The sequence below is a fragment of the Macrobrachium nipponense genome, chromosome 36, assembly GCF_015104395.2.
Source record: "Macrobrachium nipponense isolate FS-2020 chromosome 36, ASM1510439v2, whole genome shotgun sequence".
Lineage (NCBI taxonomy): Eukaryota > Metazoa > Arthropoda > Malacostraca > Decapoda > Palaemonidae > Macrobrachium > Macrobrachium nipponense.
In genome coordinates, this window is record NC_087220.1 from 54,304,233 (window position 1) to 54,376,321 (window position 72,089).

The 72,089-nt window shown below is 36.6% G+C and overlaps 1 protein-coding gene and 1 long non-coding RNA gene across 2 annotated transcripts; both read right to left on the reverse strand.

Annotated features, from left to right (window-relative positions):
• Window positions 1–9,381: 9,381 nt before the first annotated feature.
• On the reverse strand, window positions 9,382–23,307 carry LOC135203664 (uncharacterized). The gene is made up of 3 exons (XR_010311987.1): window positions 23,173–23,307; window positions 12,493–12,581; window positions 9,382–11,963 (listed from the first exon to the last, which is right to left on the reverse strand). It is a non-coding gene; the product is annotated as an uncharacterized LOC135203664 (long non-coding RNA).
• Window positions 23,308–26,563: 3,256 nt separating this feature from the next.
• LOC135203665 (zwei Ig domain protein zig-8-like) lies at window positions 26,564–56,968 on the reverse strand. The gene is made up of 5 exons (XM_064233547.1): window positions 56,648–56,968; window positions 47,815–48,025; window positions 37,829–37,956; window positions 32,977–33,145; window positions 26,564–31,034 (listed from the first exon to the last, which is right to left on the reverse strand). The coding sequence occupies exons 1-5, from the start codon at window positions 56,960–56,962 to the stop codon at window positions 30,922–30,924; spliced, it is 936 nt and encodes a 311-aa protein (XP_064089617.1). The 5' UTR covers window positions 56,963–56,968; the 3' UTR covers window positions 26,564–30,921.
• Between the last annotated feature and the right edge of the window lie 15,121 nt (window positions 56,969–72,089).

The following is a 72,089-nucleotide window of genomic DNA, read 5'->3' on the forward strand; positions in this document are numbered from 1 at the left end:
CAAATTTTATTGATATGGCAAATAACGCCATAAATCCAACACAGCGAACTGTGGAACACCTTTGGGATGTATGGCGGCAGGAAAAGCACAGCAGTGTTGGTGGAGAGAGTATGTTTACCCAAATTGAAAAATATGCAGCTGACAATCCAGGTACCATAATTGAAATTCTAAGAGAAGGAGACAACTTCATTATTGTTTTAGTAACAGAGTTTATGCTCAGAGTTCACAAAAACATGAGAGAGGCTTGTGAAGTGGTGTTTGTTGACACAACAAGCCATGTCGACCAGTTGAATGCTGTTGTGACTCCACTTCTCTGTGGCGGGGCCTTGTGGGGCCCTTCCCTTTGGTGTAATCTTCACATCTTCCCAAGCTTACCAAAGGTATGCATAATTGATATTTAAGTAAAATTATTAAACAAACTATAATCATAGCTAACAGTGCACCACATAGTTTATGAATTTATATTTCTACTATCATATTAATATAATAGTGAAATTGCAATAATGATAACAAATATCTCTTGCATTTATTCCAATATTAACAAGCATTTTGGGTGTAAAGCCTTCATGGAAAGGGAATTAGCATTTTGTGTGAATTAAATCTTCATGAAAAAGGAATTAGCATTTTGAGTTTTTATAAATGAAGAATAGAGCTAGATTTATACTAAATTTCTTTCAGGTTTTCAACTGCAAAAAAGGTCTTAGACAAAAGTGCTTTTTATTATCAAAACTATCCAAACTGCTTCATAACTGACAACAGCGAGGCAGAGAGGAAAACACTTCGAACAGTCTGGCCGGACTCTCAGCTTTTCCTTTGTGTGTTCCATGTCCTCCAGCAGGTAAGTGTGTATCATTCTACCCATGTTTATCCTCGTACTGCCCATATCCTTTATATAATTCTATCTGTATTTCAATATTCCTAAGACTATGACAACTCCTTTAAGAAGAGGGTATTAAGACACCTCTAAATTGAATTAATTATCCTTTGGAACAGGTTTTGATACAAATCCTCCTCTTGATCCATTTTATATGGTGGGTGATATTTGTCCATTTTTCATGCCAGTTTAGTTTCAGCTGGTGCTATATTCTTGTGCACAGCATAAAAACACATTTCCAAATGCCATAATCTACTGTTTTATTCAACTACAGGTCTCGTCTACATTTTGTTGTTTGAGTCTGATCTACACTTCCCACTTGGTCCTCTTAGGTTGTTCATCTAACCTGTGCATATCTGTAACTCCTGTACTGCATTTAATGCCAATATCCCTCCAAGATACAACATAGGTGGGCAGGATGATTCTGTTTTGTAAAGCTTCTTCAATCCCACACGTTCACACTTCTCCCTTTTATAATGCTCTTTCAGGTCTGGAGGTAGCTTTGCAATGGGTCACACAACATCAAAAAGGAACAACGTCCACAACTTATGCAAGTAGCAAGGGCCCTTTTATATGCTGACTCAGCTGAGGTATTAGAAAAAACATGGGACACCTTTTGTCAGAGCTCTGAAGCTCAACAGTACCCCCAGTATAGCAGGTAAGATTGATTTATATTTAATCAGTATACATTACTGTTCCTACCCAATATTTTTTTATGAGTTGGTTATATTTACCAAATGCTTTGTTGATATATGTTTAATCATTTGTGTAAATATAATATAGAATGTATTATACATACACTTTTTTGCCACAAGAGAGCATCAAATGAAAGATATTCGACTTGTTACATCACCTGATCATCCGTGGATTCATGCAGAAGGGTAAAGTGTACTTTGCAGTATTGCCTGATGAACGCTTTTAATTATACTGTATAAATTATGCTTGCATAATACTTTTGTAAGTGTTTGGGTGCCCCTTCTGCTTTCCAGCTTGTGAGCTTTTGGAATGATTGGTAGTTGTAATGAATCTATAGTATTTATGCTCTATATTCTGCCTTATAATTTTTTCAGCTATAGTATTTATGCTCTATATTTTGCCTTATAATTTTTTCACAAAAATATTAAGTACAGGTATTGAAGATGCAGTGTGGCATGCCCCATATGCTGTTTGTGCATTATGTATACAACCCATTAATGTGTATGGTAGTATAGAATTGCTATGTTGAAAATCTAATGTGTTTGGTATGTTACTGTTGGTGCCGAATTACAGTAGTACCTCGAGATACGAAATTAATCCGTTCCGAGGCGCCCTTTGTATCATGAGGTTTTCATATCTTGGACCACATTTTACATGTAAAATGGCCTATCCGTTCCAAGCCCTCCAAAAACACCCCAGTAAACTATATTTCCAGGCATACAACAGATGTTCTAGGGTTACGACGCCGATCCGATGGAAGAAATAGGACTCCAAAAAGGCAAAATACTGTACATACATGAGTAATATTCAACTGCATGTAATGTTCAACCCCATTTTTACTGCATATATTAGGACTTTGGCATATGTCCCTTAGCAATAAGCCTAGCCTATGTTAGCGGTTGCTACTGTAGCCTAGTCTATGATTCTGACATCTAAACCTAAGAAGCTAAAAGCTTAAGAATATGCCAAAAAATGTATAAATAATCAGTATGTACTCATTTCAAATAATTATTAATTAATCATTAACTATAATACACAAACAAACAAACAAAAACCTTCCAATCGATTGTTTACATTCAACTCTTACGAGTACCGAATGAACGCCAAGCAATCACTTTTCCTAGGACACAATAAGCCATAAATTTTCATTAGTATCTCTCTTCAACTAATGAAACAACCAAACAGTATAATAACCATTCATTTCTATTCTTTATTCTATCTTTACCTAATGAAGATACAGAGTTACTGACAGCTATAATGAAACCTATACGTAACGTAATATTAAAACAGAAGAAGAATTCTAAAAAACACGTATGATAGCAGTCTGATTTATTTTATATTTTATGATATCTAATTCACAATTTTTTTTTATAAAATGTATTGCATGTACTCATTTCAAATAATTATTAAGTATATAACCATTAACTATAATAAACAAAAAAAAAAAAAAAAAACTTCCAAACTTCTGTTTACATCCAGCACTTACGAGTATCGAACGATCGCCAAGCAATCGCTTTTCCTAGTACACAGTAAGCCAAAAATTTTCATTGTGGCGGGATCACAAAAAAAAAAAAAGTAAACCCCCCACAGTTGCGTTAATCGTACCAGCTAACAAAATTTCCCACCCTTACACTTTCCCCTTTACGTTACCTTTAACCTGCAGGACAATAGGTTCAACAAAATACCACACACACAAAACACAAACAGGTACTCACCTCTGGCTTCTGATACTTAGGGCTAGGCTGTGCTGTCCACTGGATATAGGCTAGCCGACACACAACCACCGCCGACAACCAAACACAAACCAACCATCCGAGACCCACAACCCCACAAAAACTCAATAACCGACAAATCACTGCAGACGAACACCAACAGCACAACAACCCACCAAAACCAACACTGCCCCAACCACCACTCACAGACACCGAAAATGCACCACAAACCTCTTCAACCTCACCACAACCAGACAGACAAACACACAACTACTTCACAACCCCAAAATCTATCAAATACCACCAAAACAACTAAACACCAAAGGATAACCGCTGCCAAAACCGACACTAACTTCACCAAACGGCAAACGCCTCACTCCTTACGACTCTCGTAACAGACGTTCAATGACGTTCTTCAGAGCGCCACAACAGATATGCTTCCGACCGCCATTTAACCACTCCCATTCATTCTTCCACCAATCTCTCTCTCTCTCTCACACACACATACACACACACACACACAACCTTTGGAGATGTTGTCAAATATAAACTATCATTACTCCTCCATAACATGAAGCTCCAAGTTGTGCAAGGTTGCCACCCTTTAGAAGTGAATATATCTGAGAGAAAAAAATGAAGGAACACACTAAGTACTGAAATTAAGGTCAATGCATCATGAAGTGAAGAGAATTTTTCTGTAGCATACTATCTGAAAAAGGAAGGTTGAGCCTGTACAATTTTGACATATGCAATGAAAATAATACTACAGAAGTGTATGTAAGGGTAAAAATTGAGAAAAATCATAAAAATTCCTTTTCATATATGACTAATAATTTCACCAACATTCCTTTACCCAATTCATCAATGCCTCACACATTTATTTTCCACATTGGCACTGCCTTTAGTGCACTTGATAGGTATGATGTCTCAAAACATGGAATGATACAGAGAGGTCGTTTTTCAAAACACTGATCATAAAAAATAGGATTACTTTCTCTTACATGAACCATTATCTTTCTTTAAGCAATTCTTTGGCAAGATATAGCCTACAATACATTGGGGCTTGTTGTGGTTTTTGTCGTCATACAGTGCTGGAAAATGCCTTTCTTAACCTACATTCCATAGGATTTGAATGCCTACCCCTTTGAGTTTTGCTCCCTTTACAGTCTAACCCAGTGTCAATCATTTTCCCCCGATTCTTTTATCAAGCTTATTAGTGGGATTCTGAATATTGTAACATACGTTTGAGTCTACAAATGCAGCATTAACTATTAGGTGCCAATTGGGTTGGTACCATCTTTTCCTCTTTCTTTTGTAAGGATACGTTGAGCAAAGTTGAAACGCATCATCTAACCAACCACCCCTTATACATATATTCTACATTAACACAGGACTGGTCAATTTTCCCACCTTCTTTGACTGAATTTTCACCTTATATGTCCTCATAAAAGAAAAGACAAACAAAATTTCAAAGGTTAGGATACACCAAGAGTTAAAAGATAAAAATCAAAAGGGCAAAGTCAGCTGACTGATAAAAACAAAACAATATAAAGTATTTTTGCCTTTAGTAAATTCAACATTGTGGTTTATTACTAAATGTGATGTTTACTCTATTGAAAAACAAAATTCTTTTTTTACAAATTCCTTCTCGTATATAGTAGTAAAAGAAAACCAGAAGTTAGGCCACACGACAACTAACGAATGTAAACAAAACTTCTGGTTTAGGAAACGAAGTTCCTTTCCCATTAAATGTGCAGTCATTTGACTATTACTCATATTAATCAAGTAAATGTGTATAATAATATCTGGAAACACCATTAACTGTCACATTTTGAGCTTCAACTACGATGAAATGTGTACATATTCGTGAAATTGTCATAAGCATCGGTTCACATCGTAAACACTTTCGCTAAAGAACTTTGGCTAGCAGCATATTACAATAAATTTATGAATAATATTGATTTATATAGTAAATTATGCACATTGCTATCGTAAAATATGGATATATGTCACAATTTCATGTTTACACGACATAAAAATAATAAAAACACAACAAAATAAGCTAATGACGGAGGAGAACGAAGAGGGCAGCATGACGGAGTGAAATGCGTCGTCTGCTAGGAGAGTGAGATATCTCCTACGTCCACAATTCTCTAGGGAAGAAGCCTGGAGGAGCCTGTCCGAACCTTCAGTGCGGTCCGGGAATATGCCGGACCACGCCGATTAGGCCCGCTCGTGTGGACAGGCCTTTACCTTTGCAGAAACGAAATTACATTCATTCTTTCAGGTAGATTAAGGGATCTCAACCTTTGAAGGGGGTTTACCTCAGTTTTAATGCAAGGGTAAAATAGTTGTAATATGACCAGTCTTGGGAGGTAATTGTAATTATCTCCACTGGCAAGATTCTTTAAAATTGATAACCTTTAATAGCTTGCGCCAATTTTGTTTCGGTTAAAACTATTAAATTACGAGACTTGCAAAGAACAGAAACAATTTGGCTGCATATGGGATACAGTGGCTTACTGGAATAGATTCCTTCTCTCTCGACAAAATTTTCAGCAACTTTCAATAGTTATGCAAGATCTGGCCAACATGTTTTTTTTTCTTACCACCTATGCAACAGGTTGTAGCTTTTTCTTTTGTTCCATCCTTCACAAAATGTTTTAAAGCATTTTGAGTAGAATAATGCAAGATATGTCCAGACCTATAAACTTGATACTACTGTGAGGACCAGAGATTAAGACAGGTAGCTGGGTACTGATAATATATTTACAGACAAACTGGGTTGACATAGACAGGTGCGGACGGATATGTAGTGCAGTCTTGCACCGCAAACAGAAATGACTCTGAGACAGAAAATTTGTGTTTTCTTACAGACATACATTTAGATATTATTAGGCGTACAAATAATGGAATTGCATGTGTTATACATCGGTGAAAAGGCCGCGGAATGCTCTATTAGACGGAAGTAAGAACAACGTGACTTGATTATTGAGTTCGATGAAAATAGGGAAAAAGCGTTGTCCTTACAAATACTCCGCCCCAAGACAATGATTATGGAGTAATTATTGGATGACAATTTTGAAGGCAGGGGGCGACCCCGTGTCCTTGTGACACTTGTTGTGGGGCGTCCATGAGTGTAGTCCTTCGGTTTTGCTGATTGACAGGATGCCTCCCCTGGCGGTAGCCTGGGGGGTTCTACTGTATGCCGGGCGACCAAGACTGCGCGAGAGAGAGCTGTATTGTGTGTGGTGGAGGAGTGGGACGGGCCGTGGGGACCCCCAGGTGCGGCAGCGGCATAGGTTGGGCTGAGGAAGTCCCCAGCGCGGCAGCGGCGTCCCGCGGGCAGAGCGGAACCACAGGTGATCAGCGGCGTCAGCAAGTCGAGGAAACCCACAGGTAGCGGCATCGGCAGGCAGGGGAGGCCCATAGGCGTGGCAGCGGTGTCGGTGGGCCGAGGAGGACTACAGGCGGCGGCGTTTGAAAAGGTGAGCAGGTTCACAGGTGTAGCATCGATGTCAGGAAGGCCGAGCGAGCCCCAGGAATAACGGCAGCGTCGAGGGTTTGAAGAGGCCCACAGGCAGCGACATCAGGGGGCCGAGCAGGCCCACGTGTGCAGCAGCGACGTCGGGTGGGTAAAGCAGGTCCCTCGGTGTAGCAACGGCGTCGGCAGGCACAGGAGGCCCACAGGCAGCGACATCGGGTGGTAAAGCACGTCCCTAGGTATAGCAGCAGCGTCGGCAGGCAGGGGAGGCCCACAGGCAGCGACGTCGGGTGGGTAAAGCACATCCCTGGGTGTAGCAGCAGCGTCGGCAGGTAGGGGATTTCGTCTGCGGACTCGCAGGTGCGGCAATGGCGCCGGGGGAAGAGCCAAGTAGGCCTGCCCCGCAGGTTCGGCGGGTCGAGAAGATATCTGGCATCCCCCAGGTGAGGCAAAGGAGGCCGCGACGTCAGATTGATGTTTCTGAACCGCCGCCTGAATTTTGTGTTGGCTGACCAGCACCCAGCTACCCGTCCTCGAAATAAACGCCAAAACACGCTGGGAAGCAGTGCCGTGATTAGTTCGTTAATGGCGTTGGTGTCATCCTTGCAGTGGAGTTTTCAGAGACCTAAACTGTGGCGCAGTATTGAGTCCATTAAAGGTTCTCTGAAGGTGAGCGGCCGTAATTAGTCCATTAAAGGCTGGGCCTAAACCGCTGTGTCACCAACTCCGTTAGGTCACCAGTTGTGAGGACCAGAGATTAAGACAGGTATCTGGGTACTGATGATTTATTTAGTTGTTGTTTAAGATTAAGCTGGCCTTGTGCCAGCAGACAAACTGGGTTGACATAGACAGGTAGTGCAGTCTCGCACCGCAAACAGAAATGACTCTGAGACAGTAAATTTGTTTTCTCTTACAGACATACATTTAGATATTATTTGGCGTACAAATAATGGAATTGCATGTGTTATACATCGGTGAAAAGGCCGCGGAACATTCTATTAGACGGAAGTAAAAACAACGCGACTTGATTATTGAGTTCGATGAAAATAGGGAAAAAGTATTGTCCTTACACTACTCTGCAACCGTCTCCTTTTTTTGATTACCTCCCAAACCTGCCTACGGCAAAGTGGACAAGGACCATACTTTTTATAAGACTGCTTTAATGTTAGAATGCCAACATTTCCTCCCATTACCCTGAGTTATTTACGTTCACTCAGACATCTTAGGCTCGTGGTTGCATCGGTATATGTAGTTTAGAAAATCCTCCTGAATCTGGTTGCTCCCCCTACTTTCCAGGCAAATTGGGGAATCTAGTATTCTTAGTTATAATGGACTAAATTTTCCTTCATACCTTGCAAATACGAGGGAACATAAGGTGTACCAAATATACGGGGCTGTTCAATCAAGGTCCTACAAATTAATTAGTTTGACAGTACCCAAAATTCGTTACTTGGCACGTGGGAAAGAGATATGGCTTAAAAAGTTTTTCAAGTGTGTGACAAATACAATGGTGTGCTATGGGTTTAAAAAGATTTTTAGTGTGACACATACAAGCATGAGTGTTACGGTTTTAAAATGCCCTTTTAGTGTCTTAACAAATACTGATAAAGAATGTTAGGGGTTTAAAGGCTTTTAGTGTATCAGACAAATACAGTGGGAATGTTAAGTTTAAAAACCCTTTTAGTATACCAGTGACTGATACAATGGAGTGAGAGTTATGGGTTCAAAAAGCTTTTGGGGTATATGGCATACATGCAAGAATGTTATGGGGTTATAATGCCTTTTAGGGTATTTGTGACAAAAACAATAAGAGAGAGTTATGGATTTGATAAGCCTTTCAGAGAGAGAGCATTTTACAATGCAAGGCGTTTTCTATACCAGAGTCTCTGAGGTCCGGAAATTCTCTGAGTTTGGTGTCACCACAGTGGTCCATGTTGATTTAAGGCCTGTCCACACGACCGGGCCTGATTGGCGGACCTCCCCTCTAAAGGCCCGTCCACATCGATGTGATGTCAGGAGTGGAGAAAATGTAGCAAAGTTCTGACTTTCCCCGCTGTTTCTCCGCTTCTGACGTCACATTGGACAAAGTTCGTCGACCAAAGCTCGACCGTGTGGACGAGGCCCCACGGGCACACTTGACGGGCAAACCGTTAAATTGCCCGATGGGTCTTGTAGCAAAATCACCATGTTGGTGGCCGATGGCTTGAGCTTCGACCCTGGCAGACGTACGTTAACCATATACATTTCTTTTACTGAGCCATTCTTTGCACCATATTCTCTTCTTTTTCATCACACACAAAGCAATTATCATGCTACACAATATCATCTTTGCGGAAGGTAACATGTTTATCGTACCGCACTGAACACACTACTGGCATCGTCGGGCACGCCCACCTCTCCATCGCCTCACTCACGTGGACAACATTCACGGGTAAGCCCGCCAGAATTTGCCTGTCAACCCTGGAGCACGCCGATCAGGCCCGCTCGTGTGGACAGGCCTTTAGAATAAAATAAATAAAATAAAAGTCTGGAGCGACGATTTCTTGGCCTGCCCCCCCCCCCCCCCCCGCCCCCCCCCCCCGAACCTACATTTCATCGAGTTCGGTGGGGTAAGAAGCAAGAAAATCTCTAATGCACTTCCAACTACAACATGTCGCATTCCTACAAGGGTTAATTTTTTTTGTTTAACAAAACAATACAAGGGTTAAAGCCCTCATTTGATTTTCTAGGGGTTTCCTATAGATCTTTCTCCTATGAATACTACCTTTCCGACTGCCTGACCAACGAGCTAAAATCCTACCCACACACCACTGGCCTGAAACGTTTTATTATATTAGGTATTGTGTAATATGAGCCATTTTTTTTAACTTGTTAACTTTTGAATTTTTTTTCTATGATTTTTCTCCAGATACTTGACACACAATTGGCTGCAAGAGTAGAATGGAATAACCTCAACACCTTTTTCCTAAAGGACAAATCTACTGTATTTAGTAGATTTTCTTTATTAAAACTAGGTTTCATACTACTCATAGTATAGTCTGGCGTGTGGGGAGTGCAACAATTTCTCCACATACAAGTTAGATATTAACTCTGCCTAACATTCAATTTAGTCTACTACAACTACAATGTCCACATTCCATGCAACACCCTTTCTTCACATCAAATACCTACACTTTTCAAAATCTGCTAAGCATCCAGACCTGTTTTACAAAATCTTTGCAAATCAATACACTACTGAAACAATTAGACTCTAAAGACAATCTAATCTTAACACTGTAAAACTATATTCTAATTATTTCACAAATGACAGATTTTAAATTATAAATCAAAACCTTCAGAAGACTTATTTTTAAATCACTGAAAACACCTTTGTAAATGATAAGTTGTTACATTTGTCTTCAATCATGCTTATTATGACTCCGCAAAACTACAGCTTTCCACAAATAAGCATTAAATATTCAAGATTGCTTCTACAAAAATCCAATTAAAATATAGAAGCTTGTTAATTAGGCATTCAACAGAATTTTATTCTAGATCAACACGGACTCCACTGACATTACCACCATTAAGAAATCTGAAAATCAAGACAGTCCTTATTCTACTATAAAATTACATTCGTCAATTGCCAGAGGTTAAATAATAATGAACACATGTTTATTTTACAAAATTTCAAATGCACCTGTCCTTCCTAAAATTCTAAAGCAAGGCGATTAAATAGAAATATAATGGATGAAATACATTACATATAAGATAGGAAATATAATAAATTTGAGGATAAGCACACAAAATAAAAAGCCAAATTGAAAACTCAAACTCAAATTGAGTGTTACTTGGTTTAATTTCGACTACTATTAAGAGAGTGGTTCAGTTTTCAACTGCTAATTAAGACTATGTGTACACACGATTCTTTCCTTGATGCCTTATTATTAAGTTATCGTTATTTATCTAAATTATTTTAATGCCCACTAAGTCAGCATACATAAAGCCTTGCTATAATTTTTGAGCTTACAGTTGAAGATATTTACATAAAACTACTCTGTATATTCCCATAGCGCAATGGTGATGCAAAGGTTTCTCCCACGTTTCTATAATGTTAGCATGGATTTCTGCTAAAAAAGATTAAGGACTGGCTCAGGATGAACAAAATTTGATGACATACATCATAACATTTACAAGTCTTTTTGTCCTAGTATAGTCCCATAGCTTTATATCCACAGCAACTAGCCAAAGTTGTTCATGGTATAACCTAATATTATTTCATGAGCGCATTAAAAAACTTTGAACAACCCACCTGGTTTTTACATATTCATGGACAAGAACCTGGTTGAACAATAATCTAAAAATAAAATACCCACTCATGTTCTAACAGATCTCTAAAGGAAGACATACCTACAGTGTGCCTCAGCATCATTAACAGTACTAATTACTACCTTAACAAGACTACTGAATTAAACCCTCAAGAGAGCTGGCCCAAAGGACTTAGTAATTATTACTACTGTTATCTCCATCATAATGGATAATTGTTAGACTAAACGAAGGATGAAAATTTTGAGCATAAAAAGTGAAAACATTAAGTAGGGATTGGAGAAAAATAAAAAGCAAGAAACAGCATTTCAGGTCACTGGAGAGAAGTTGCTCATATCCTTAGAAAATCAACTCCTCTTATTTTTACAACAATTCCCCTCAAAGAACAACAAATACCAAGCAGAACAGCTGTCTGAAGGTTTAATAGTCTACTCTCACAAGAAGACACCTGAAACCAAAATTTGCTTAATTTTAGTTTTTACATTTGGTTTACCTTATCCAAGAAAAGCACCCTGGAACATGGCAGAATTTTCAAATTTGTATCTCCACTAATTCGTATTTACCTTATATAACCTTTAAAACCCAGTCATCCTCAGATTTAACAACATTGTCTTCAATAACAGAAGTGATTTGATCTCGTAACATGCAATTCTGCTACAACATAGCACAATTCTTTCAAATTGTAGTTATCATTATTATTGACCCAGGGCAAAACTTTAATTTACTGTTCTGTTCTGTCGCACTTCAGTATAACAAGAGGAATTAAAGAAAAGTTAGTTCAATTATTTGTCTTCCAGAATTCTTAAAAGCACGCAGGTATTTCTGTTGACAGATGCTGCTTCTCGTTTGCTCAGTGAAGTCTCCCTCAATGTACAGTTTCTGATGAGCTTCCCTGTAAAATCAAAAAGACAATCAAAACCTTTTTTATTCGTATAAAAAAAGGTACAATGTAATGTTTTTTAATTCCATTGGTGTGGTGTCCTAGACAATAATTCATGAGTCCACTGACACATATTCAACATCTATGTTGTGCCTTGCATGGCAACTTCTAGCCAGTGCTAAAAAATTATTTTAAGCATGCCTTTGTATACAATATTAAAAAAAATTCTGCATTTTTTTCTTTAATTCTTTCTCTCTGGTCACTCCCTACTTAGTTATTGAACTTCTTTCAGCACACAAGGACAGAGCGCACACACGCTCACAAATACACTCTTCATACTGATGCTATAATCTTTATACTAAAGACACTGTGCAACACTAATATAAATTAGGTAATATATAAATCAGAGAAAGTATGTGCACTTTAATACACACACAACAAATATTCAATATTCTTGGAGGTTGTGCTAGAGGAAAAAGTTGAACGTGACCAAAAAAAAAAAAAAAAAAAAAAAAAAAAAAAAAAAGATATCTTGACTTACCAAATTTTATTTTCCTTAGGACATGAAGATGGTTAAAGAGCTTCCTTGACTGAATACAGCTGCTTTTCCATCCACAGATCTACAACTGCCTGAAAAACGCAGAAAACAATGTATATTATATATAATATACATACCTATACATATATAAGTAAATAAATTCCTCTGTTAAAACAGGATACGTCTGAAGTATAAAAGGCCCATTAAAACACTCTGGAAAACCGAGTGGGGCAATTTTGATGTCTTTCTAAAAAAATTAAGTTCCTTGGTGCCAAGCTTGTACTACAAATTCACTTTCTTCAGGAAAGCGACATTCTCATTTTCATACATACAATTTTACAGCTATCATGACATTTTAGTTAAACTCGACATAGCAAGTAACTTTGAGACTTTGCTCCTCAGATTTTCTTAGCAAAGAACTTGAAACAATCAGAAATCAACTTATCTTGTTAAAATACCTCATGCACATAATGGAAAAAAACATACATAAAGAAAAATGCATTTTTTGCAAACCCACAGAAAACAAAGAAAAGGAAATATTCACGAACAAAACCATAACCTCTCACGGGGATAATTCACGAGAGATCACACAAACTTTAGCCCATCCTAACCCTATCGTCTTCACTTATCCGAATACATTGGGGCATACCTTAATAAACCTTCAGCAGAAACCAGTTTCTAAAGACTAGGAGCCTATGAAGTCCCCGGTATGGATTGTGATAAGTCATTTACTTCTTACATTCCAATCCTCCTGTGGGCCTAGGCTGATATGACAGTAGTTGTACATATCAGCTGTACAATAGTATTAGCAGACTGGTGGCTTCACCAGTATCTTGAACTCCCTAATGCCCACATAAGCAGAGAGCCACTGTTTTTCACAATCATCATATAGTAGTTTATGGAATTTGTTGTGCGAGCAAATTCCCTAGATGCCCAAATGGCAGTAGGCCCTGAAGTGTAAAATGTGGTAAAATTGCACACACTGTACAAAATGACAATTAGGCACAAAAATTCTGAGGAAATCTTTAAAGCATAACATCTAACACTAAATCTGTCTTTATTTTACCTGGAAACTTACACTTTTAACAAGCAATTAAAAAAAGCAGAAGCATTTCCTGCATTGGTCTAATATGATACTAGAGCAACTGTTCACATTAAAAATTTCATTCTTTATGAGTGGCATAATTACAGGAATAAACACATACTGCCTATGTCATGAATAGAAACAACTTCAAGATGAACCTGATAATGGCTATAATTATGCCAACCCTGAGTACAGTGGCTTTCCTGTGATCTCTGTGCTTAGTTCTTGATAGGTAGTACAAGACGAACCCCAAATTTAGGGGGTGAATTTAGGATTTAAAGGTCGTCTTATACGCGGAAATACACAGTATTTATAATAAAATGCATATTGACCATAAGCTGAAGTATCAGTCCGTTATCAAAAACTTATGAAAAATTGTTTACAATACGTCAACAGTTTGCCTGTTAGCGATTTGCATTGAGGGGAAGTTAAAAAATCAATGCGGCGTCCTGGTGGCCTGTTGTGGTAACAGAAATGTTTATGGCAAATTTTATTTAGGTTCCTAAAGGTGATGTAAATTTACATACGATTTCATACTTTACTACTTGAAAACAATTTACTGTGATAATTAGGCTTGTTTTTCAATATTTTATTATTAGTAAAAAATTTTGTCCTCGCCCAATAAGTTCGCCATGGGTTAGACCTACAACACTCGGTCTGCTCTAACATCTGTAATATGGCTGCATTGGACATGGTAAGTTTTTTTTATATTCAAAAATAAAAACGTAGGTCTAGTATGGCAGCAATTATGGCATTTATCAATCAATACTGCTTATATTAGGGAAAAACTCTCTATCACGAGAGTATATATCATGTTCTAAAGGGTCCACAATAATACAAAGTGTAAAAAGTCCGTGTATAATTTTGAAGACTTTACAGAAAGCTTTCGAACCCTTCCCTGGGTTCATCTTCAGTCCAAATGAACAATAAGTTGCGACAAGTACAGAGGTAAATTTAAAAAACAAGAGTCGTTGAAGATCGTTGACAACGGTCGTTAACTCGTTAATGGGCCAGGTGAAGAAAGAGGGTAGTTAACAGCAACTAGGTGATACCCTCTCCCCTATCAATCCTTCTGGCTGCAATCCTGTTGGATCTTCGTACAGGTTGTTGCAACATTACATGAAGTCCTTGGATGAAGGACTTCATGTAATGTTGCAACAACATGTACGAAGATCCAACAGGATTGCAGCCAGAAGAATTGATAGGGAAGAGGGTATCACCTAGTTGCTGTTAACTACCCTCTTTCTTCACCTGGCCCATTAACGAGTTAACGACCGTTGTCAACGATCTTCAACGACTCTTGTTTTTTTTAAATTTACCTCTGTACTTGTCGTAACTTATTGTTCATTTGGACTGAAGATGAACCCAGGGAAAGGTTCGAACGCTTTCTGTAAAATTTTCAAAATTATACACAGACTTTTTACACTTTGTATTATTGTGGACCCTTTAGAACTGCTTATATTGTCAGCAAAAGCTCAATTACTGCGCCTAAAAATTATTTTTATGGGGTTATTTAGGGGCCGGAAAACCAATTAATACATATTTCATTCATGAGATGAAGCATTTGCACCCACAAGCTCTTCCCTCCAACCAATCGTGCTCATGGGTACAGGTATCACAGTATATTTATCAAACCACAACCAATAAAAGTTTCCTTGCCAACATTTTTACATACAAAGGTACAGGTGCAGAGAAATTGACCATGATTTCATCAGCTGGTCCTTGGATGCATTCTAACCTAACATCCTAGGATGGTGTTCCCAAAACTAGTGCCTGATCTTGCGTTACTAAACATTTTGGTAAATAGTTCTTCACCATCTGCATTAGCAATGGCACCTCTGAAACAGTCCAGGTTTGAATGCAGAATGTGTGTGTAAAAATTTCTGCTTTACATATTAAAATACAAAAAATTTATAGCAGTAGAACCAAAGCTCTTATATCCACAATGAAATTCCATGTTAAGTTTTTCCCATGCTAAAGTGAAAATATAACTTTTTCTTAGCATAATTAGTCATTTACAGACTTAGAAACTTTTAATGAAGGTTAAAAACCAAATTATAATTCTGATATCTGCATTTAACATTACCGTATGATTATTGGAATTGGAATCTAAAATTTAGGTCAAAGGCAGCAAGATCATATTGTAACTAGCATCCAGTACCAAAATTGAACTTAAGTCTGTTAGTTAACCACAATAAAGTGAGTGGCTTTAATACAGGTTAAGCTGCGTTAGCAGTGTTGCTGTGAAGGGCATCCTACTTAGTAGTCTGCATATGAGTGTGGGCAATTTCCTTCAGATTTTCAAATATATATAAAATACGTGTATACTAACATATGGTAGGCAACTGATGTCTGAACATTACCAAACCTAAGAAAAGTGGAACCTACTAATTGATAAGGCTTTCTTGGCCTGGCCTGACTATCAGAATTTCAGTCATATGCTACTTAGCCAAATATCAGAGTATACAAGCATCACCACATAACCTTACACAAGTTAGGCCCTACTACCTTTCCATCTTTATGTTTTTAATATACTTATCTAAGAACTGGCCTATAATCAGCATTCATATTTATAATACTCTTATCTTAATGTTATTTCAATTCACAGGGATTTCCTTGCGCTGGCATTTCATAACTTGGCTCCTGCAACTGTGCATTACCAATTTGCAATTACATCGAAGTTACATTTACATTTTCTGGTGGTGAAAACTACATGCACTCTTTAATACGAACAATATCATAGCACCCACTAAAAACTTTTTATAATTTAAATTATTTGCATTGTACTTTACATACCCACCATTACTGTGAACCCTTATCGTTTACACTAGAATTATAAATTTTTCATTAAAGAATAGTTTCCAGAAGCAATATAAATTTATCCTTAAACAGGGGCAATGTGAAAATGTAAAATGCCCCACCCAAAAAATAATAATAATAATTGGAGGCAATATATCAACATAAATGGCCAACTCCTGTGGACCTCCCTGAATCATTAAATGGATCAAAACTCCCAAGTAATGATTTCCAGACGAAACGCCTTACGAACAGTAATTATAATGACCATAAACAACAGGCTCACTTCTCTTTACCCGAGGCCTACATAGTACATGGCCTAGTTTTGAACATTTTTCAATTTGCAACATAGTTTTACCTGGTCAACCATGCCTGATGCTTGACCATTGCTTTAAGCATACCTATTGGGGCAGGGCACACCACCCTAGGTTAAGGCCAAGTTATGAGAAGGTTATGTCAAACTGTATCGATATCAAAATATGTTTGATCTACCTTAAGGCAGAAATTGCCTTTCCAAATGGCTAAATGAAAACTTGTGAAAAAACCTGGATCTGAAATCCACCTGGGCACGATAAAAAGAACTTAAAGCACCCCATCCGGGTATTTACTTACAAACTGGTTCAACATGGTGGACACAGTAATGCCTAATACTGTATAAAATGATTGTTGGGTTGACTTTTAATTTTATATCTCACCGCTCACCCATAAAATGATTGTTGGGTTGACTTTTAATTTTTTATTTCACCGTTCATCCAAATTCTTAAGCAAGGGCATGATTAATTAGTTTTAAAATGGCGCACCCTTGCATAGGGTTTATCCAACCACAGCCGAACAGATGTGCCACAAACGTAATGCTTGAAAATATTACATCCAATGCCTAAAATACATTCAGGTGTTTTTTTGGTAGATCTAGGGTACCTATCCGCTGCGGCCCAGACTATGCCAGTTACGGTTTTTCTATGCAGTTTTACCTACTGATCAAGAATTTTAAGTAATATTTATTCGGATGACTGTAATTAACCCCCAGGGGCCAGTACTAAACACGGCGAAATACATTGGACGCCCCAATCCCTAGTGGATGTAGTATCCGCGGTTACGTTTCTTGCAGGGTAATTCTAAAGAATAGTTCCCTACGAACTGCAAGGAACTTAACCGCAGATACGACATCCTCTAGGGCCCCCATTCACGCTCAGTTCCAGCCTCCAGGTGAGAACGTTGTGGGCGTGGTTTAACTGAATCGTTGCGTGTATGGCGGGATTTTATTCCTAAGGTTTGAACTCACAGGCGACCGGACAGCTCGAGACCTGTTCGAGCAGGCCTGAATGTATGTGAGATGTCTTCGACGCGGCCTGCACTGAGCCAGTGTTCCCAAATCTAGCATAATTTTATGCTTCTAGCATAATTTTGCCTCAAACTAAGTGTCTAGCATCTTTTCTAGCATAATTTATTTTCTAGCATCTTTTCTAGCATAATTTATTTTCTAGCATAATTCTAGCTTAATTCTGCAGTGTTTAGCACAATTCTAGCATAATCCTCTTGACAAGCTCATATTTCATAATTTCCAACTTTCCAGCTTAATCAGAATATGAAAAAAATATTCAAATGCATTCATTCAATAAAAGCAGGCTATAGAGTATCCTAATTGAGACTCAGTGATACATTTCCTTCTGAAATTTGTTCTGTCCTTGAATCTGAGGAACTTGTATGTGGGAGTAATATCAATATGTCTCTAGGAAATATCACTGCCAAGATTCCTAACTTTGTCAGTGAGGAAGATGAACAAAAATTAGAAGATGAATGACGATTACCTCTGCTAAGTGATGATGCACAAAATATTCTCTCGCAGAATGCTGCCATTGACACAGAGACTTTTTGGTCTAAAATATGTCAGACAGGCAAATACCCACTAGCATCCAAACTTGCTAAAGCACTGTTAACCATTCCTGAATCCTGTGTCAAATGCCGACTGTGAGAGAATATTTTCAATGGTAAACTTAAAAATGACATAAAAAAGAAACAGGCTGCAAAACAGCACCCTGGTCAATGAGATAGTAAGTGGGGAGGGAATAAAGAAAACTGGGTGTGTTAAATTTGAACCAACAAATGAGATGCTTAAAGCAGTGGGTACAAAGAATATATATCCACAGTGGCAGATTCAGTAAGTGGGCATAAGAGATATCTAATTTAATTTTGTTTTGAGAAACATTTCAGTCCTTCCAAAAAAGAACAGTAATTTTATTTCAATTTTGAGAAATGATGAACCTGAATTTAAGGAGAATTATATTTTTTTAATTATTATTTTGAGGAATGTTTGTGTAACATTGTTTTACTCTACTATACATATTTTTTATTATTATTTTGAGGAATGTTTATGTAACATTGTTTTACTCTACTATATATACTGATCAATATTAAAATGCCAAATAACATTTATTGTCGTTTTAATTAATTACTAGCCTCTTAATGTTTAGTTGACCACTAGTCTAAAATCTGGCATAATTCTAGCATAAATCAATGATAAATCTAGCATCCTTTTGGTCTATTTAGCATAATTTCACAACAATTCTAGCATATCTTCTTTCTGAAGATTTGGGAACACTAGCCTGCAGGCTTATCCTCAGTCTATGGTTAAAAGTCGCAGTAGAAGAACCCATTTAGTAGGCGACCACTATGTCAGACATCTGGGTGGATAAAAGATTTTGGAACGAATTCATTGATGTATACAAGCAACATCCATATATATGGAATATTAAGAGTAAAGACTATTCAAACAGGAATATGAAAAATGAAGCGTATGAGACATTGGTGAAGAAACTTCGAGAGAAGAATGGGAGTGCTACCCGTGACATGGTAACCAAGAAGATAAAAAACATGCGCAGTTCCTTCAGGAAAGAAATGAAAAAGGTTGAAAATTCAAAGAAGTCTGGGGCAGCTACAGATGAGGTCTATCGTCCAAGTCTGTGGTACTACGACCAGCTTTTATTCCTTGGTGACCAAGAAACACCAAGAACATCATCGTCAAATATTGAAGAGGTATGTAAACACCTTTAAATATCATATTAAAACGTTTCACGCTCTAGAAGCATTTTTGAAGCATTTTCTTGGAATCCTCAAACTATTTTATAGAGCTCTAGAAGAATAAAAAAAAACTTAAAAGTGTAAAGACTTGTGCAATTTTCCCTTCGTCATCCATATACACTTCCTAATCTGTATAAAATAGTCCAATAATAACCTGAAAAACGAATTGTGCCACCTGAGCGTGAAAGGAATAATACTCAGTAAATATAGGTAATAATTCATTATACTGAATATAAATGCACACCTTTATTTCATAATTGCCTGTAATACATATAAATGTATTTTCTTACATAACCCTTACACGTTCCAATGGTACAAAAAATCTCCTACTGTTGGGATATAGATTGACATAAGCAGTAATAAACAGTAAGTGATAAGAGTTGACCACGTATGTGTATATTTAACCTGCACAATGACTGCCATGAGAACCATGCTGTGAAATCCTTTGTAATTGTAAAAGAAAGATCCTGAATTAGGGGGAGGAACAATTGCTAAATGTTTCCCGTCTACAGCGCCCAGGCAATTAGGGAACTGCCACATTTCTTCGAAGTCTTGACCAATCTGGCACCATTCCTCCTTCGAATGTTGGAACTGTGGAGATAAATGCATAATAATATTTATTGATACTGCTTTATTCAATAATACTAATCCCAATTTAAGGATGTAATCGAGATGGACTGCCAGTCTACATCCCAGCCTGGAGCTTCAAGACCCCTTCCATTACCACCTGCAAAACGGAGCCGCCAACCGGGACCGTCAGTGAGCAACAAGCCTGACGAGGTTCTGGGCATCATCGGGGACAAATTACTGGGAGCACGTGAAGATGAATATGATTTGTTTGGTAAAATAATAGCAAGTAATTTGCGTAAAGTTGACGATGAACAATGAAAATTTGCTCAAAAATTTAATAAAAATGAAAATAGGAAGCATATAATACTAAGCTTCTGCACACCCTATTTTCTCATGGGGTGCTTTGGGTAACCTACAAACGTAATGTATGTGAGGATACAAAGCTAATAATGATAAAAATTAATATAGTATAATTATAGGGTGTATAATTATGCGCAGTATTTTGTAATACTGTGTTCAGCTCCATATGTGACCTTTATGTATATAAACAATAAACATCATGCACTTGCCTTCATATATTCTTTCCTTAATACCTTCCATATAACTTCGCAAGTTTCTGGAATTATGCATCCCAAAGCTTGTGGTGATACTGCTACGCTGAATTTCAGGTCTTCGTAAGACCTTCCTGTTGCTAATTACCGGAGAGTTGCAGCAAGTCTGTCCCTTGGTGATATAGCAGATCTCATGCAAGTGTCTTTCCTCTGTATAAGTGGTGCCACAAGGTCTAGAAGCTTGCGAAATGTAGAGTCATCCATTCGTAGATGGTTAAAGAAATCATGAGGCTCCCATACTAAATGTGACAACAGGTTTGTGTGTGATAGTATTTCTCTTTTTGCTAGCCATTCCTTCATCCAAACCCTTTTCTTCCTTCTCGGCTGCTTACGTTTCTCGTAAGCTACGATACAAAGAGCTAGAATCTGCAGCTCCCTCTCTGATAACACCTTCACAATTGCTGGCCGAGAGTAGACTAACCTGATTTCACTCAGGCCGCCTGCGTAATGTATGGGTACAATTTCGGTCGTCTGGCCACTGAAGCTCCGCCCCAAACCAGAGACCTGCAGGTAGTACCGGTGCGTGAATGGGGCCCCTAAGGATTGGGGCGTCCAAAGTATTTCTCCATGTTTAGTATTGGCCCCTGGGGGTTAATTACAGCCGTCCGAATAAATGTTACTTTAAATTCTTGTTCAGTAAGTAAAATAACATAGGAAAACGTCAATTGCCATAGTCTAGGCCACCGCGGATTGCTTTTGTAGAAATACTTTTTTTTTTTTTTTTTACTTTTATATTAGAATATTCTTATTACTTTACACAAAAACGTAGATTCAGGTGTTCGGCTTTGCCCACGAACCCGATCGACCATCTTGCAAATGGCTAACTTAAACATAAGGGTATGGCAACTTCAACACACCTATACTGTTTTTTTTTTCCATCTGCCCATCCGCCTGTGGTGTTTTCGCATGGTAACACTGCATCCCGGCCTTTAAATAGTTACGCTATGTGTAAGTTTTGGGTAAATAAAAGGATATCTGGGTGTACATTTGCAACTGAAAAGTGTTTTAATAATTTACTGCATGCGATATACACCGTTAATATTCAAAATAGGATATTATTTACAGCACGGGACGCAGTGTTACCATGCGCAAACAGCACAGGCGGATGGAGAGATGAAAAAAAACAGAGTATAGTGAGGCATAAGCAACTTGACTATACGTCACAGTCCTATTCTGATATTAGAGTAATACTTAAACCGTTTTACGAGCATTAAATAAGCCTAAAAATACAATTACCACTCTGGACTAAGGGCCGATATTACAGACGAGCAGAACAAGCGTTCCAATAATGTACTCGCCATCAGTGATGCCACCCCCTCTAACCCTTCTTCCCCCCTACAGGAGACGGGAAATTACCCTACATAACTGAAAATGACCCAACATTCTGCGACTATGGTAATAAATAAATCTTTAGATTATGTTTATATACAATATCGTAAATACTAACAAGCATATCGATCTGAACCTACCTTATTACAATTACCCTACACTTGAAAATATTGCCCTGATGTCTAAGATTTGCCCATATTACCTTACAGTTGGCAACACTGCTTGCCATAGCCAATAGCCATACGTCATACTCATAGTTTCATTAACAGAAGGTATGACGCCTAAACAAATTGTTTAATATGGACTTTCTTATTGACACTGCCCTTTATCTTAATAATTTTCATTATCTCATTATTATTCTAAGATTTGAATAACACAATGCCTACTTTATCGCTAAAATAAAGGATCAATAACCTTTTATAAGGATTATGATTTCCGCAGAATTGCGTGACAGTCATGAAATGTTGATATTTCATAATTAATTTATATAGTAATTTATTTTCTGGCTAAACATCATTATTTATCTAATGGCTTAATAACGGAAAACTTTATAGAGTGATTGAATAAGTACGTTAATCATTTTTCATAAGTATGTGGTTTACCATAAGTCCATAACTCATGAAGCGGCATTTTTAAAAGTCACTGATTTATTGGTTTTACTCGTCATGATTGTAGTTTTAAAAAATCAATAAAATCACGGGAGCATAACATCCAAACACGTCAGATCTTAATCTAATAAGTTAATTAACGAAATACCAAGATAAATTTTAATTATATTGCAAGTAACGATTTTAATGTTTGGCTTTGATGAATGTAAACGTGTGATATATAATTCTTATGAAGGAACTGGTAAAACGCAAGAACACGTTCGCGAAGAGAATGTTTATATATATATCTATAGTATATATATATATATATATATATATATATATATATATATCTATATATAATATATATATATATATATATATATATATAGATATTATTTATATATATAATATAATATTATATATATTATATATATATATATATATATATATATATTATATCATATATAGTAACGCTGTAGCTAGTACTACTATCACTTACAATAAAACTAGCTTCAGTAATGAGAGTAACAGGAGCAATGACGAAACGGCCAACTATACACTACAATAAGCGTCAGATTTTGAAAATTTGTGGAGTTGAGGAACATTAAATATTGTTATATCTTACCTTTGCAGTCGTCCTTGTTGGTCGATCGAGTCCAAAGTTCCACACCAGCGGCTCTTGACCAAGACCACCGAGATAGAAGGCCTGTTCGATGTGACATCATGACGTGATGACGTCGACCGTGGTGGTCCGACTCTCCGAGCCGAGTGACTGGCGACTCACTCCCCTTCCCCAGTCCCTACTCTCGATCTTCCTTCCTTTACATCACTTGGATACGAAGTGTTTCCGTGGTTCCTGTTTTATTTATGAACTGGAACATAAAACTTATATGGCATCATGAGATAGCGAGCCATGGATACATCTAGTGTCCTTTTTTGGACGAACTTACTGTGGTAAGCAGATAAACTCGGCAATAAATTCACTGCAACAGGCACTACCTATTTGACTTTTCTCTCTGGATGACTTTCGACTGCAATATAAATAGTCTGCATTCTAGGTAGAAGTTGTGAGCAACAAGGTCAGGTGCAATATAAAAAAGACTGGGTTAGCCTACATTGAATTTTAGTAGGAATTCATATCAACCAATGCTTAACAGAGTCGAATAGGTATAGGCTAGCCTAAGTCAAAGAACTCCCAGTGTAGTCTATACCAAAAAACACCCCGTGTAGCCTATGCCAACCAATACCCAGTGTAGCCTGTGTCCAACTTACATAATGCAAGTGCATCGAAAGCTCAGAAGAAATTTAAAGCATGCTGTAACCCATAGATATGTTGTAAAGAGCATTTTTGCAATGATTGGGACAAGGGCCCTGTGTTAGCCAAGAAGGTTGCAAACATGATACCTAACTGTGATAGAACCTTCAGACAAGGTACTCAAGAGTCACATTAGCACAGACAAAGAAGTTATTGGTTCATCACAACTTAAGTATAGTATAGTGGTGGGGGAATAGGCGAGTTTCCATTGACAATAGTCAAAGGCATGGGACAAACCTTTTGGGCCTAGATGGGTTAAGGTGAAGAAAAGTAAACTGGCATAGTATTCTAAGGGTTATAGGTTCAAAACGAGCCTACAGCAGAAATTTCACTAACCTAAACTAACCTATTCTCATTGCATCACTAGGTTTCAGTGCTCATATATACACTAAAAATATTAAAAGGCTATCTTTCATCTTCCACAGGTACAGAATAATGAAATACCATATTTATGTCACAATGCCCTACCTACAGTTAAGCCTAACTGTACAGCACATGCATTTTTCATGTCACTGAAGTACGTCACTTAGGAGATCTCAAGATTCCTACAGAGGTTCATGATATAAATATCATTAAGCAGATATTCAGTAACTCCAAAGAGCTGATACTGCTGAATGTATTTCTAACACTGCAATATCTATATTGCATAGCTGTTATAAAACTATTTATTTCATTTTTGGCAATAATTTTGGCTCTAGTTAATGACTGAATAAATTTGATTATTCATCAGAGCTGGTAATATTGTGTTTTTGTTAAACCTATAGTTGTTCCCCTCAAAGTTACTGTACCATCAGGAGAGTGTTTTTTCAAACAGGTCTGCCCAGCATCATGACAAAAGGACACAAATTTTCTTATGTACATCAAGAGTAAATGTAAATCATTACTACCCAATGACAAAATAGTGATACTGATGGTGGATGAAACACGTAATTAATACCATATTTTCATTATAAAGGCAAAAATATTGTTGGTTCAGCCTTTGGCTATAGTGAAGCTGCAACAGGTGCATTTTACTTTGTTGAACAGGTAAAATCTAAATTCACGTAAGCTGCACACATTCCCAATTAAAGCATAAAACCTGATGTTCTGCACGGCACACTGAAGAAAGTAATTATAGGCTTAGAAAAAATCATTTGTACAGTGTTTTGCATTGTAACAATGCTATCATTTGGAAAGCAATGTCCTATTTTCCCAGGATTCCACAGCTATCTATAGTGTATCCTCACCCATTACAGAGTAACAAATGCCCTTTTTCGTGTATATTTCAGTGAAATTGTTAAAATATATCAGGAATAATTGGCTTGACCAGAAAGTTATAAATAAAACAATGAAGTTACCTCAGTTCTCCTTTCGTGTCAATAATTTGGAAAACAAAATTCATTATGCACCATTCAGCCCTTTGAAAAACTTCATAGATGTTTACTCAGTGAACATTAATATAAACTATCATTAAAAGCATCTTCATATAGATGTTTACTCAGTGAACATTAATATAAACTATCATTAAAAACATTATCTCCCTACATTTTTGAGAAACAAAATGTTCACTTAGTTTTACAAATATCCAATGAATATATCGTTCAAGCTTTACTAACTATTGGAAAACATCACTCCCCTTTTATTCCGGATGCAAATATCAAAATTTTACATTTGGTCGACAATCATGAATTTAAACGTTTAAATGTCAAAGGGTAAATAATAGATAAGCTGCTCAATAAGTAAAGAAGGTTATAGTACAAAAAACATAGAAAAATTAACAATATGGGTTTCTACTAACGTTTCATTGAATAATTGTTGTTCAAGAAAATAACTATTGTAGCCAAAGAGAAAGTTAGAAAATTTAAATACCAAATAATGACTGTATGTAAGAGAGAATTATTTCATTCACATATAACAGAAAGAACTATGTTTTTTTAGTGATGTAAACCTGTCCACTGCTGTTTATTCTTTGATAGACACTGTATTGCAACTAAAGAAATTGTTTTGGTTCAGCCTTTTATATTAATCTTATAACTTGTGTTTCGAGTAAGTATTATTTGGTGTACACTATTTAGTGTAGACGAAAAAATAAGTAAAAGTAAATTAATAACTGGCAGACCAAAAATGATAGAATTTGGCGAGGGTTTGTATATATTTCTTTCGTCTGGCAGCGTAGTCAGTGCTAGCAGGTCGGACCACCCTTGCTTACGTCACAAAACATCGAACAGGCCTTCTATCTCAAGATCTCGGTGGTCTTGTCTTGACACGATGGTTTTGGGAAAATGTGGCCCATAGCAACATCATCCCAGTTCTGTACACCTGCTGATTTCCTCGTGACAATCATCCTGCATCCTCAGTTTAACGGAGACCGTTTTTTTTTTTTTTTTTTTTTTTTACCAATTTGCGCCTATAGACACTCGTTTTGATATATTTCTCCACATTTTAAGTATCAGATAATCTCTCTAATTGTGGAAAATTTCTTGAGCACTAGGCCTATCCTAGTGCGTGAGTTTTAGTCTGTACTAAGATAATGCCAAGATAACGTGGCTTCAAGTATTCATAAAACAGCAGGGGTTAAGGTCAATGAAATCCTTATTTTAATTATATTTTATGTATTTCAAGTACATCCACACGTATACACACACGCACACACACACTCAACGTCAATTCGAAAACATCACAGATTAGTACAGTCAAATGTAAGACGAAAACTGGTGGGGAGTGGGGAGTTTATGAGCTGGAAATTGGTATGCATGCTGTTTAGAAATTTAAGCCAGTGGAAAACTGTGACAATTCTTTACCTAATTTGACTTAAATGTGCAGTGTTTATTATGCTGCGTACACACTTCTTTCACTTGCGTGTGTACAAGTTTCCTTTGCGTCTTATACGTATTCAATTTACCCATTTGCTTATCTATTTTCTGCATAATTCTTCGTAAGAGCGGAGATAAATTGTTTTCAAGTGAAATGGACCGTGTTAAAACGGTTATGCAAATACTTGAGTGGGCTAGAGAGAGAGAGAATATGATTAATGGTAGCTCGAAAGAATGCTTTTTGTACAGAAATTTAGGTCGAACCATATGGTATCAAACTTCCAACTTCCAAAGGAAACTGAGCGTTTTATTTTTGGAGTCAGGGAACTAAAAACATTTGAGCAACTCTCTCTCTCTCCAGAAGAAAATCCAGTTAAGTCCAAGAGTGAATAGGGTGATTAAAGCAAAGAGGAAGCTAATGATAACTGAAGAGAAAACAGACGGTAAAAATCCACAACTGACATCACGGAACTCACTGTGATTGGTGGAAGTCGATGCTAAGTACCGACCATTGGTTAAAAGTGATATTGGCTGAAGGTTTTTACTGTCAGCGCCGAAAAAAACAGACTGAAGACATCATGAATGGCAATGCCCGTAGTTTTAATTTACACAAAATCTTGAAGTTCAGTCCATAAACAAAAATATTGTCTGTCAGACAGTTTTTGATTGAGGTTGTTTGGACACGAAGACATGGAGGGAGTAAGGTAGATTACTGGTAAGTAAAAATGTCTGATCAGGCGAGGGCACAGATTTGCTATGCATGTCAAATACGCCTGTTTATTGATGAATAAATAAATAAATAATATTCCAAGCAATGTTTTGTATACTCAGTGGTAGACAATTGTATATATGAGCACAACAGCAATTCTACACATCAACCACTATAATTCAGGTGGCATGAGGTCGATATGGCATTACATATGTGCAATACTTTTCTAAGACCGTAAAGAATAAAATTACCAATTAACCCTCAATTAATATTACAAAAATTAGCTGCAAGGGAGCAAAAAATAACTCTCAGAAAGCAGAGGGAAATTACAAATAGCCACAGCTCATGTTAATATACCATTAAAGATTACCATAGCTTGCGCCTTCGTCATATTACTTGCCACTAATTATATCAGTGATGACTGAAATAAACCTATCAGTCAGCCCCAGCAGTAGTGAGGTCTGAAACGCTTCACAAGTTCAGAGCTACAACAAACTCTGCAACACTGCAGTGAAGCTTAGTTGGCTGAAGTTTTCCACATAACATTGATAGAAAGCAGAAAACTTTATCTGATACTGTTTACTTTTGATCATACCTATAGGTAATGCACACACCATGGGTGAATATCATAGATACTATACATTTCACAGTGTGGGCGGCACTGAGTGTAATACTTATCTGGAGACTGGAGCAATGGTTACAGTAAAGGTTCAAATTTCCTCAATAAGCAAGATAGGCAAGGGACAACTTATTGCCTCTTCAGAGTCTCGACCCACATAAGACCTACAGAAGCCAGGCAGTGGCTGGTGATGAATAAACAGGTAGACTATATGCATCTTTAAATAAATCTCAGAGACCCTAGGTCAATATGCACAGTGGAAATCCTTCAAGCCACAAGTGGGGTTTTAGCTTGGGTACACTCAGGGCCGTTTCTAGCTTTGTGGGAGCCCTAGGCAAGATGCTGTTTGGGGGCCCCTAGATAGATAAGTAGGTAGGCACTTCATTTATCCCCGAGGGGTTTGTCAAACTATGATGAAGCGATTCCTAGCCCTTTAGATGGTCTACTAAGTTGCAAGAAACTATTACACCTCACATTTATTCATTTCACATCTATTTCAAAGTGCAAAGACAATAAAAAACCAACACTTAAAATAATGCTTGATTAACACCACAGTCACACTTAGCAGAAAAACAACTAATAATTCGAATTATTCACTGTAACAATGTATTGTCCTCAAAATATCTGCTTCCTGGCTTTTTTACTTGCAAACTCATGAGCGATGTCCTCACATGACGTCAACCTGCTTGCCAACCTCATGGTTGATGATCATTATTGCAAGACCAGTGAGTCGATCCAGTCCCATGGAAGACCTTAGATAGGTCTTGATGAGCTTCAGCTTTGAGAAGCTCCTCTCTGCTGAGGCCGCCATAGTCACAGGCAGAGTGCAGGTGATTCTCAGGGCAGCCCACAGATTGGGATACAGTTCCTCCAAATGTTTTTTTTCTTTTGGGGGGGGAGGGATAAAGGTGAGGAGCTCAAGAGCAGTCATATCATCTGAGGGTAAGCTTGGCAAGTTTTTGACTTCCACAGCCAGTTCCTTTCTATCAATGTCACTTTCATTTCCAGCGCTTAATGTCATGCAGAGGTTGTCACACTGGTTGTTCAATGCCTAATCATCCAGTTTTTGGAAACTGAGCAGCACTCCAAATCTGCCTCTCACTTCACCCAGTGTTTCAAATCTATCAGTTAAGGATTGAATGGCTTTGTCAACAACATTAAAGAATGTTGCTTTTAACCTCTTCATGGCATCTGCAATGGGCTCATCTGGGCCTTCATAAGCAAAGTGCTTTTTTGTGCTTCTTAATCTCTTCTCTGTGAGTACAACCTCTACATTCATTTCCTCACACATGTCTGAGCTGAAGCAAAGCCATTTCTTCTGTAGTTAGTCAGAGATGTTTTTGCTTTAGTGAGGAGGTCAACTGCCACATCTATGCATTTTGGGAGACTGCAGGAGCTTGCTGACATGGTTCACATGGTGTAGAATGTCATACCATACCAGCTACAACTGTACAAATGATAAATCGGTATGACCCCACCTCTTCTGCCAAACTTTGAGCTTCTACCTTGGTCAGAGGATCCGTAACTTCCCTGATCTTCAGCAAAGCTTCCCTTATATTAGAGGCTTGGTACCGCACAGCCTCTATGCTGTTAAAACGGCTCCCCCACCTTGTGTTACTCCAAGTCTTGAGTGCAACAGTAACATGTTCCCTTAGGATTGCCCATCTTTGTGGTGATGCTGAAAAAAAGCTGTACAGTTTCTGTACATTGCCGAAATAGCTGATGGCATCTGTTGAATCTGTTGCTACATCAGATACTACCAAGTGTAGGGAATGTGCACCACATGGAACATAAAGTGCAAGAGGGTTCTTCTCAAGAAGTCTGGTTGGAACTCCTTTGTTCCTCCCTTTCATGTTGGCACCATTATCATATGATTGTCCTTTGCAATCATCAAAAGGAATATTCAGCTCCATTAGCTTCTTCAAAATCAATGCTGACAAACCAAGACCTGTTGTTTCAGAAGCTACAAGAAATCCCATAAAATGTTCCTAGATTTCTGGTGCTTTGTCCATTTTAACAGTCCTTATGATGACTGACATCTGTTCTTAGCAGCTTATATCGGGAGCACAGTCCAAAATGACTAAATATTTGAATTGTTTAATCTCAGCCACCACTGTCCCCATTATTTTCCCACTGATTGAGGCAATAAGTTCATTTTGGATGATATTTCCAAGATAGCTGGAATGACTAAACTGGCCACTCTCAACACGCTCAATGTGGTGCTTCATGACAGGATCAAATTTAGCAAGCAAAGGGAAATTTCAACTTTTCATCGGGGGCCCCTAGGTGGCTTGGGAAATTTGAATTTTCCAAGCTACCCAGGGGGCCCATGGTGGCTTGGGGGCCCTAGGCAATCGCCTAGTCCGCCTATAGCTAGAAACGGCCCTGGGTACACTATATGGTAAGAATTTGCTGACATTCGCTTTAAATTACCATGGCCCTTACTTTTAGAGGAACATTTCAAGAAAGAGTGAAAACTGGCAGTTAATTTCCAAGATAACTTGCAAAGCTGGAGGCATACCAATGGCAGACTTGTACAATGTTATTTCTAAAGGGATAACGAACATGCAGACCAACTTTTAGCTCATTAAAGGGACTTACAGTATTACAACTAAAATGTACAAAATTCGAAACAATAATGATTTCATGGGTACAGACCTCTTATTTCATTTATGTATGTAATTCACTATATGATGGTTAGCCATAAGCTGGGGTTGCTCTTGAAAGGTTAAAAGATGGCCAGTTCTGCAAGTAGAATATTCTGGAACTTTGCTATACCGCGAGTGCAACGCCATCTTTTGGCTAATCTTTGCGCAGTGACTTACACGAAACACAATAAGAGACTTGTCCATGTATGAACACACGCCTAATTTGACTGGACTAAAGAATTCGTCAAATATCGCGAGAAAGCACAGGTAGTGATACAGTTTTTAAACCATTCACGTCATGACGCACTTGGCAATGAACACGACCACCATTATTGCCGAGATCCGCCCCGGCGGTTGGCAGTTGACACTGCTGGAGTTCGCTGCGATGGCTGCTGGCTTCTCGCCTGCCGACGAACGAAGAAGAGGATGTGAGAACTTGACAGCGTACATTTAATTTAGAAATATATGTAATTTTTCGGGGTTAATTTGGTTGCAAAAAAGAGATAATAGACATGAATTAAAATAAACATTTTGAAGTAACATAAAGTATAGTTGAACTAAATAATGAGTAAAGTAAACAAGAAGGGAATAAAGCTTTGCACCTCATAAGGTGTAGTGTTTGTGGAGTGAGCGCTTAAGAACCAGGAACCAGGAACTTCCCACTTTGCGAAACAACATTTCCCAGTTTTATTACTTAAGCAGACGTATGTCAGTACATTAGCATTCTAATACATGGTAAATACATAGTTATATGTAGCATTAGCATACCCATATTTGATAAATGCATCTATAAAGAGTAAAAATATGCATTGATAAAAGTACTTTCTTTTGCAAGCTACGAACAATCCAGTCGTGGAGTCTACGTTTCCTAGATATTGCAAGTTTAGTTTAAAAAAGAAGCTGCTATTAAGGGTTAAATTAATAATTCTTCTGCTGATGAAATAAGCCTGACTTAAATTGAACTTGAATTATTTCAATCAATTAACTGTTTTACTGTAATAGTAAGTAATCAGTGAGGACGTCGATATTAAATTAATGTTTACATTTTGGCGTGTTGGCACAGACTAAAATCACAATTCCAAACGTAATAAGGCTAGAATATTAGCTGCAGTTATCAAAAACACTTTCATTTCAATTAAGTTCAGCTGAATTGACTCAAGTACCTAAAAATGCCTCAATTTGTGGCTTCTGGGTTAGCGTAGGTCACATTTTAAATTATCGTACATTTGGTGGCGACTATGTACTTAAAATGCGTAGATTCGCTTCTTTTTGTTTGTCTCCATCCATATGAATTTATTCATATTATGAATAGCAATGACGATTTACAATTTCGAAGTGGAATCCTTTGGCCAATTCCATTTCGGTCATTAACATATAAAATACTTTTTCCTGGCTTTTGCGGACGCCAAAAAGAAATAAAAAAATTACCACGAAAACAAAAGGGCGGGCGGATGCGTTCAACTTTCACATATTTATACATTTCCAATTAAGTTTACCTTCACGCGAATTTATTGGCGAATTTGCGTCCACTTGGGAGCGAATTAATTTTATCATTTTGACGGCAGGTCTTTTAATTTCTATAGTGAATTATTGTGAAAAACAGCGAACGACGATAAGCGTTTGGATAAACTATATAAAACAAAAGACGATCCAGCTCTAGGCGCAGTTAAGCAGCGAATCAAGACGCGGAATATTTCCCACTCTCTTTCAGTGTCGACGACAGCACAGACTGAAAGAACTTTACATTAATGTAAAGTATCCTCTTGACCCTAAAAGACAATAAATCTAATTTCATAGCCATTAGCATGTAATTAGGAAGTTCAGTTCCTTTTATTATCTCCTCTGAACGAAAGAGTTACGTAATGGCCCAAATGACTTTTCTACAAACTTTTACGCTGGATAAAATTATAACTCATTTCCAGCGGACCACCGAGCATATGGAGAGGTTAATGCTTTATGCAGGTTAATTTAATTACGTGTTCGGTACACGAATTCTGGAATTACCCAGGAAATAATATACATTTAGCAATCCAGATATTTAATCGTTATCTTTATTTGAAAATGAAATGAGCTATTCTCAAGTTTGAGTCTATGTAGCTAATCTAGCGTGGCCTTTCTTTTAGTTTCATGTCAGTTCTGACTCCATTTTTTTTTTTTTTTACGAAACTTGAAATTTCGTGGAGTGGGTAAGCGGGCATGGCATGGTTGTAGGGCCAGCAACCTCACCTACAAAAAGTGAACCCTTACAAGCTTGCACCAGACCTTGGAACCCTGGTATAAGAGGCAGTGGATCAGAATAAAGAAATTAGACCTACAAAATCACTCTGCCATTAGACCTATACTCACCGTTGAGGACGTGGAGCGTGACCTTGGCCGGCTCCATATTTTCCGGATGGCAGGCGAAAGTTCCGGAGTCGGATGGGTGGGCGTTCTGTAACAGGAGGAAGCTGGTGGTGGTCTCCCCACGCTCCTCGACCACGCTCACTCCTCCCCGTGGGGAGATGTAACTCATCACCTGCGGAGGAGGGGCAAGATGGCGACGTGTTCGTCAGGATATCGATAATCTGTAAACTAGTCTTTTTTTTCACAGAATGGAATAGCTTTCAGCGAATTGGGAATAACATAATATTTAATAGATGATATGAAAAGGTGTATTATTCATTTCTAATTAAATTAAGTCCTGGAACACAAAATACGCCGAAGAATGATAGCCTATTAGAGTATGATTCATCACAATGGCGCCATAGTTGCAAAACTAAATAGAATTTGCAATATTCTTAAGAACATTCACATAATCACCCGTTAAAAGAATGAAAATGGCTGAACTTGTACTTAGAAATATTGAAAACTTTCTCAATGGGATTTTTGCAAAAACTTTAATACAATTTAGTGATGACATGAAATTACTTTTGAATATTCACTAAACCAGTGTTCTCTTCAATTACCCTAAAGCATTCTTGGGGGTGTAATTTTAGGTCATAGTTTTGACCCAGCTGTGACCCAGCTGTGGAATGACCTTCCTGATTAAGCAAACGAATCGCTGGAACAACTAAGATCAAATTAAGTGTAATTTTTTTTTCATTTATTGTTTTGTTATGTTTGGTTTTCTTTGTAATATCTTTTTTTGTCTACATTTCTTTATAATAATAATAATAATAATAATAATAATAATAATAATAATAATAATAATAATAATAATAATAAAGAAATAATAATAATAATAAATTTATTGTTTATTATTGAGACAAACACCATCCCCCCACCAACAGAAAGGCTGCAGAAGGAAGTGTAGGAGCACAAAAGACCAGCTCCTGATAGACAAAATGGTAATGAAGAACAGTAGGAGAAGGAAAACCAACCTAAGCATGGCATGGATAGACTATAAGAAAGCCTTCGACATGATACCACACACATGGCTAATAGAATGCCTGAAAATATATGGGGCAGAGGAAAATACCATCAGCTTCCTCAAAAATACAATGCGCAACTGGAATACAATACTTACAAGCTCTGGAATAAGACTAGCAGAGGTTAATATCAGGAGAGGGATCTTCCAGGGCGACTCACTGTCCCCACTACTCTTCGTAGTAGCCATGATTCCCATGACAAAAGTACTACAGAAGATGGATGCCGGGTACCAACTCAAGAAAAGAGGCAACAAAATCAACCATCTGATGTTCATGGACGACATCAAGCTGTATGGTAAGAGCATCAAGGAAATAGATAGCCTTAATCCCAGACTGTAAGGATTGTATCTGGGGACATCAGGATGGAGTTTGGAATAGAAAAATGCGCCTTAGTCAACATACAAAAAGGCAAAGTAACGAGAACTGAAGGGATAAAGCTAGCAGATGGGAGCTAAACATCAAACACATAGAATGGAGACTGGATACAAATACCTGGGAATAATGGAAGGAGGGGATATAAAACACCAAGAGATGAAGGACACGATCAGGAAAGAATATATGCAGAGCTCAAGGCGATACTCAAGTCAAAACTCAACGCCGGAAATATGATAAAAGCCATAAACACTGGGCAGTGCCAGTAATCAGATACAGCGCAGGAATAGTGGAATGGACGAAGGCAGAACTCCGCAGCATTGATCAGAAAACCAGGAAACAAATGACAATACACAAAGCACTACACCCAAGAGCAAATACGGACAGGACTATACATAACACGAAAGGAAGGAGGGAGAGGACTACTAAGTATAGAGGACTGCGTCAACATCGAAAACAGAGCACTGGGGCAATATCTGAAAACCAGTGAAGACGAGTGGCTAAAGAGTGCATGGGAAGAAGGACTAATAAAAGTAGACGAAGACCCAGAAATATACAGAGACAGGAGAAAGACAGAAAGAACAGAGGACTGGCACAACAAACCAATGCACGGACAATACATGAGACAGACTAAAGAACTAGCCAGCGATGACAATTGGCAATGGCTACAGAGGGGAGAGCTCAAGAAGGAAACTGAAGGAATGATAACAGCGGCACAAGATCAGGCCCTAAGAACCAGATATGTTCAAAGTACGATAGACGGAAATAACATCTCTCCCATATGTAGGAAGTGCAATACGAAAAATGAAACCATAAACCACATAGCAAGTGAATGCCCGGCACTTGCACAGAACCAGTACAAAAAGAGGCATGATTCAGTGGCAAAAGCCCTCCACTGGAGCCTGTGCAAGAAACATCAGCTACCTTGCAGTAATAAGTGGTACGAGCACCAACCTGAAGGAGTGATAGAAAACGATCAGGCAAAGATCCTCTGGGACTATGGTATCAGAACGGATAGGGTGATACGTGCAAACAGACCAGACGTGACGTTGATTGACAAAGTCAAGAAGAAAGTATCACTCATTGATGTCGCAATACCATGGGACACCAGAGTTGAAGAGAAAGAGAGGGAAAAAATGGATAAGTATCAAGATCTGAAAATAGAAATAAGAAGGATATGGGATATGCCAGTGGAAATCGTACCCATAATCATAGGAACACTAAGCACGATCCCAAGATCCCTGAAAAGGAATCTAGAAAAACTAGAGGCTGAAGTAGCTCCAGGACTCATGCAGAAGAGTGTGATCCTAGAAACGGCACACATTGTAAGAAAAGTGATGGACTCCTAAGGAGGCAGGATGCAACCCGGAACCCCACACTATAAATACCACCCAGTCGAATTGGAGGACTGTGAAAGAGCAAAAAAAAAAAAAAAAAAAAAAAAAAAAAAAAAAAAATAATAATAATAATAATAATAATGAGAACTCACTCGCGAGTCATAAATACAAGAATAAACCCAAAATGCTACAATTACATTTCAGATAGTCGACCTTTCATTATGAAATGACTAAACCCGGCAAGAGTTCATTTCGCTAATTGGTCCATTAACCGCCCCCCACAACCCATCCCCACCCCACCACAAAAAATAGAGAGAGAAAAAAAGGAACTCCTAAATGCAAGAGCAATGCATTTTGTTCACTTGTAGCGATGGCTGGCATTTTGCTCACTTGGAGCAAAGAGCGCTAATCCTGAACTGCCTCATGATTATATCGTTTTATAACATAATAACCGTGTAGAAAATTGTGTGTATAAAGCGGAACAGGCGAGATAATATGAGAAAATTGCGGAGATATTGAGGAATTAGCCGTCTTTTGTCTGCGTTTTTTTTTTAAACCTTCATTCCAGTGTGGCTGGTCCAACAAACACTGCTATGTTTAGCATCAGTATACAAGCAACAAATATGCCGAGGTTTCTTAGGCGCAATCGACTTTTCTATGTTTGATGCTTAGAGGGTGGATGATCAATATACCAGTTTTCAGCCTCCTAGCCTCAGTAGCTTTTGAGATCTGGGGGCATACATTCAAAGCCATCTCAATTGTCCTTTTACAGAAAACTAAAGCATAAACAAATGACGGCGAATCTCTCATTATCTCGGTAATTATAAACACATGGCATTATATACACACTTTTACCTGTACTATTGAGCCACGAAAATAATTACATCAATAATGAATATCTTGGTGCGGCCTTCTCCTTCATATATGTCATATTTTTCTATCTATATAAATGACGGTTACAGTTACAGCAAATATGGTGAGTGGTTTGTAAGGTCAGGTCTGTGAAAAACTGAATTTTTCACCTGTATGATGAAGAGTTGCCTGGGAGAATATATATATAATGATTCCGTGACGTGAAATTCGTGACTTGATGAATATTAATTACGTAATGGGGTGGCAAACCTCTCTCTCTCTCTCTCTCTCTCTCTCTCTCTCTCTCTCTCTCTCTCTCTCTCTCTCTCTCACTGAATCTTACGCTCCCAGTCAATATATTCTATTCTATCAAACCAAAATCGTCCATAAACATAATATAGAATGCATAGGGAAAACATTGTCTATGACAAAACTAAACTTTCATTTATGGAACCTCGACTTTCACAGTAGTCCAGATCACTCTCACTTATGGAACTAACTTTCATAAGTCAGGATCTCTCTCATTTTATGGAACATCGACTTTCACAGTGGTCCGGATCACTTTCATTAATGGGACCTTGACTTTCATTGTAGTCCGGATCACTTTCTTTATGATACCTCGACTTTCATATCAGTCTAGATTACTTCCATTAATGAAATCTCGACTTTCATATCAGTCTAGATTACTTCCATTAATGAAATCTCGACTTTCATAGCAGTCTAGATCACTCTCATTTCAGGAACCTCGACTTTCACACCTACCATCCCAACCCCAGACATGGCTTTCCAAGATAAAAATCCATTTACTTTTCACGACATTTTGAAAAACTCAGCAACGTGCCTTGATGCTCTCTCTCTCTCTCTCTCTCTCTCTCTGTGTACAATTCGCTAGATACATCTGGCAGCGTTCTTTCAATAGCAGATATTTGACCAAAGTTAGATGCCAAGTCTTACTAAGAAAAATGTCACGTTTTACAGATCAGGGACAGAGAAAAAAGGGATGCTCCTACCTGCTGCACATGTTTAATGCATGTACTCGCGGTGCAGTTTGCAAGAGAGAGAGAGAGAGAGAGAGAGAGAGAGAGAGAGAGAGAGAGAGAGAGAGAGAGAGGCTATCAGGACGAATAAATTGGGAACCACACAATGAACAAGAGCAGTCTTCGAAAAGGTGACAAAATGAACAAGTGTCCTCAATTTTACCGGAAAGGAGAGGTCACGACTTCGACCTACCTTGTTGCCGTGGTACCAGGTTATCGTTTTGGGCGGGAAGGGGGCGTGGCGCACGATGCACGTGAGGTTGATCATAGAGGCTCTGTTGACGAAGATGTCAGGTGCTCCCAGAATCTCCACCGTGGGCTCTGCAAGACGGAACAAAATACATTCTAAACACACTAGAGTTCTGAAGTTGTTACAAAAAATTCCAGAGATTCTGGACATTAACTCTGCTCAAAAGGACACAAGTTCTATACGCTGTGGGTTCTACAAGACGATACCTGAAATTTATACACAAACAAGCAAAAGTTCTGAAGATATTAGGCAAAGGTCCACAGATTCTGAACATTAACTCTGCTCAAACGGGCAAAAGTTCTATCTGATGTGGGTTCAACAAGACGATACCTAAAACTTGTCCACAAACAAGCGAAAGTTCTGAAGATATTAAAGCCAAGTTCCACAAATCCTGGACATTTAAAAGACTTAAAAGGGCAAAAGTTCTATCTGATGTGGGTTCAACAAGACGATACCTAAAACCAACCCACAAACAAGCGAAAGTTCTGAAGATATTAAAACCAAGTTCCACAAATCCTGGACATGAAAACGACTTAAAAAGGCAAAAGTTCATCTATTGTGGGTTCTGCAACGCGATACCTAAAACCAACCCACAAACAAGCGAAAGTTTTGAAGATATTAAAACCAAGTTCCACAAATCCTGGACATGAAAACTACTTAAAAAGGCAAAAGTTCTATCTACTGTGGGTTCTGCAACACGACACTTAAAATTCATCCACACAAAAGAGAAAATTCTTAAAGATTTTAAACAAAGTTCCACCACAGATCGTGAGCATTAACTCGACTGAACCACACAAAATTGCCAGCACAGGACTTTGCGATTACAAGAGAAAGAATGATCTCGTGTAATTTAATATTCATGAGGTTATGTCCATGGTTGAAATGAGTTTGAGCACGCGTGTGCATGTGTGTCTATGTCTGTGTCTATGTCTGTGTTTTCGTGCAGTTTAGCGGTTAATGAGCAATTTGAATATGACATACCGCTTTGAATACGACACCCTAATAGGCCGGGGGTTGTCAACACCGGAATTTTCCATGATTATCATACTCTTTTTGAAATATAAATTCTGTATTATGAATTCGATAACTTAACAGTTTTTCACCGAAGCAGTGTACTTGCACGAAACATTAGCTAAACCTTTGTCAAAGGTTCTACAAAGCAAAAGCAAAGTATAAACGCATGTGAAATCTGTACTGAAGTTTTCTTTATTTATTCATTTATTTGTATTTTGTAGTCTCTGCAATATCCAGTTTCTGTGATTCGAAATTTATCGTCATGATTTTCCGAAATTCACAGTAATTTATAAGGAATAAAAAGAAAAAAAAAAAGAAAAATAATAATAATAATAATAAGAGTAATAATAATAATAAATTATCTTTGACTAAGGCAGAAAAAAAGACAAAATAAATGTTTTCATCAGTTTTGACTAAAATCTGTCCATCCATTCTTGAGTTATCTTGATAAGACACAAATACTCGTGGACTTCATCAATGCTTCGCCAAGTTTCACTCAAATCTGTCCATTCGTTCTGGAAATATTTTGCTAAAGCACAAACACACATACAGAAAGACAGAATAAAGCATTAACAAAACATTTATGATAGAATTTCAGTAATTTGCATGTTTGTGGCATTGTCAGAAACAAGGAGTGACACATTGTAATCTTTAATTATATGTGACATTCTCATAATAACACAGGAACCATCTCTTTTCGTTCACAGTAATCTGAGCAAACTTGAGCAAATATTTGACTGCATCTCCAAGAGTATCAACTAGGAATCTTTGACGGTGGGTTCGTCTCTTCATGAACTGCTCCCATAAATTCGTTATTGAAAAATTCAGATAAATAATCTAAGTCCTTTCAGTTTTCATTCCTATCACATTTTGACACAATATCGCTACCACTGCCGTCAAATATGAAATCTCTGGGCTGGAAATGACTGTCACCCAACTCCCACAAGCTCTTCTCTCCATCTGCCGGTGGTCAACGCAATATCGTACGATCAGGTTCCAGGCTGTTTGAACAAATGTACTATAAATGATCCAGCTGCAACCAAAGGGTTAAAGGGCACTGAGAGTGTGTCTATCCATCCCAGCGACCTCGAAAACAGTGAATTATACACTAACATCTGTCATTTTAAAAATTTTATTTTTCACCCCTTCTCACCCGCAACCTGCCTATCGGGGCTGAACTTGGACTTACAGGCCATCAGAAGTGTCACTATTCATCTCAGCGACCTAGTAAACTATGAATTAGACATTAATATACGTCATCTTTGGTTATTTTCACATTGTTGTGCCTTCGTAGAGTGTTCGAGTGTATGTTCTCTTACCTACTTCTTTCTTCTTGGATTAGTAATATTAATAGTCTTAGCCTCTCAGGAGAAGTTTGAATGAGACGAACGGCAGGGTTTCTTTCTTTACTGTTGCAAAGAATACAAGTTACAACTACAAAGTCTATAAATCTATTTTTGGACCCTGGCAATGTTTTTGCTTCTTCTTTCCTTATCTTTCCCCATTCCCTTTTAGGTGGGGTTAACATGTTAATTCCTCCTCTTCCAGGCGGATTAGATAATTTAATACGTTCATACCTCCTCCTGGAGGTGGAGCTTCATTATCGATAGAAGCTGAGTAAGTCAGGTGCGAGATCACAGGTCAAAGATTTTATGGCGGTCTTAAGATTTTATTCGTGACGGTGTTATGGTCCAACGTCCTGTGACGAAGGTTTTGTTACGTCTAGGCTTGTTGATCAAATTCTGACTCACACATCAAGGCTCAATTCTCTCTCTCTTTCTCTTTCTCGTTATTTTCACTGTACATACTCTGGTTATTCTCTCTCCTTCTCTTTCTCTTTCTCGTTATTTCACTGTACTTTGATTATTATTTCTTATAGCTATAATTACATCACTCGGCCACCTATCAAACATTGTCTTCAATGTTTAATATACACATATGAACAATGCATATACTAAAAAAGGATTAAAGAGTACAGCAAGATACACATAAAAACTGTTCTTCCCACTCTGGAAGAAAGAATAAGTGTAATAAAAATGTAAAAAGAAATCATAGTAAATGTCAAACACGTCAATTTATAAGTATATCAAATTAAAAGTGCATTAAATCATAAGCATAATAATCAAATTAAAAGTGCATTAAATCAGAAGCATAATAAATGAATACTCAGAATACAATATCTGAAAAAAAATATGTTAGAAATGATGTGGATATTAAATGTCAATTATGGATCATTTCTATTCATTTCTGTCGGTATCTTTTGTATCTTTCTGATAATCAAATACCTCACTACGATGACAAACAAAACAAAAGTGACTATTATTACCAGCAGATTTACAAATGAAAGAAATGGTGCTATCTGTTTCGTCTACAAGTAATAGTCATCAACATAATTCAAATTCTCAAGTTCCATTAATTCTAGATGAGACAATTTAAACTCATCCATTGAAAATGTGTAATTCTTAAATGGCACATGTTTGTTGAAATGGTATTCAGTGAAAAGGTGTGGTTTATACTATAACTGATTTGGTATAACTAACTTACATGATGTTGCAAAAGACTTAATATTCTTAAATTTCAGTTGGGTGGTGACATTAGGACAAGTGACTGTGGCTATAACAGTATCTAATGAAAATACAAAAATGTCTTCATTCACTATAGCTGCTTCCAATGACTTATTAAATAACTCTGTACACACATCCTTTTCTTGATTTTGTTTTAACACCATCTCTTGAATACATGGAAAAGCATTAATATTTTTATACAAGTTATCAATATCACATATACGTATACTTTTTTTCTTTCAAAATCACATATTCATTGAATTGTTCATCAGTTAAAAAGACTAACATTAATCCATGTTCTTCTAATGCAAAATGAGCACTAAGTCTCTTTCTAATTAAGATTTTATTTTTAATATACATAGAAAAGGGATATACAGAAACTAGCTCATTTGAAATTTTCGTATTGAAAGGTAGAACTAAAATAATTCTGTCATGGATTACTTTGGCACTTATCAAATTATAGTACATAAAAATATCTTCTACTAAAGGTGTGCAATGCTTCTCAATTATATAAACCTTAATAATGTCTTCTAATTCTTTTGGAGGGATTAGTGTTGGGCTGAAAATACCTTCGTAAGCAAGTAGGACAGCATTGAGCATCCCTTTCTGTTCTTCTAACATCACTTCACTTTCTAGTGCAAAGGTATTTAAAATCTGTATATTTTCTATCCTGTTGAGTTCTTTGTTACATTCTGATCGACTTGATCTATGAAAACTTTCAATTTTTCTATTTGTTCTGCATTTGGATTGTGAGAGGCAATCACTTTATCTATCACTATACCCTTTGCAGCTGCCCACTTTTCCAGTCAGTCTATTCTTTCCTTTTCTTGTTCTACATATGCTTCGGTATCAACCCCAAACAATTGATTTAGAGCAGTTCCAATGAAGGGTAAGAGGGATCTTTTGGACCATGTTCTCAGCGTGTTATCTATGTTCATACTCAACTTTTCCAATAATGACATGGCACTGGTATTATCACCCTTCTACATGAATAAATACAACCACAATCTCCTCTTCGTTCTTTCCAATCTACGAAAGGAAATCTAGTCTCCGGATAGGAGTATAGTCCAGTCTTTGTGATTTCTACATATATCTTCCAATTTTTATATTATTGTGTCGAACTCTTTAATATTAGGGGGTCTATATATTCTACCGCTATTAATTCACATTCTGAGTTACTCTATTTCTCCTTTATTTTTCCTTGATTTATGTCTCTCCCATATATCATAGCAAGAAGGGAGGTCCCAACCCTCCCTTCATGTCCTTAGCTTCTTTTCCTCTCTCTCTCACTCTCTCATTCCTTCTTCCTTCCTTTCTCTGTCTCTTTCTCTGGAGTCCCGCGTTTGACGTTCGACCATAACTGGCACCGGGAAAGCACGACCGTAACTCCCGACCAAAGTGGAGCTATAAAAATATTTTATAAAAACTATATGCACCACAAATATTTGGAAGACGATAAGGCTAATAGGAAAATAATCAGTGAAAATGTCTACCCCGCTGCAGAAGGTGATAAAATTAGCCTCATAATATACTATAAAAATATGAAAACCAGCCAGCTGATTCTTAAAAACAACCCGGCGCCCCCAGAAACGTCTTTGAAGAGAAGGAGTGTCATCTACGAATTCACATGCCCGTTGGAAGGATGCCACAACTCCCATGTCGGGATGGCTACTACCAGACTCTCCAAGCGTCTCTCCTGCCACCTTCAAGAAGGGGCCATTTTCATTCACTACAGGGAAAAACACAACAGAAGACCAGAAAGAGCTGAGCTTATAACGAACACAAAAATTATTGACCATGCACCGAACCGGAGACCACCTACGTTATCTTGAGGCACTGCACATATCAGAGAAAAAGCCGACTATCAACACGGTAAAAGAAACAGAATTTCTTCCTACCATCATAAAAAATACAAGAAACCAACTGACTCCATATACCATCACGAGAGAGAGAGAGAGAGAGAGAGAGAGAGAGAGAGAGAGAGAGAGAGAGAGAGAGGAACAAGCAGAGAGAAAGAGAAGATCTCAACGCCTCAGGGACAGATTTCGTCACCATCTAACGACCAATTAAAATCCCTGCTTACCGACCTACCCACCGATTGTACACGCCCTGCCTGCTATAAATACATGTGAAACAGTATCTTGATTCACTTTGTTGTATACTCTCATAGATGACTGCCTGTGCGCCGTCGACACGTCAGAGGAAATAAACCTAAGACAGTTGAGAAAAAGATAAGAAGAATTGAGAAGATTATATATAAATTAAATGCCGTTGAAACAGCTATAATATTCAATGCTACTGCCCTCAGAGCAGCCCTCCTTCCTTATTAATATTTGGCTGGAAAGAGCAGACATATATACGTGACAGTGGTTAAAGGGAACGGCTGTATGTATGTTAATACACTAATATGAGTTAAAATGCATGGAATAAGATACGGAAACTGAAAATAAGCTAATGTAGCCCCCTGCACTCAAAAGAGAGCGCGCCCGGGAGGGCAGTTGCCATGTTGTGTTTTTTACTTTTTGCCGACAATTTGGGTAGCGGAAATCTTTGCTGCCCGGTGCCCGCACTTTTGGCTGACAGCTGGGGGCACCAAAGCTGCTTCCCATAACAAATAGTTATTGGGTTAAGGAGTAAAACGGTCCATCTTAAAGTCGCCTTAATATCCCCGCGGTTTTAAGCCTCACTTTCTCTGATATTAATACAATTTCCTTTACAAACTTTCTGCAAACAGCCTGCTTAGCTGCCTTCCCTGAATCACCTTATACTAAGTGAGCCGCCTTTTGCCTTCGCTAACACCCAAACACCTTCACGAACAACAAAAAATACCTATTTAAAGAAACAGAAGCATTCCAGCTCATTTCCTGGCTTCCACGAACGCCTCAAAACCTGATACCATTACCCTTATAACGCCTGAAGCTTTTTCAGCGCATGAAAAAGACAAAAACAAAAATAACCGAAAGGAATATTGACACGGTAAATCTACCAGCTGTAATGACCTCCAAGTAAGCGGGAGGGGGCTTTTGCTAACGATTTCTCTAAAACAGCGGTTCTAAACCTTTTTATTACAACGCCCACCCAATCTGAGAGTCGGTCCTTCCGTCCAGCGCCCCCCCCCCCTGCCCCCCTCGCATCTATGAGTAAAATACTCGCCCAGATTTAAAGGAAAATTAAAAAGAGAGAGAGAGAGAGAGAGAGAAGGGGGTCTCGAGGGATAGGGAGAGTGGGAGGGAGAGAAGGAGGTAAATGATTACAAAACATGGAATGACCAACAAGTCTGACTAGACTTCTGGATACTAATTCCTGGCTCTTGTTGAGAGAATCCTATAATTAGAGAATTTGTCATTTTCCCCCTATGGCTCGAAATTGCTGGAAATTGCTGACGTCCCCCCTAGGGGGAGCACGCCCCCCAGGTTGAGAACCACTGCTCTAGAAGGAGTCTTTATTTTTTTTTTCAAGTTTTAGTGACCATTTAAGAAGGGTTAAATTTGTTAAATGTGGTTCGATAGACAATTTTACCGTACTTATGTGGTTCTTAATGATGGAGACAGAGTTTTGGAAATATAATACATCATACATATACATATACATGTACAAATATATATATATATATATATATATATATATATATATATATATATATATATATATATATATATATATATATCTATCTATATATATATATATATATATATATATATATATATATATATATATATATATATATAGAGAGAGAGAGAGAGAGAGTTAAACTGGGACATGGTTTTAGTATTATTGTAGGAGGACGCGTTACACAGATGTTTCTATTCTGTTCAATTTATAGAAGCAAGGTTGTATATACGTATGTACACACACATAGTACACACACACACATATATATATATGCGTGTGTGTGTGTGTACGATATATATTACAGATATATATATGATATATATATATATATATATATATATATATATATATATATATATATATATATATATATATATATATATATATATATATATATATATATATATATATATATATATATATATATATATATATATGTACGTATATATGTAATTACATGAAATATAAATATACTTATATATATATATAATATATAATAATATTATATTATTATATATATATATACCATTACATTATATATAAAATTTTAATTTTTTAATATAGATATATAATTGAGAGAGAGACGAGAGAGAGAGAGACGAGAGAGAGTAGACGAGAAAATCAGTAGAGTAAAGTTGGGGAATGTCAAAACTGACATTTGATAGCCCGAAGGTGTCACCTGTCTTCTGTTCTTCAAGATTTGTTTCTTCTTCTTTTTTTGGGAAGGAGAATTTACCTGCGGCTGTGAAGGACGGAATCTACAAACCAAGACCCATTTATTAATTAAACCGAAACGGCGGGAAAGAGCTCATTAGGAAATGAAAGTACACGACGGGGTGACAGTAGATGACAGTAGATGACAAGGTACAAAGCTTGCTTTGAGGACAGAGTGACAGATGAAAGGGCCCTGGACGGACTTCAAAAGGAGGAACCGCCTAATATGGGTTGTTTTTATATCTGGAAAGAAATAAAAGACAGAGGCACTTCTGAACAGGGTGACAAAGTGACACAGAATGAACATGAAAGGGGGAAGAAAGGCCAGAGAGAGAGAGAGAGAGAGAGAGAGAGAGAGAGAGAGAGAGAGAGAGCCCTTCCTCCCCAACAAAGGAAGAAGAAGAATGCAAAAGACAACGAGAGAGACAATGCTGGGTCTCGATTAAAAATTCCTCGATTTCCCAACAAAGTTGCGCGAGATTTCTTTCTGGCGCCAAAACAAACAAAACGAAAGGGGGTAAAGTTAAAAAGCGCGCGCCTTCTCAAAAAAGAGTTGTTTAAAGATGATTTCTGTACCTAGTCTCTCCTTTTTTTTCTTAACTACTTACAAAAGTAACTTGAACTTTTTACAGTTACGTGGGTTCTGAGAGATATCAAAGGAGCTCCATTTTCTTATTAGGGGTACTCACGAAATCATCTCTGTAGGTAAGTGTTCTTTTATTTACTCAAACGTTCACTTATCTATAATATATAAATGGCAAATTCTGTCTGTCTGTTCGTTATGCACGCCCAGACTATGAGAGCTAGAGCTACCAAATTTTTACCATAAACCCCTCCCCCCCAGGAAGGTTTTAGTCAAATCCTAAATTCGTTGGCCGTTTGTAAGGGGGCCTTAAACCCTCTTTTTCATATCCCCCACATGTTTTACTACTTTCAGAGTTGACAGCAAACTCTTCGGATTTTCACAACTTCTCTGGCTTGACAGGATCCCAAGTGATTACTTATTCTGAAAGTGATTGCAAAATCCGCCTTGTAGGGGTTTGTCATCAAGGACGGCATGCCCCTTTTTATCCCGAGCGATGCCAGGTACATCAGCAAGTATATCTATACATTAGAACTGCCAACATTTTCTCTCTTGTAACGTAGATATGACTCTTATTCTGGTGGCTAATACATACATACATATATACATATATGCAGACATACATATACATATAATAAAAAGAAATCCACCCCACATACGCAATAGAGTTAAGGTGCATGTATACTGCTATAAAAAAATAAAAAATGTCACAAACACCTTGTTGGAAACCTATTGCATACATGTCACAAATAAGTTGAAGATACATCAACAACCATTAAGTGCAGGACAAATTATTGGCAAATGCTGGATAAGCATACGAAGCACTGGTTAGGTCTACCAGTAAGTCGCTGATTTGTATATAATCTGTTTATTACACTTATGCAACATGTTGCCAAACATGTTTATGACATGTTTTCACTGCAGTGTGAACACACCCGTAAGATGACAGTAATGAGTTGTGACCACATTAATGCAACAAGTTGACAACGTGTGGTTGTAACAAGTTTTTACCGCAATATGGACACACCCTTAACACAGCAGTAGTGAGGTGTTGATATGAAAAAGAAACATAAAAGCAAGTCACTTATTGAATGTTTCCTTCTTGGAAATAAGTTGCAGACTTGTATTCAACTTGTTTGTTATGTGTGTACAAAGTTGCTGACATGTTTTCACTGCAGCATGGGCACATTCTCAAGACATTAGTAGTTAGTTGTAGATACGAAAAACATAAAAACAAGTAACTCTTAGTGAATGTTTCCTTCTTGCCAATAAGTTGCATACCTGTATTCAACTTGTTTGTGATGTGTTTGCAAAAAGTTTCCAACATGTTCATGACATGTTTTCAATGCAGCGGAGTAACCAAACTGTTACAGATACGAGAAAAAGAATCACGAAAAGCAATTAACCCTTTAGTCGCGGTCGCCTACATGTCGCCAACTCACCGACCACCTTGAGGAAGACGCTGTAGGTCCGGATGGGCTTCGTGGTGATCTGGCACTCGTAGCTGCCCTGGTCCTTCCTCTGCACGGACTTGATCCGCAGCGTCCACTCGGCGCTCGCCTCCTGGTGGATGGCCTCGAAGCGGAAGTCCGTCGTGTAGGTGTAGCGGCCGACTGTCAGGATCCTCAGGTCGCGACCCCGGATCCAGGACACCTGTGGGTAGGGGAGGGTTGCGTCCGTTGAATTTGATGGCCTCTGGGTATTTTTGTCTGTCTGACTGTCTGTCTTGTCTATCTACATGTCTGTCTATCGATCTTTTTATATGTCTGTCTATCTATCTATCTATATGTCTGTCTGCCTATCTGTCGATCTTTCTCTCTGTCTATCTTTCTATATGTCTGTCTGTCTGTCTATCTATCTATCTATCTAAATGTCTGTCTGCCTGTCTGTTTTTCTATGTTTCTCTGTCTATCTTTCTACATGTCTGTCTGTCAGATCTATCTCTCCATATGTCTCTGTCTGTCTGTCTGTCTGTCTGTCTGTCTATCTATCTATCTATCTATATGTCTGTCAGTCTATCTTTCTATGTCTGTCTCTGTCTATCTATCTATCTTTCTATAGGTGTGTTTTTCGGCTGTCTATCTATCTATATATCTATCATCTATCTATATGTCTGTCTTTCTGTCTGTCTATCTATTTATAATTCTATATGTCTGTCTGTCTGTCTGTCTGTTTGTCTGTCTGTCTGTCTATCCATCTGTCTCGTATAAACCACTGTCCGGGTAAAATAACTTAAAAGAAAATAAATATATATCTAAAAATGCACAGTTTATCTTCCTGACCAAGAATAAAGTTGAAAACGTCACGCGGCAAGGAGGCAGCAAACAGAGTTCTGGAGCAGTCGCATTTACGACAGAAAGAAAAGCGAGTAAAATAAAAGTAAAAGTAAATAATAATTCAAATCAAAACGAATCAAGGGCAAATACTTAAGAGGTTACCAGCAGCGAATCATGCCATTTAACAAATGGGAAATCTGTATTGATTCGTATCTTGTGTCCTTTTCATTGGCAAAATGATCTAATGCCAATCTTGAGATATTCTTTAATTAACTAATGAATGAGTCTTTCAGTTTACCATCTCAATACACCATCAGGGAAGAGCAAGGAAGGGCAATAATCAATGAAAGTATGATTGCATTAAATGCTACTTATATATTTCTTGGTAGTCATTGCTTCACTCTGCTAAGTTTTGCTTTATTCATGTGTGGGTGTTCTGCTCTGGGAGAGCTTTGTGCCTTGTATTATAATAACGATAATGTTTGATTTTGGTATTTAATATATATACAGCAGAAAGTCTTCGATGACCTGCACGGTCCGTCTTGTCAATCTCAAATAGGTCGAAAGCTTTCTACTGTATATATTTTAATAACAAAATTAAACAAGCACAATACTGTGGATTTACTTTCTCATTTTATTGACTCATACGATTATGAGTTTTCTTTCAGTAATAATAATAATAATAATAATAATAATAATAATAATAATAATAATAATAATAATAATAATAATAAGGTGATTTTGAGAAGAAATTATGACACTAAAGTCCAAAACATATGCCACACGATTTTCAAAATGATTGACCTCTTGGTATACAAAGACACAGACACACTCACACATACGTACAAATACACACGTACACATAGCACGCACCCCATCACCTATAAACACGTCTCCTTGGATCAACTCAACTGGAATCAATCTTCAAACCTGCTCTAATGAATCAACATCATCTCTGTCCTCATCGTACCTACGTTCCGTTTCCTAGGCAACCGGAAATGCATCATCCGGTCCTGAGATTTCAATTTCGGATAGTTAGTTGAATTCGACCGTGCTATGAACATCTTTTGGAAGGGTTACCGTAACTCTCAGAATGTTTCTGGTCAACTCATTTGATGGTGAGTGGAAAGGCAACGGGTGTTGATTGGATTACGAGTAAGATAGTGCAATTCAGCGATACACTAATGACTGAGCAGCTGACTAGGATGTGTATGGTATTTCTGGAGGAGGGAAAAGTTCTCTAGGAATGGCTCAGCGAGGGGCTGTAAGATAATATCTAGGGTAGTAAAACTGGAAAATCATTTAGTTTATTGAAAGAAACAGGACTGAAAAAGTGGGAAATGCGGTGTAATGTAGCGGAAAAGGTTAAGCATACTTGGAAAAAGAAACTGAAGTGTTAGAAAGAGATAAGAGAGGGAAGACCAACAAAGTTATAGATGGGCGTAAGAAGCATTGAAAAGAAAGGGTCTCAACATTCCTAGTAAGCAAAGATTGCGTCCAAAATATTGAGGTGAGTGGCGCACTGCATTTGAGGGGGGGTTGATGCGTTGCTGAAGAGCTCCTGTTGAATATGGTGGTAGCTGTTGTTGTCTTCTTGGTTTAATCAAACCATCCTCTATCCAAGGAAGCGGCTTTTGTTTATATATATATATATATATATATATATATATATATATATATATATATATATATATACGCATATCTGTATATGCCACTATACGTAAGAAGTTTAAAATGAAAAGGAATTTCCGTACTTAGGTATATATATATATATTATATATATATATATATATATATATATTATATATATATATATATATATATATATATATATATATATATATATATATATATATTTATGTGTTCCGGTAGTATTTCGCAAATTGATATATTCGTTTAAATATATATAAAATATATATATATTATATATATATATATATATATATATATATATATATGTATCATATATATATATATATATATATATATATATATATATATATATATATATTTATAGATATATTATAATATATATATATATACTTATATATATATTATATATATTATATAATATTTAAACGAATATATCAATTTGCGAAATACTACCGGAACACATTTCATCTGCTCGCGAGCATATGTGTTTGTGCCTGTGTGAGTGTATGTGAATGTGTTTGTGCGTGCATTTAGCTTAACAAAAAATAAAAACAAAAAAGAAATTTCCAGTGAATTTCCGCTTCCAGCACTCTGCTTGTACCAAGCAAAGCGCAAAAAAAGAAAAAAAAAAAAAAGCCCGCAAAGGTTTGTGGCGGTTTTTTTTTTTATTAGGTTTATGTTTTTTTTTTTATTTTAGCCCTTTTTTTTGTATTTGTATTCCCTTTCATGTAAGGTCGAAGCGGGAAACGAAAGCCAGAAAAAGCAGAGGTAGTCAAATACGACTCTGTTTCGCAAAATTGGTAAATCGAACTTTCTTTTGTTTCCTAATAAAGTCATTCCGTCTCTTATTATTATTATTATTATTATTATTATTATTATTATTATTATTATTATTATTATTATTATTATTATTAATTTGTTCTAAGAGGTCCACAATAATAAAAAATGTTTCGAGTTCGTGTATAATTTAGAATTATTAATTAATTGCGAGTATTATAATAATAATAATAATTATTGGTTATTATTATTACAAATACAAGAATTATTATTATTATTATCATTATCATTAATAATGCAAGTATTATAATTGTCCTTATTATTATTACAAATACAAGATTATTATTATTATTATTATTATTATTATTACAGAAACAGTATTATCATCATTACAATAATGATCTTATTGCTAACACAAGCATTATCATGATTATTATTACCAACATAATAAAAATATAATTATAATTCTTTATTATTATTATTATTATTATTATTATTATTATTATTATTATTATTATCACTGCTGTTTAGAATGAGGTTGCAAGCCCCATGCCCCCCCTCCAGCCGGGTACCCACCCAACCAAAGTCCACTAGATGCCACGTACACACAATTCTGGCTTTAAATCAATTAACTGATTATTGGAATTCTTCTGGCGTCACAATTTCGGGCCATTAAGATGAGATCGTCCAAAGATTGATGGTAGTCTGGTAATGCAATTCCGATGTCCAAATATAGACTGGACGGTTAATTCCTTCACAGTTAAATTATTGCCATCAGGATCAGTGCTGTGAGAGAGAGAGAGAGAGAGAGAGAGAGAGAGAATTAAGGGGTCAATTATCGCAAATGACTTCTGGGCAACTGGGCAACTGTCTAATTGAATTATCCTCTCACTGGGCGTCTGAATTAGGAAACAAAAAAAAAAATGAATAAATAAATAAAACCTACTATATTTATTTTTCAATTTAATTGTGAACTCGTTCATATATGCTCCCCGTAAGGAGGGTTAGTGCCGCCAGTGCACCTCACACGGCGCACTGTAGGCATTACCCAAGGCTCTTTCCAGCGTTACTTCGGCCCCCCTAGCTGCAAACCTTTTCATTCCTTTTACTGCATCTCCGTTCATATTATTATTCTACCATCTTAATTTCCACCCTGTCCTGACAATGATTCAACAGTATTCTAAGCTCTGAATGACCTCGTCGATCCCAGCATTTTGATCCTTGGTCTACATTATTATTATTATTATTATTATTATTATTATTATTATTATTATTATTATTATTTCGGAAGGAGACCCTCTCGTAGACATGTTTTGTTGTTGCAAGACTCGTAAACGCTCGCCGTATGAGTCACCTTCCCAGGAACCAATGAAAACTCAACCTGCCGGAGAGGTTCTCTATACCGTACTTGAGAGTCAGCAACATAGCTGAGTTACGGGCTGCTCTGTGAGCAAGAGCCCGTGCTGACACATGGTCAGCTAAATCAAAAACAACAACAACAACAACCACTCGAATTCAGTCCCTCAGCAGTCATCGCTTGATAATGTCCTGCGGATAAGCAATAATAAACCAAATGGCTCAACCGAATTTTACCATGCCATTTAGTGCGTTGCTCGCCAGTCTAAGCCGTCATCAGAAAAATAGAGAAGGCTGTCTACAAGATTAATAGTACTGAAGCAGCAATTATTATTATTATTATTATTATTATTATTATTATTATTATTATTATATTATTATATACCACAACACCAGCTTCGTCGCTGTAACCTTCAGTGTAGGGAATCGGTTTTGGAAAAATGTAAAGTAATTTAAAAATGGCAAGTTTTGACGGGGCTGAAATGGAATTCAGATGACTGTCCAGGAATCATTCACGAGGACGGAAATCGTACAAAATTCACGCGTCCTGTCAGAAGAGGAAGTTTACTACCCTCTGCGCTTCCCCCAAAACTGAGAGAGGAATGCAATATAGAATTTATGCCAAAAGGCCAAGCACTGGGACGTGCGAGGTCATTCAGAGATGAAAGGGAAAATAGTAAAGAAAACTTGAAAGGTGTAACAGGATGAAAACCTTGATACACTATGAAGGAAGAAAGAGAACATGAACGGAGGTACAGTAAAAGGAATGAAAGGGGTCGCAGCTAGGGGCCGAAGGGATGCTTTAAAGACCCATAAGCAATGCCTACAGTGCACCACTGACGGCACTAGACTCCTCCACCCCACCCCCCCTCTACGTTTTCCCAAACTAAGAGTGATATTTTTTTGTACGATTTAGTTAGCTTGTGTGTATAGTATTTCTTATTGGAGTTTCACAGGTCTGCATCTTTGTCTTCTACAATTTGACAGATTTTGAAAGATATACTATATCTATCTATCTATCTATCTATCTATATATATATATATATATATATATATATATATATATATATTATATATATATGTGTGTGTGTGTGTGTGTGTGTGTGTGTGCGTGTGTGTGTATAACTGAATCACGAAAGTTTGGAACGTACGTGATAAATCCATAAATAAAGGTATAAGCCACGAAGGAAAAATAAACAACGGAGTGGCTTAAACCTTTAACCTTTATGTATATATATATATATATATATATATGTATATATATATATATATATATATATATATATTATATATATAGTATATATATATATATATAAATAATTCTCATCTTTCCTCGTAGCTTGGTGTGTTGTGGGAATTACTTTTATTTTTGTTTTTTTGTATAATGATTCGGTTCGTATCCCGCCAGTGTTAAACTGAAAGGTTTCTTCATTTTTCCTCCCTCCAATTCCTAGCCTTGCAGTAGCTTGATGGGTCGAGGAAAGATCACCTTTTCGTACCAATGCATTGGTTCGAATCCCACCAGTCTTCAAAGGGAGAATTTCTTCATTGGTTCATCCTGTGGATTCTAGGATTGCAGTATCCAAAATCACACGCATGGAAGGGCTCAGTGGTATTCCACCTATCTTGAAAAGAGGAGTTTCTTCATTTATTTCCCTTTGGGATTCAAGACTCGCAGTTTCCAAAAACTCCCAGGCGAGAATGGCTTGAGAAATATTCCTACAGATGAACCGGTTTCACTTCCTTTATATTTGAGAGGGTGCAGGGTCAAGCCGTGCTTTTCCGAATGTAGATTTATAGGATGAGGTTGCTGGCCCCATAACCATGTGCCCAAATAGGGGTACAACAGCCAAAGAATTTAACTTCAGCGATGAGGTTGCTGGTCCCATACCCATGTGCCAAGAGAGGAGTACAATAAAAAATATATTAAATTTCAGCTATTTAAAAACCAACAGATCTCCATAATATTAGACCTGACTATAAAAAAATTACACTGGAAAACAAATAGGTCACAGCCTGGCATTTGTGAATAGAAAAACAAGCAAAGAACTTGTTGCTCTTGCATTACTGCCGTTGCAAAGAGAACAAGAATCGCCAAAGAGTTTTTTTCTATTTTTTTTTTTTTTGTTGGTTTTGCTTGAAAGCCAATTTAAATCCACTCTGCTTTTAGGCGCGGAAGACAAAGCAAACACATTGCCATTACCTTCCAAACTCAGAGAGCTTTTCTGAAACCTGATATGAGCAGATTAAGGAAAAATGCGTTTTCTAGAGGAGACTTTAACTATGGACAACATTAATTGGGAAAATAATACATTCGTGTATATAATATATATATATATATATATATATATACTATATATATACATATATATATATATAATATATATATATATATATATATATATATATACATATATATATATAATATATCTATATATATATATATTATATATATATATATATATTATATATATATATATCGTAGACAAAATTAAGTTAGATATACAAATATTTCTCTAAATTACAATTTATATTTGAATGAAGGGTCAGGTTAGTGAACCACACGACTTGCTAGACGTTCTCTCTCTCTCTCTCTCTCTCTCTCTCTCTCTCTCTAAGGGACGCAGTGCAATAAAAACACATTATAATTCTAGCTTCCAAAGCACGTTGGTTTAAATCTCCTGCGCTAAAGACCCCCCAACACTGCAGCAGTAACTGATCACAATGGAGAGCCTGTGATTTTTCCTCGCCCTGGGGAGGCGCGAAACCTCGTCATCTGAGTGGCGTGTCACAACACACCACTATACCGCTGTAGTTTTCTATATTGGTATAAAAAAAAACTATAGTTCTTTTTTCTCAATTTCTCCAAAACGCCATTCGCAAATGTGAGGTGTATGAACAACGAGAATCTTGCTTTCTAAGGGAAAGCTACTATTGTTATTCGTGATATCTGAAGTAAATGAACCAAGAAAATCTAGCTTTCTAAGAGAAAGCTACTATTTCTATTCTTTGGTACTTGACATAAAATGAACCAAGAGAATCTTGCTTTCTATGAGAGAGCTACTATTTTTATTCTTGATAGCTGCAGTAAACGAAACAAGAAAATCTTGCTTTCTAAGAGAAAGCTATTAATTTTATTCTTTGGTACTTGACATAAAATGAACCAAGAGAATCTTGATTTCTATGAGAGAGCTACTATTTTTATTCTTGATAGCTGCAGTAAAGAAAACGAAACAAGAAAATCTTGCTTTCTAAGAGAAAGCTATTAATTTTATTCTTTGGTACTTGACATAAAATGAACCAAGAGAATCTTGCTTTCTATGAGAGAGCTACTATTTTTATTCTTGATATCTGTAGTAAATGAACCTAGATAATTTTGCTTTCTAAGAGAAAGCTACTATTTTTTTTAGGTACTTGAAGTAAATAAGCGAAGGGAATCTTGCTTTCTAAGAGAAAACTACTATTTTTATTCTTGGTACTTGAAGTAAAATGAACCTCGTGAATCTTGCTATATAAGGGAAAGCTACTATTGTTATTCTTAATATCTGAATTAAATGAAGGACGAGAATCTTGCTTTCTAAGTGAAAGCTACCACTGTTTTCCCTTGGTACTTGAAGCAAAACGAACCAAGAGAATCTTGCTTTCTAAGGGAAAGCTACTACTTTTTCTAGGTACTTGAAGGGAATCTTGCTTTCTAAGAGAAACCTACTATTGTTATTCTCAATATCTGAAGTAAATGAACCAAGGGAATCTTGCTTTCTAAGAGAAAGCTACCACTGTTTTCACTTGGTACTTGAAGCAAAATGAACCTCGTAAATCTTGCTTTCTAAGAGAGAGCTACTATTTTTATTCTTGATATCTGTAGTAAATGAACCAAGATAATTAATTTTCCTTTTTAAGAGAAAGCTACTACTTTTTCTAAGTACTTGAAGTAAATAAGCGAAGGGAATCTTGCTTTCCAAGAGAAAGCTACTATTTCTATCCTTGGTACTAGAAGTAAAATGAACCTCGTGAATCTTGCTTTCGAAGAGAAAGCTTCTACTTTTTCTCTAGGTTCTTGAAGTATATAAGCGAAGGGAATCTTGCTTTCTAAGATAAACCTACTGTTGCTATTCCTGATATCTGAAGCAACTGAAGAACGAGAATCTTGCTTTCGAAGATTAAGCTACCACCCTCTCTCTCTCTCTCTCTCTCTCTCTCTCTCGGTACTCACCGACTTGTCACTCTTCGTGGCGTGGACGATGCAGGTGAGCGTGGCCGTCTTCCCCAGGTAAGCGGTGTAGGTAGGCAACATGGACGCGTCGAAATAAGGCTCCTCTTCTTCTTTTTCTTCTCCTTCTTCTAAATCTCCCTCCGCCGCCGCCGCCGCCGCCGCTGTGCTGGTCTCATCCTCTCCCCTCCAGTTCTCCAGCTCGTCTTCGTCCTCTTCCTCGCCCAGGGTCGGGAAGTCTAAGGGCGTCAGCTTCGTCTTCTCGCCGTCTAGAGGGTAGGCCCTGTCCACCTCGCTAGGGCCGCCCGTGGCTGACATGGAAACGGCTCCTGGAAAAAAGAGGCGAAATGTTTGTTAGTTGACCCTTCCAGCAGCAATCTGTGACGATACAGGACAATGTTCTTTTAGCTTTAGGTAGGCCTATGAAAAACGACCGTATCTTTCATCACAGATAATGGCACCCAAGGGTTTTAACCTGGTATGTGCCCACCTTTGCGGCGTATTCAGTTCAAGCCCGTTGGGTATCACCGTAAAAACATAAACAGAGACAGTAAATATCATGAAGATAATGACCTGACCTCCAAGAAATATTAGTCCTAGGTCCAAAAGGTAGCACACCTTCTCTTCTTATCAGGATTATCAGTTATTTCTTAAATATCAATCATTATATTCCTTTTGCTTTGTTTCTCGTATACTATGCTAAAAATACAAAAGCTAAAAAATCATGGATATGCTATGAAAAATGGTTAGATGTCGTTGAAGAAAGTTAGTCATAATCAGATTTCACACTCCTTTCTATTAGGTGAGAGAGAGAGAGAGAGAGAGAGAGAGAGAGAGAGAGAGAGAGAGAGAGAGAGAGTGTCATGCGTCTACGCTGCAGCAAGCTATCACTAACCTGGTATATACATATCCTATACGAGAAAGAGTTTGGAGATCGAATTACGTCGGGTCCTTTCAGTTCATAATAAAATAAACCCAGTGCAAACTTTTGTTACATGTAATCACTGACAAAGTCAAACAAACTGATGAAATAGTTTGTCAGAGTTTGTAATTGAATCAATTCGACCGTTGCTCCTGAGAGCCAGGTATTCTGTCGGTGTCGAACACTCAGAGTACGTTGAGAAAAATAAATACCGAGCAATCATATTATTGTTCATGAGACATCTTAAAATGATATCGACACTATATATATATATATATATATATATATATATATATATATATATATATATATATATATATATATTATATATATATTTCTTGAGACATAAACTGTGACTTTGATGACCAAAGTAGCCTTGATGGAGAAGGGTAGGCCTATAGGCCTATGGCGCCTGAAATCTCATCTCGAAAGGTTTTTAGTTTAACAATGAAGAAACTCCATTTCTGGGTTCATATATGTACAGTAGTGTGTCTGTGGGTGTATGTTTAGTCTTACTTAATAGTACGTCCTCATTAAAACACAAAAACTCGCCAAGTTTGGTGACTTTTGAGAGAATTCACACACACGCTAACACTACACATACACTCGTATATTTGAAGGGTGCCACAGGAACCCTCTTGCATTTTCAAATTCATTTTCATTACCCCTCAAAACAGGGTCAAATAAAGAGGAAGACCAATAACTGAGACGGGTTAATCAAGTCTCCCCTCTGAATTGCAGACCTACCAAAAAGAAAACGGACATACATGTGTTACGTTACTTTACTATATTTTATCAACAATTATATAAATATAATAATCACGGCTTCCTAGAGAGATTACAAACTTCTATACATTGAGGATAGTGACTTTAGATTTTGTATTGAGAAAAGAACAAATAAATAACATTATGAACTGGCACAGGCATGTGTTCGTTCCTTGGTCATGTCATACACGGCCAATGGCTGAACATTTTCAGCTACAATACTTCCTCCAATGGAAGTTGTAGCTACATTACTTCATTCATTGAAGGTTGTAGCTACATTACTTCATTCATAGACGCATATATTGATGAATAATAACTGCAATCCACACTTACTGCACTGAAATGTTAATAAATTTGAGTAAAATGAAGATTTCTCAATTAGGATACATGCACACACAAACTAAACCCTATGATGGGGTTTTATGTAGGCCTATGGACGCATGTTCATGAATTACAGTCCATTCTTATTTCGCTGTAATGTTGATGGTTTTCTATATGATATAGCTCTTCAATTAATAGAAATACACACACACCACACACACACACACACACACACACGAGACAGTTCTGCCAGACGTTTGAAAGTGGAGAGGGGGAAAAAGGAAAAAAGGTTTGCAGACCAAACTGACAGCGGCGTGATTGCTACTCTTAACACGTCCTAGAGAGGTGAGCCTACAGAATCACTAAAGCAAGGGAGGAACTTGGGATATATAGAAGGATTATTCAGTAGGTTCTCCTTTATGAAAGTCACGGGAGAAAGAAATGGTTGAAGCTTCGAGGTGAATTTATGGAGCGCATGACGCGGAGTGAGCAGGGTTGAAAACATGTGAGAAATTTAAAGATGTCTCACTGGTGAGACGAAGGGAAAAGGTTATTGTAAAGTGAGATGGATCAGTATATCCAGAGGTGGTCTGGTTACGCGGAGAAAATGAGCAATGAGGTTTGCATAGCCATTAAAGAAGCGATTAATCTGCCTTTCAAAGAACTAGAAACCTTGCAAGTTAGGAAAGTTTGCTGGCTTATAGCTTTCAGCCAGGCTTAGTACTATCGAGTCTAGTACTAGCTAGCTACCATAGGCTCCTGTGACCATTTGAACGAGCCGGTTGCTACATAGGCCTACGACCTCATCCTTAATTTACACTTCGTGGAGGAATGAAAACTAATCGGAAATCCGTAATGTAACTGACTTGAGTCTTTTTTTTATTAGTTTATTTATTTATTTATTTATCTTTAGAGAGGGGAGATATAAAAAAATGGCACCGAACTAAAATGGCATCCAAATTGAATGAAGCCTCATTTCCAAAGATAATGAACTTGTGGTTTTTTTCCCCAAGGGCTGACGATGCAAGTTGTGGATAACTTCCGTGGAGATGTGTGGGTTTTTAAGGCTTTTATTTTTGGTTTACTATTATTAAAAACACAATGTTTTCAAGAGATTTAAAACCATTTATGATGTAGAAAAAGCAGCTTTGATGAACAATACTTTTGAAGAGGAGGAAATTACGTTAAGCAATTCCTATGATGAGAGAGAGAGAGAGAGAGAGAGAGAGTAATTGTATGTAATTATATTTAATTGTTCCGAAAGTCAATAATATGATGATATAACTTTTTGTACTTGAACATTACACGCTCATTATACCTTCGACTGCCTGAACAGCAATGTTAAGCAATGGTTGGTCCTTCTCTCTCTCTCTCTCTCTCTCTCTCTCTCTCTCTCTCTCTCTCTCTCTCTCTCTATATTATATATATATATATATATATATATATCTCATATATTTATATATATATATATATGATATATATTATATATAGATATATATTATTATGAATATAAATAAATATATGTAATGGTTATATATATATAATATATATATATATATATATATATATATATATACATATATATATATATATCTATAGATATATATATATAAATATATATCTAATGCACTGGCATATGAATTAGTTCACCATTATTATTATTGTTAATATTTTTATTATTACCAAAATAGAAAAAGAGCACAATAATTCTTGACAAAAAAAGTATTAACAAGAGACGAAAACGTAAACATTAAACATCAGTAATAAATATAAATGATTTACAACATCAAATAAATAAAAACTCGTCCCGTATAATTCACAGCCATTAACAGAAAAAAAAGAAGAAAAAACTGATCGAATGCAAATACAGGCAAAGACAAAAACAAATAAAGATCTAGGGAACGTGTGCGAGAAAGCTAACGTAGAAATGGCGAGCGATAACGTCCCTTACGGCATGACGATGTAAGGGTCACTTTCCGCTGCCGCTCAGAACAAACCTCACGTGGTGACGTTTTATGACGTAAATTAAAACATTAGTTTCCTCCCCTTCTGTACAACGGTGGATGGTTTCAAATGGGTGGGATATATATCTATATCTATACTATATCTATATCTATATCTATCTATATATATATATATATATATATATATATATATATATATATATATCATGAAAATTAGGAATAAAGATTCCCTAATTTTCATGCTAATAATTCTGTATTCTCTCTCTCTCTCTCTCTCTCTCTCTCTCTCTCTCTCTCTCTCTCTATATATAATACTATATATATATATAATATATATATATATATATATATATATATATATAATAAAGATAAATGCCACGAAGGGAAAATAAACGAAGGAGTCTGCAAGATCTTTCGACTTTAAAAGTCTTTTACTGAGCAGATACTGACATAAATACGAGAAAAGACAATACAAGAAGGTTCGTATAACTGACAGATAGGGATTATAAAGGGATTAGTACCTAGAATCCGACACACCTGGAAGATAAGAAACCTTCACAAACAAGCATAAACAATGGGTGCAATTAAAGGTTTAAGACAATCATCTCAGATACAATTTCCAGACAATTAAAGGATTATAGGTGACAGCTATTCGGAACTTGGTAAACAAAACTATATTCACAAACCATGACAGACATACATTACAACAAAATTTAATAACTCTAAGGCAACTGATTTTTATTTAAGTTAGTAATTATATCTTTGAGGTCATTCTTAAACATGTTACAGATACAAGGGTCTAAATGAAAAAGGCCACGACTAACATTGAAATTACAATGAAAAGTAAGTTGTATTAAAGCAGATTCTAAAAGATTTCGTGATAAGACATCTCTTGACCATGCAATTACTGAACTATCAATCCAATTAATTCAGTGGTTCTTTTCACTTAAATGAATGAATAATGCATTAGATTTTTGCCCAGTTTTTACAGAGTATTTATGCTGGCTTAGCCTTACTTCTAAGCCTTTGCTGGACTGTCCGAGATAGAATGAGGGACAATCCATACATGGAATTTTATATGTTATGTTGTTGCTTTCTTTGGGGCCATTTTTTATTAACATTCTGTTTAGTGTGTTATTATAGGAAAAATCAAGGTTGACATTAAAAGCTTTTAACAATGGTTTAATGGTTTCAAATCCGTTAAAATAAGGCAAACTGAGAATGTTATTAGAATTTTCTTCCTGTGTGTTATTTACAGTATAAAACTTTTTGTGGGCTTTATTATAACAAATGTCTAATATATGTGAAGGATAGCATAAATCTGTCCCTATTTTTCTTATATATTCAATTTCTTGATCCAAATATTGTGGACTGACAATTCGCAATGCTCGTAAAAACATAGAGGAAAAAATTGATATTTTTATATTAAGATGGTGGCCTGAGAAGAAATGAACATAAAGTTAAGTTGTTAGTCGGTTTCCTATAAATACTGAATTTACATTGAAATGGTTCTCTATGTATCAGAAAGTCTAAGAAACGGAGGCAATTGTCTTTTTCTAATTCTAGAGTAAACTTAATCGATGGTACCTGGTTATTTAATTTAGAGAGTAAATCATTTACATCAATACCGACAGGAAGAACAGCTAAACAATCATCAACGTAACCTATATTTCACTCACGAGTTTGTGCATTTGTGATTGTAAGTTTATATTCAATGGTGAATTTTATCAACAAATTTTTGGCATGGCAATGGGAAATCCTTTATCACCATTACTCTCAAACCTGTATATGGAATTCTTTGAAAAACGCTACTTACCTAATATCATTCATATTCCTGTAAAGTGGTATCGTTACGTTGATGATTGTTTAGCTGTTCTTCCTGTCGGTATTGATGTAAATGATTTACTCTCTAAATTAAATAACCAGGTACCATCGATTAAGTTTACTCTAGAATTGGAAAAAAGACAATTGCCTCCCTTTCTTAGACGTTTTGATACATAGAGAACCATTTCAATGTAAATTCAGTATTTATAGGAAACCGACTAACAACTTAACTTATGTTCATTTCTTCTCAGGCCACCATCTTAATATAAAAATATCAATTTTTTCCTCTATGTTTTTACGAGCATTGCGAATTGTCAGTCCACAATATTTGGATCAAGAAATTGAATATATAAGAGAAATAGGGAAAGATTTATGCTATCCTTCACATATATTAGACATTTGTTATAATACTGCCCACAAAAAGTTTTATACTGTAATTAACACACAGAAAGAAAATTCTAAGAACATTCTCAGTTTGCCTTATTTTAACGGATTTGAAACCATTAAACCATTGTTAAAAGCTTTTAATGTCAAACCTTGTTTTTTCCTATAATAACACACTAAAAAGAATGTTAATAAAAAATGGCCCCAGAGAAAGCAACAACATAATATATAAAATTCCATGTATGGATTGTCCCTCATTCTATCTCGGACAGTCCAGCAAAGGCTTAGAAGTAAGGCTAAGCCAGCATAAATACTCTGTAAAAACTGGGCAAAACTCTAATGCATTATTCAACCACCGAATTAATTGGATTGATAGTTCAGTAATTGCATGGTCAAGAGATGTCTTATCACGAAATCTTTTAGAATCTACTTTAATACAACTTACTTTTCATTGTAATTTCAATGTTAGTCGTGGCCAGTTCATTTTAGACCCTTGTATCTGTAACATGTTTAAGAATGACCTCAAAGATATAATTACTGACTTAAATAAAAATCAGTTGCCTTAGAGTTATTAAATTTTGTTGTAATGTATGTCTGTCATGGTTTGTGAATATGGTTTTGTTTACCAAGTTCCGAATAGCTGTCACCTATAATCCTTTAATTGTCTGGAAATTGTATCTGAGATGATTGTCTTAAACCTTTAATTGCATCCCATTGTTTTATGCCTTGTTTGTGAAGGTTTCTTATCTTCCAAAGTGGTTTGTCGGATTCCTAGGTACTAATCCCTTTATAATCCCTATCTGTCAGTTATACGAACCTTCTTGTATTGTCTTTTCTCGTATTTATGTCAGTATCTGCTCAGTAAAGGACTTTTAAAGTCGAAAGATCTTGCAGACTCCTTCGTTTATTTTTCCTTCGTGGCTTTTTATTTTATTTATGGGATTTATCACGTTCCTAACTTTCGTGATTCAGTTATACATATATATATATATATATATATATATATATATATATATATATATATATATATGTATATATATATATATATATATATATATATATATATATATATATATGCATATATATATATAATACATAAATGCATACACACACACACACACACACACACACACATATATATATATATATATATATATATATATATATATATATATATATATATATATATATATGTATATATAAATTTACGAAACATACAGAAATACCCTCAACGATTGTTTTACGACCTTTCCCCCCTGACTACAGAAATGTCTGAATATTACCGACGTTAGTAGTTAGTAGCTTTAGTGTTAACTTTGACATTTGACAAGTGTTACCTCTCAGAGAGAGAGAGAGAGAGAGAGAGAGAGAGAGAGAGAGAGAGAGAGAGAGAGGAGGGATTCGACTTTTTAATGCGAGCAATTATTTTAGGAATAACAAATCATTACCACGAATTAAAAGTCTTTTTTTTTTTTTAAATCACATTTCACGCTGAAAATGAAGCAATTCCTTGCCTGTTTACCCTAAAGCATAATCGGATTAAAAGGCGCGAATTTATTCACTTAGTTCGGTAGTAAACAGACCACTAAAAGGCATCCCCGGGAGACAAAGTTGTTTATCTCGCATTGTCTGTCTGCAGAGAGAGAGAGAGAGAGAGAGAGAGAGAGAGAGAGAGAGAGAGAGAAACAAGTATTCCTCCTCTCATCTGGAAGGTTTATTTTTCGGCAGTGCTTCTCAGGGTCTCATATTGGCCCATCAGGAGGGCTGGGTGGGGAGGAGGAGAGGGGGGGGGGGGTGGGAAGGTGAGCACCTCATAGTTCTGCCTTGAACCATCCGTTCGCTCGTGTTGTGTGGTCTAGTCCTGCAGGTTTCATTTTCGCTTGTCATTTGTTTTTAGAGGACCACTATTATATATATATATATATATATATATATATATATATATATATATATATATATATATATATATGTATGTATTTGCATTCATTTGTTACAATTTCACAGTCGTCAAAATTGTGTGACTTCATTCTGAATAATGAAACGGAATCAACTCCAAGTGTTTTGTTTCGCTGATTTCACCAAAAACAAACAAAACAATTAACTCTTGTTTTCGTATACATCTATTTCATAATATTCTGATTTATGTTGATGTCTGAATTATTTATGAAGATTACGAATGCACGTGTTTATATGTCTGCAGAGTCCATTTGAATTTTCAGTAGCAATTTCATATGCAAGCAAATGTATGCTTTATATATATAATAATAATAATAATAATAATAATAATAATAATTAATAATAATAATAATAATAATAATAATAATAATAATAATAATAATGGTTGCAGGTCCACAATAATATTGCATGTGAAGTATAAAGTCTTTAATAGATAATAAAAGCTTTCGAAGCTTATACTAGGTTCATCTTCATTATATGTATATGAATATGAACCTAGTCTAAGGGTCGAAAGCTTTTATTATCTATTAAAGACTTTATACTTCATATGCAATATTATTGTGGACCTTGCAACCATTGTCATCATTTTCGACACTGAAAATTGTGCCTAATAATAATAATAAATAATAATAAATAATAATAATAAAATAATACTAATAATAATAATACTAATAATAATAATAGTAATAATTGCACGACAGTTAAAACTGTCTAAATACACCACAATTAAAACTCACTGTTCTATTGCACGACATTTAAAAACTGACTGTTCTATTGCACGACATTTAAAAACTGACTGTTCTATTGCACGACATTTAAAAACTGACTAGAATTGCCCGACATACTTGACTATTCAATTTGGCACATTTAAAAAACGGACTGTTCAATGCGCGACATTTAAAAACTGACTGTCAAATTTGCGCGCCAAATTAAAAACTGCTATTCAATTTGGCGACATTTAAAAAACTTGACTGTTCAATTGTGCACATTTAAAAACTGACTGAAGGGGAGCAAACAATTTGTGCGCGACATTTAAACACTGACTATCCAATTGAGCGACATTTAAAAACGGACGTTCAATTGCGGCGACATTTAAAAAACTGAATGTTCAATTGCGAGACATTAAAAAAAAAACAGAGACTTATTCAACTTGCGCGACATTTAAACAACGACTGTTCAATTGTTGCGCCATTTAAAAAACTGAGTGTTCAATGCGCGGACATTTTAAAAACTGAACTTGTCCAATTGAGACGACATTTAAAAATGACTGTTCAATTGCACGACATTAAAAAAATGACTGTTCTTAGCGACATTTAAAAACTGACTTGTCATTGAATTGCGCGACATTTAAAAAACTGACTGTTCAATTGAGCGACATTTAAAAAATGCACTGTTCAATGTTCAAGCGACATTTAAAAACTGACTGTTCAATTGAGCGACATTTAAAAACTGACTGTTCAATTGAGCGACATTTAAAAACTGACTGTTCAATTGAGCGACATTTAAAAACTGACTGTTCAATTGCGCGACATTTAAAAACTGACTGTTCAATTGCGCGACATTTAAAAACTGACTGTCCAATTGCGCGACATTTAAAAACTGACTGTTCAATTGTGCGACATTTAAAAACTGACTGTTCAATTGAGCGACATTTAAAACTGACTGTTCAATTGAGCGACATTTAAAAACTGACTGTCCAATTGAGCGACATTTAAAAACTGACTGTTCAATTGCGCGACATTTAAAAACTGACTGTTCAATTGAGCGACATTTAAAAACTGACTGTTCAATTGCGCGACATTTAAAAACTGACTGTTCAATTGTTGCGACAAATTTAAAAAACTGACTGTTCAATTGTGTGACATTTAAAAACTGACTGTTCAATTGAGCGACATTTAAAAACTGACTGTTCAATTGCGCGACATTTAAAAACTGACTGTTCAATTGCGCGACATTTAAAAACTGACTGTCCAATTGAGCGACATTTAAAAACTGACTGTTCAATTGTGCGACATTTAAAAACTGACTGTTCAATTGAGCGACATTTAAAAACTGACTGTCCAATTGAGCGACAGTTGAAACTGATATCTAATTACACGACAATTCAAACTATTTAATTACACGACAGTTAAAATTGCCTGTCTAATTACACGACGGTTAAAAATTGACTGTCCCATTGCACGGCAGTTAAAATTGACTGTCTAACTACACGACAGTTAAAACTTACTGTCCAATTGCACGACAGTCCAAACTATTTACTTACGCGACAGTTAAAATTGCCTGTCTAATTGCACAACAGTTAAAACTAAAGTTGATCAAATGCAGATTCCCTAACTAATATTCAGAAAGTAATGAAACTGCTAGTGGTCCAAATGCGAAGTTATTTTCTCTAATTGCGCAGTAATGACAACTAATATCGCTAATATTGCTGCAATGAGCAACCCTTTCTCCAATTTGCCCAAACGACAATAGAAAAACAATCGGGGAAAAACTATTAATAAAAAAAATATGACTGCCGAATTTACATATGCAAAATATGTTTAGCTGATCCGTCAGCAATATTTTGACTAGAGAATTGCTGTGGTGGTAATGTAGCTTTTTTTTTTATAGAATAAAGATAAAAAACTGACCAGAATTTTTTTCTATCACGATTAAATAAATGTTCCCTTCAAAAGCTACGTAAATTGTTGTGCTGAGATGATTATATATATATATATATATATATATATATATAATATATATATATATATATATATATATATATATATATATATATATATATATATATATATATATATATATATATATATATATATATATATATATATATATATATATATATACACATATATACGAATGAGTTAAAATCAAATATTCCTCTTGTCTCGTATGTTATTAGTTCGTCTATGATCGTGGCAATAATAACTTTTAACTCCTTCGCAACTGAGCCGTAGTGGCACTAAGGACTTCGTAAAGTTGGGTCGTACATATTGTATCCCCGCCCCCAAAACAAACATACGGCACTTTCGCCCCTACGTTCACCGCCCGCAAGATTTACGTACACGTTCGTCCTTAATCAAGGTCCGTCTCGACCTTCAAACTTAGCAGCCCAAAGGCTTGGTAATCTGATTGCTGCTATTCTCGTCGCCGCGGGAGGAGTTCTGTTCAACTTTTAATCGAAGTTATCATCGTTATTGTATTAGTTACCGAAGGGCAAAGTTAAAGAGAATATTCTCCTTCTTTCCTTTCTTCCTTCCTACTCTCTCTCTCTCTCTCTCTCTCTCTCTCTCTCTCTCTCTCTCTCTCTCTCTCTCTCTCTCTCTCTCTCTCTCTCGACCTCCTGCCCTCTTTTAAGTGCATATGTATGTTCAGTCACTTAAAATTCCCAGCGGAATACGCCCCGACTTTCAGCCTTCGTTATATTCACGCCTTTCATTTGCACATTTATGCGTTTCATGTGTTTGATGCCATTCATACATTTGATAAATTTTTAATCAATATACATTTTATCAATTCCACATCAAAGTTTTTTATTATAGCTATAATGTTTATTCATCACACTTGCAGGGTTGAATCGTAGGTGATTCGTGGTTGTTGAGTCGTGGTCGAGTCGTAGGTGATTCGTGGTAGAGTCGTAGGTGATTCGTGGCCGAGTCGTAGGTGATTCGTGGTCGAGTCGTACGTGATTCGTGGCCGAGTCGTACGTGATTCGTGGTCGACTCGGTGTTTCATGGTCGAGTCAAGTGATTCCTGGTCGAGTCAGGTGATTCGTGGCCGAGTCGTTGATGATTCGTGGCTGTGTCGTGGGTAATTCGTGGTCGTGTCGTAGGTGATTCGTGGCTGTGTCGTAGGTCTTACTCACGTCAGATATTCTTCAAATACCGTTGCCATCGTCCATACGAATCTATCAATTACACACTACAATTTAATCGTCCTGCTGGTATAGTGGTTTAGTGTTGTGGCATGCCACTTAGATGTCACTGGGTTCGCGTCTCCCCCCCCGAGAACTGAAAAACCACTGACACTATATCATGATCAGATACTGCTGCAGTGTGAGGACCTCAGCAGTGGGAGGTTGAAACCAATGTTCTTTGGATGCCTGAATTTGAAGTCAGTGGCCCCTGTGGGCTTGTTCCATGTGAATAGGTTTCATCTTTTAAAATAATAATAATAATAATAATAACAGTTTTTATAATAATAATAATAATAATAATAATAATAATAATAATAATAATAATAATAATAATAATAATAATACACCATCAGCTTCCTCAAAAATACAATGCGCAACTGGAATACAATACTTACAAGCTCTGGAATAAGACTAGCAGAGGTTAATATCAGGAGAGGGATCTTCCAGGGCGACTCACTGTCCCCACTACTCTTCGTAGTAGCCATGATTCCCATGACAAAAGTACTACAGAAGATGGATGCCGGGTACCAACTCAAGAAAAGAGGCAACAGAATCAACCATCTGATGTTCATGGACGATATCAAGCTGTATGGTAAGAGCATCAAGGAAATAGATACCCTAATCCAGACTGTAAGGATTGTATCTGGGGACATCAGGATGGAGTTTGGAATAGAAAAATGCGCCTTAGTCAACATACAAAAAGGCAAAGTAACGAGAACTGAAGGGATTAAAGCTACCAGATGGGAGCAACATCAAACACATAGATGAGACAGGATACAAATACCTGGGAATAATGGAAGGAGGGGATATAAAACACCAAGAGATAAAGGACACGATCAGGAAAGAATATATGCAGAGACTCAAGGCGATACTCAAGTCAAAACTCAACGCCGGAAATATGATAAAAGCCATAAACACATGGGCAGTGCCAGTAATCAGATACAGCGCAGGAATAGTCGAATGGACGAAAGCAGAACTCCGCAGCATAGATCCAGAAAACAGGAAACATATGACAATACACAAAGCACTACACCCAAGAGCAAATACGGACAGACTATACATAACACGAAAGGAAGGAGGGAGAGGACTACTAAGTATAGAGGACTGCGTCAACATCGAGAACAGAGCACTGGGGCAATATCTGAAACCAAAGGCAAAAGTGAAGACGAGTGGCTAAAGAGTGCATGGGAAGAAGGACTAATAAAAGTAGACGAAGACCCAGAAATATACAGAGATAGGAGAAAGACAGACAGAACAGGAGAGGCACAACAAACCAATGCACGGACAATACATGAGACAGACTAAAGAACTAGCCAGCGATGACACATGGCAATGGCTACAGAGGGGAGAGCTAAAGAAGGAAACTGAAGGAATGATAACAGCGGCACAAGATCAGGCCCTAAGAACCAGATATGTTCAAAGAACGATAGACGGAAATAACATCTCTCCCATATGTAGGAAGTGCAATACAAAAATGAAACCATAAACCACATAGCAAGTGAATGCCCGGCACTTGCACAGAACCAGTACAAAAAGAGGCATGATTCAGTGGCAAAAGCCCTCCACTGAAGCCTGTGCAAGAAACATCAGCTACCTTGCAGTAATAAGTGGTACGAGCACCAACCTGAAGGAGTGATAGAAAACGATCAGGCAAAGATCCTCTGGGACTATGGTATCAGAACGGATAGGGTGATACGTGCAAACAGACCAGACGTGACGTTGATTGACAAAGTCAAAAAGAAAGTATCACTCATTGATGTAGCAATACCATGGGACACCAGAGTTGAAGAGAAAGAGAGGGGAAAAAAATGGATAAGTATCAAGATCTAAAAATAGAAATAAGAAGGATATGGGATATGCCAGTGGAAATCGTACCCATAATCATAGGAGCACTAGGCACGATCCAAGATCCCTGAAAAGGAATCTAGAAAAACTAGAGGCTGAAGTAGCTCCAGGACTCATGCAGAAGAGTGTGATCCTAGGAACGGCACACATAGTAAGAAAAGTGATGGACTCCTAAGGAGGCAGGATGCAACCCGGAACCCCACACTATAAATACCACCCAGTCGAATTGGAGGACTGTGATAGAGCAAAAAAAAAAAAAAAAAAAAAAAAAAAGAATAATAATAATAATAATGAATTTAAAGTCAATGGCCCCTTTAGTGTACTTGTTTTATGTGAATAGGTTTAATCTACTTAAATAATAATAATAATAATAATAATAATAATAATAATAATAATAATAATAATAATAATAATAATAATAAAATAATAATAATAATAATAATGATAATAATAACAATAATAATTAATTTTATAATAATAATGATAATAGAACAATAATAATAACAATTTTTAATAATAATACTAAATAATAATAATAATAATAATAATAATAACAATAAGAATAACAGTTTTTATAATATAATAAAATGGGAAAGCAATAATTAGAAAATAGAAAAAGAAACCTATACAAAATTAATGCAGCCGAGGCAGCAATCACTTTTATAATAAAACATGTTTAAAGAGGGTTTACTTATAGAATAATAATAATAATAAGGAATTTCAAGTCAATGGTGGGCCCTTTAGTGTGGTTTTGTTTGTCTTTGTTTAATTTAATCTATTTAAATAATAATAATAATAATAAATAATATTAATAATAATAATAATAATAATAATAATAATAATAATAATAAGATGATGAACAATATTTCAAGTTCAATGGCCCCTTTGGTGTACCTTGTTCCACTTGAATAGGATTCGTCTACCGAAATGATAAAAAATAGATAAATAAAAGGAACAACTCTGGGAACCCCTTGCTTTTATTATGACTCCGAAAAAGTAAAGAAAAAAAATAAAGGGGGCTGGAGAATGCAAAAATAAGGATAAAAAAAAACAAAAAAAAAAGTTGAAAAGTTGGACGACAAGGCTGACGGGAACAAAAGGGGAAAGATGAGGCATCTAGAAATAACGTATCATGTATCTTGAAATATGTATACGCGTCTCCCCGCCCCACCCTACCCCCAAAAGACAGCTTTTTCCCTGTCAGGGGAAATCAAGAAACTCGGGGACGAGAGAGAGAGATAGAGAGAGAGAGAGAGAGAGAGAGAGAGAGAGAGAGAAACGAATTAGGAGAAGAGCTCCTACTGCTGCTACGTCTGGTGGAGATCCGAAATCAGTTTTCTAATTGATTTCTGTTGTTATTTGTATTTTTATTTTGTTTTCTATGATGGGGAGCGTGAAAGGATGTAGAAGGGTTGCGCAAGAATGTAGGATAACAATAATAATAATAATAATAATAATAATAATAATAATAATAATAATAATAATAATAATAATAATAAAATAATATTTATTATTACTGTCATTATCATCATCATATTTCAGAGGATGCAC

Excerpts from the sequence above, each read along its gene's own strand:
- LOC135203665 (XM_064233547.1), bottom strand. The coding sequence starts at position 56,962 with ATGTCAGCCACGGGCGGCCCTAGCGAGGTGGACAGGGCCTACCCTCTA. Across the intron at positions 48,026-56,647 it reads CCACGAAGAGTGACAAGTCG|GTGTCCTGGATCCGGGGTCG; the intron begins GTGAGTACCGAG and ends CCCTACCCACAG. Across the intron at positions 31,035-32,976 it reads CACGCTCCACGTCCTCAACG|GCGAGAAGCCAGCAGCCATC; the intron begins GTGAGTATAGGT and ends GTTCGTCGGCAG.